The sequence below is a fragment of the Budorcas taxicolor genome, chromosome 2 (genome assembly GCF_023091745.1).
Source record: "Budorcas taxicolor isolate Tak-1 chromosome 2, Takin1.1, whole genome shotgun sequence".
NCBI lineage: Eukaryota > Metazoa > Chordata > Mammalia > Artiodactyla > Bovidae > Budorcas > Budorcas taxicolor.
The window spans coordinates 88,386,120-88,442,889 of NC_068911.1; the positions used below are offsets into that span (position 1 = coordinate 88,386,120).

General features: G+C 38.7%; 1 protein-coding gene across 1 annotated transcript; it reads left to right on the plus strand.

The window, feature by feature from the left end:
- The first annotated feature begins 5,738 nt into the window (after nt 1–5,738).
- STAM2 (signal transducing adaptor molecule 2) lies at nt 5,739–39,099 on the plus strand. Its single transcript, XM_052653038.1, has 14 exons — nt 5,739–5,754; nt 11,440–11,524; nt 12,564–12,639; nt 12,748–12,846; nt 13,742–13,888; nt 15,900–15,969; nt 16,575–16,761; nt 25,322–25,416; nt 27,427–27,509; nt 27,644–27,731; nt 29,524–29,578; nt 33,872–34,025; nt 36,701–36,870; nt 38,758–39,099. Exons 1-14 carry the CDS (start codon nt 5,739–5,741, stop codon nt 38,987–38,989), a joined length of 1,557 nt encoding a protein of 518 aa, XP_052508998.1. The 3' UTR covers nt 38,990–39,099.
- Nucleotides 39,100–56,770: the final 17,671 nt, after the last annotated feature.

Sequence of the window (56,770 nt, forward strand, 5' to 3'; positions counted from 1 at the left end):
AGGGAGGCCTGGCATGCTGCGGTTCATGGGGTTGCAAAGAGTCGGACACAACTGAGCAACTGACCTAAACTGTAGTTTATTCTTCATTTATATGAACTGATGATATTGATAGCTAATAATATACTTTTTTTGTGTCCTGATACTAATATTTAGTTCTAAGCTTACTTAGATTTATAGTTGACCCTTGAACGACTCAGGGGGTTAGGGTTGTCGATCCCCCTGCACAGTTAAAACTCCATATATTAACTTTTGACTCCCCCCAAAACTTAACTGCTAATAACCTGCTGTTGACAGGAAGCCTTACCGATAACACAGTCTATTAATATGTTTTTGATGTTATATGTATATCTACATATATCTTACACATTCATGACACACCTTTTTCTTAATCTTTAAAATATTTCTAGGCTGCCCAATTTGTCTGCAGATTTTTTCACATTGTCGTAAACCTGTAAAAATTTTTTATAGTTATTAGGAAAAAATTTGCATATTACATGGATCTGTGCAGTTCAAATCCATGTTATTCAAGAGTCAATTTTAAAGTTAAAAGGGCAAGAGGAGGATTTCTTTACAGGTAAATATACAACATATTACAACTTAACATAGAGGGTTGAGAGGAAAGAATTTTTTTTTTAACATTATTGCCTTATTTGTCTATAACTATGCTTGTTAGTTGGAGAAGGAAATGGCAACCCACTCCAGTGTTCATGCCTGGAGAATCCCAGGGACGGGGGAGCCTGGTGGGCTGTTGTCTCTGGGGTCGCCCAGAGTCGCACACAACTGAAGCGACTTAGCAGCAGCAGCAGCAGCATACTTGTTAGTGACTGTTTGTATTTAGTATAGGAATTGAACCTAGGAAGGTCAGTGTAACAAGACTTTGCCCCCTGAAAACTATTGACATTTTGAAGCTGCCACCTACTTAGTTTTAGCTCATATTATTTCATTTTCATGTCAAAAATTTGCCAGTACATAGTGGTGTAGTTTTGAGAATTTTAGCCATTCTAATGGTATCTCATTGTGGCTTTAATATGTATGTATGTGCTTGATCTTTAATATAGTCACTAAATTAATATTCTTTTTTGAAATACCTATTTAAATTTTTCATCCATTTTTCTTTTCACTTAATTTTCACAACTCCTCTTTTAAACATGGCAGCCATTCTAATTTCCATTTTACAGATGAGAACATGGTTTCAGATTTCAGTCAGAGCTGAGGGGAAGCCTTAAGTTAGTGTATAAATTTCAGAGCTGGGAATAGAGAAGGTGAGTCTTCAGTGTTTAATGGGTGATGTGGGTGCTCCACGTGTGCCCGGTGATTTCCTGTCTTCAGAGAACAAGTAATCATTGGCCCAGCCTAACTGCTCTTGATTCTCCATCGGTGGTGTTTTGGCAAGTTAGTGGCTACTTTTGGAGATTCATTTTTCCTTTTCCCCATCTGTTAGTAAGTGTTTTCCACATAAAGCCTTCAGGTAAGTCTGTTGAAATGGAAATTATACTTAGTACATTTATACTTCTGCCCAGTTTCCTAATGTCAGAGTGTTTATAGAAATGAGCATAACTGTTCTGTGGAGTTGGGAGTGGGGTATGAGAAAATATGGTCCACTGGAGAAGGAAATGGCAAACCACTTCAGTATTATTGCCTTGAGAACCCCATGAATGGCATGAAAAGGCAAAAAGATAGGACAGTGTAGATGAACTTCCCAGGTGGGTAGGTGCCCAGTATGCTACTGGAGATTAATGGAGAAATAACTCCAGAAAGAATGAAGGGACGGAGCCAAAGCAAAAACAACACCCAGTTGTGGATGTGACTGGTGATAGAAGCAAGGTCCGATGCTGTAAAGAACAATATTGCATAGGAACCTGGAATGTCAGGTCCATGAATCAAGGCAAATTAGAAGTGGTCAAACAGGAGATGGCAAGAGTGAACATCAACTAATTCTAGGAATCAGTGAGCTAAAATGGACTGCAGTGGGTGAATTTAACTCAGATGATCATTATATCTACTACTGTGGGCAGGAATCCCTCAGAAGAAATGGAGTAGCCATCATAGTCAACAAAAGAGTCCAAAATGCATATTTGGATGCAGTCTCAAAAATGACAGAATGATCTCTGTTTGTTTTCCAAGGGAAACCATTCAATATCACGGTAATCCAAGTCTATGCCCCGACTGGTAACGCTGATGAAGCTGAAGTCGAACAGTTCTATGAAGACCTACAAGACCTTTCAGAACTAACAACCTAAAAAGATGTCCTTTTCATTATAGAAGACTGGAATGCAAAAGTAGGACGTCAGGAAACACCTGGAGTAACAGGCAAATTTGGCCTTGGAGTATAGAATGACGCAGGGCAAAGGCTGATAAAACAAGAGAACGCACTCTTCATAGCCAAGAGAACCACTGCCAAGAGAATGCACTAGTCATAGCAAATACCTTCTTCCAACAACACAAGAGAAGACTCTACACATGGACGTCACCAGATGGCCAACACTGAAATCAGATTAATTATATTCTTTGCAGCCAAAGATGGAGAAGCTCTATACAGTCCGCAAAAATAAGACCAGGAGCGGACTGTGGCTCAGATCATGAACTCCCTATTGCCAAATTCAGACTTAAATTGAAGAAAGTGGGGAAAACCACTAGACCATTCAGGTGTGACCTAAATCAAATTCCTTATGACTAGACGGTGGAAGTGACAAATAGATTTAAGGGACTAGAGCTGATAGAGTGCCTGATGATCTATGGATAGAGGTTCGTGACATTGTACAGGAGACAGAGATCAAGACCATCCCCAGGAAAAAGAAATGCAAAAAAGCAAAATGGCTGTCTGAGGAGACCTTACAAATAACTGTGAAAAGAAGAGAAGCAAAAAGCAAAGGAGAGAAGGAAAGATACACCCATTGAATACAGAGTTCAAAAACTAGCAAGTAGAGATAATAAAGCCTTTCTCAGTGATCAGTGCAAAGAAATAGAGGAAAACAATAGAATGGGAAAGACTAGAGCTCTCTTCAAGATAGTTAGAAATACCAAGGGAACATTTCATGCAAAGATGGGCTCAATAAAGGATAGATGGTATGGACCTAACAGAAGAGAAGATATTAAGAAGAGGTGGCAAGAATACACAGAAGAACCGTCCAAAAAAGATATTCATGACCCATAATCACGACGGTGTGATCACTCACCTAGAGCCAGACATGCTGGAATGTGAAGTCAAGTGGGCCTTAGGAAGCATCACTACGAATAAAGTTGGTGGAAGTGATGGAATTCCAGTTAAGCTATTTCAAATCCTAAAAGATGATGCTGTGAAAGTGCTGCACTCAATATGTCAGCAAATTTGGAAAACTCAGCAGTGGCCACAGGACTGGAAAAGGTCAGTTTTCATTCCAGTCTCAAAGAAAGGCAATGCCAAAGAATGCTCAAACTACTGCACAATTGCACTCATCTCACATGCTAGGAAGGTAATGCTCAAAATTCTCCAAGCCAGGCTTCAGCAATACATGAACTGTGAACTTCCAGATGTTAAGCTGGTTTTAGAAAAGGCAGAGGAACCAGAGATCATATTGCCAACATGTGCTATCTATTTCTGCTTTATTGACTATGCCAAAGCCTTTGACTGTGTGGATCACAATAAACTGTGGAAAATTCTGAAAGAGATGGGAATACCAGACCACCTGACCTGCCTCTTGAGAAACCTGTCTACAGGTCAGGAAGCAACAGTTAGAACTGGACATGGAACAACAGACTGGTTCCAAATAGGAAAAGGAGTATGTCAAGGCTGTATATTGTCACCCTGCTATTTAATTTATACGCAGAGTACACCATGGGAAATGCTGGGCTGGATGAAACATAAGCTGGAATCAAGATTGCTGGGTCCCTGTCCATCACCAACTCCCGGAGTTCACCCAGACTCACATCCATCAAGTCAGTGATGCCATCCAGCCATCTCATCCTCTGTCGTCCCCTTCTCCTCCTGCCCCCAATGCCTCCCAGCATCACAGTCTTTTCCAATGAGTCAACTCTTCGCATGAGGTGGCCAAAGTACTGGAGTTTCAGCTTTAGCATCATTCCTTCCAAAGAAATCCCAGAGCTGATCTCCTTCAGAATGGACTGGTTGGATCTCCTTGCAGTCCAAGGGACTCTCAAGAGTGTTCTCCAACACCACAGTTCAAAAGCATCAATTCTTTGGTGCTCAGCTTTCTTCACAGTCCAACTCTCACATCCATACATGACCACAGGAAAAACCATAGCCTTGACTAGACGGACCTTAGTCGGCAAAGTAATGTCTCTGCTTTTGAATATACTATCTAGGTTGGCCATAACTTTTCTTCCAAGGAGTAAGCATCTTTTAATTTCATGGCTGCAGTCACCATCTGCAGTGATTTTGGAGCCCCCCAAAATAAAGTCTGACACTGTTTCCACTGTTTCCCCATCTATTTGCCATGCAGTGATGGGACCGGATGCCATGATCTTCATTTTCTGAATGTTGAGCTTTAAGGCAACTTTTTCACTCTCCTCTTTCACTTTCATCAAGAGGCTTTTTAGTTCCTCTTCACTTTCTGCCATAAGGGTGGTGTTATCTGCATATCTGAGGTTATTGATATTTCTCCTGGCAGTCTTGATTCCAGCTTGTGTTTCTTCCAGTCCAGCATTTCTCATGATGTACTCTGCATATAAGTTAAATAAGCAGGGTGACAATATACAGCTTTGATGCACTCCTTTTCCTATTTGGAACCAGTCTGTTGTTCCATGTGCAGTTTTAACTGTTGCTTCCTGACCTGCATACAGATTTCTCAAGAGGCAGGTCAGGTGGTCTGATATTCCCATCTCTCTCAGAATTTTCCACAGTTGCTTGTGATCCACACAGTCCAAGGCTTTGGCATAGTCAATAAAGCAGAAATAAACTCTGGTTCAATTCCTGGGTCAGGAAGATCTGCTGGAGAAGGGATAGACTACCCACTCCAGTATTCTTGGGCTTCCCTTGTGGCTCAGCTGGTAAAGAAGCCACATGCAGTGCGGGAGACCTGGGTTTAATCCCTGGGTTGGGAAGATTCCCCTGGAGAAAGGAAAGGCTACCCACTCCAGTATTCTGGTCTAGAGAATTCCATGTGTAGTCCATGGGGTCGAAAAGAGTCGGACACGACTGAGCGACTTTCACTACTTGTGTTGGGACAAGTATGTGTATGCCCAGGTAGAACATGAGGGCCATGGTGAGGCTTGCTTCATATTTCCCTTCTCTCAGAAACCTCAGATGTGCACTGCTTGTTGTTCACTTCCTGACCACAGTTGCCTCAAATATTTTGGCCTGTTTTATTCTTGTTTTCAGCCCCATGGTGGCTCAGATGGTAAAAAATCTACCTTCAATGCAAGAGACCAGGTTCCATCCCTGGGTCGGGAAGATCCCCTAGAGAGGGAATGGCAACCCACTCCAGTATTGTTGCCTGGAGAATCCCATGGACGGAGGAGCCTGGTGGACTACAGCCTACCGGGTTGCAGAGAGTGGGACGTCGAGTGACGAACAACATACTTGTTTTCAATAGAGTAGCAAGTCTGGTACCAGATACTCTGCCATGGTTGAAAGCAGACCAGTCGTGAGTTTTTATTTTCAAACCTAGTAGGAAGAGCTTTAAAGATCTCCTTGAGGCATTCTTCTTTTATATAATTTTTTTTTATTACTGATGGAACATATTTTCTTAAAAGTTTTATGGGTAGACTTGAATCCTTTTTAATGCTGTGTGTTGAACATAATGGGCTATGTAGAGGGTGAGTCTTTTGTTCCTTATAGGTATTGATGGACTGATTCTTTATGATATTCTTAGAATCTTTCTGAAGTATTTCACCGTGTATTTGAAGCTCTCTATATACAATCATAACCTGGTGATGAAATGTTATGACTTACACCCACCAAACCCTGGAAATTTAGCATTTAGGCCCCAGGAGGGCTCTTTTAACTCTCCCCCGCTCTATGTATTTGATATAGGATAATGTGAGATAGGGCCCCAACACTGGGCATGGTGACATGCTATAAAAGAATGGTTCTTTAATTATAATATTTAAGATTTTTCCTGGAGTTTAAAATACTTTTAAGTGCATAATTTAACTGTTATTTCCTTCACTTGAGAAATGAAATCCTTTTTGGCAGGCCATTATAAAGTCTTTAGATTTTACACTTTTTAAAAAGGGTAATTGTGAGTCCTATATTTGTAGAAAGTAAACTATGTTGGATAGAGTATTTAAATTAGGATTTTTCCATTTTCTATAAAAGATCAAGTAAAAAAAATTCTGTTGAGATATTTTTGAAATTGGAAGGGTTTTGAGGGGGTATCAAAGAGGCTTCACATTTAATTATGTATCACATAGCCCGAAGTGAAAAAACAGTCATTAAAAATTGAGTTCTAGCAGGAATAGGTAGGTTATTAGATGATCTAAAAATCAGTTGTGGAGGAGGGGAGCATGAGTGAGTGTTGAGTGTATTGGTACTGATACACATGTATACTGACAAAATTCAATGATTGATGATGCTGGCTTCTCAGATCAAAGAGGAAAGGATAGATTCTTAGATCCCCACCTCACCCCATGTGCCAGATGAAATTCCAGAAAGACTAAGGATTTACCTGTAAAAGATAAATAATATATATATTTCTCTATAAAGAAAAATATATTGGGGGAATATTTAATCTCAGGTAGTTGTAACACTGCCAAATGACATTAAAAAAAAAAAAGTCTGTGCAGCAAGAACAAAACCCCGTTATAGGCAGAGAGAAAATTTGAGCATGAAGCTGGCAAGTTGTAATATATGTGATTTGCTCTTTAGCCTCAAGATAAATATATATCACTGTACTAGAAGTCTTTGCCTCCTCCTGGAGGCATTCCTTTCCCCATTCACCCTGGCTGTCTTTTTAGATGGACTCCCAGAGGTATTGGTATTGTCATTCCTCTTCAGTAAACAAGTGAAGAACTGGAACCTCCCTTTTAAGCTCCCTGGTGCTGTTGCCTTTTGTTACCACTTGGTGTTGCTGTTGAAGCTTGATTCTGTGGAGCCCCTTGTGCTGCTCAGCTATGAGGCTCTTCATGGTCCAGAAGCTGCACAGACTTCACTGGGGCCCCTTGGGGCTTCTTAAAGGCTATTAGAGTTCATTTACTCAGAAGCTCTGCTGTTGTTTCCCCCTTTAGAGTCATTGTACCAGGGTTACAGGGTATGAAGGAGCAACCAGCACCATTATTTAATTCATTCATTTGACAAATAATTGCTTGGCACCCGCTGTGTGCACTGGATACTGTTTTATTTATTTTAAGTAATAATAGTGAACAAAACAAAGCAAACACTTCCTGCCATATTGGAGTCTACGTTCTTTCTGAGGAGTGGGTGGAGGGGATAGTGGTGGCAGAAAGAGATGACGGGGTTAAGCGTTAATGCCATGACACATCTGCAGAAACTTCTGTGCAGTCAGTTCTGACCTCTTCTAACTATTTTGTTGTTTGTTCTATGTGGGATATCAGTATGAGTGATTCCAGTAAGTGTAATAAAGAAGAGAGGCTGAGTACTTGATGGATTTAAAATTACGGTTCACTGATGATTTCTTGCTAGCTTATGTAGGCACTTTGTGGCCACACTGTATATACTGGTGTATCATGCAGCGATTAAAAACGTTGTTGTTGGTGGGTTGTTCAGTTGCCAAGTTGCATCTGACTCTTTGCGACCCCCTGGACTGCAGCACATCAAGCTTCTCTGTCCGTCACCATCGCCTGGAGTTTGCCCAGATTCATGTCCTTTGACTCGGTGACGCCATCCAACCATCTCACCCTCTGTCACCCTCTTCTCCTGCCTTCAATCTTTCCCAGCATCGGGGTCTTATCAGATGAGTTGGCTCTTCACATCTGGTGGCCAGAGTGTTGGAGTTTCAGCATCAGTCCTTCCAATGAATATTCAGGGTTGATTTCCTTTAGGATGACTGGTTTGATCTCCTTGCAGTCCAAGGGACTCTCAAGAGTCTTTTCCAGCTCTACAGTTCAGAAAGCATCAATTCTTCAGTGCTCAACTTTCTTTATGGTCCACCTCTCACATCCATACATGACTATTGGGAAGACCATAGCCTTTACTATACAGTATAGACATGTATTGGAGAAGGCAATGGCACCCCACTCCAGTACTCTTGCCTGGAAAATCCCATGGATGGAGGAGCCTGGTGGGCTGCAGTCCATGGGGTTGCTAAGAGTTGGACACAACTGAGCGACTTCATTTTCACTTTTCACTTTCATGCATTGGAGAAGGAAATGGCAACCCACTCCAGTATTCTTGCCTGGAGAATCCCAGGGACGGGGGAGCCTGGCGGGCTGCCGTCTGTGGGGTCGCACAGAGTCGGACACGACTGAAGCGACTTAGCAGCAGCAGATAGACATGTATTTATGAACATGAAGAGATGATTATGTTAAGTGGAAAGGCACCTTAGGAAGTAATATATTTAGGATGATCACATTGTTGAAAAGTACCTTTTCTCTACCTCTGAGGTCTCCTTCCTGAGCAGGGAGTTCTGTTAGTGTCACCCAAGTCTGCCCCCACTTCGTTATTGACTCCATCCCTGTTATAATGACTTGAGTGGTGCGTGCTGAGTCACTTCAGTCATGCGACCCTATAGATTATAGCTTATCAGACTCCTCTGTCCATGGGATTCTCCAGGCAAGGATACTGGAGTGGGTTGCCATATCCTCCTCAGATCTTCCTGACCTAGGGATCAAACCGACATCTCTTATGTCTCCAGTATAATGACTTATCTGATTGTAAATTTGAGAGTAACTGCTGAAACTCCAGTACTTTGGCCACCTCATGCGAAGAGTTGACTCATTGGAAAAGACTTTGATGCTGCGAGGGATTGGGGGCAGGAGGAGAAGGGGACGACAGAGGATGAGATGGCTGGATGGCATCACTGACTTGATGGACGTGAATCTGAGTGAACTCCGGGAGGTGGTGATGGACAGGGAGGCCTGGCGTGCTGCGATTCATGGGGTCACAAGGAATTGGACACGACTGAGCGACTGAACTGAACTGAACTGACCCTCCTAGTGCCCGTTGTCGACGTAAGAGCTATTGCGTCTTTTTATAGCCATGAATTGATTTCTTCTTGGAATAATTGTGCAGGGGCTCAACCCTGCAGGGAGAGGTCCATCTCTGGGGCTCACTGCTAGCAAGCCCATTTGTCCAGCACACCTAAAGCTTCTATTAGGAATGACAGTGATATTTTATTTTTTGTTTTGTTTCTTGTTCATAACTTTGGCAGGGAACTGGTTAAGTTTTTGGGTGCTCTCTTTTATTTAGTTTTATACATATTTTTTCCCCATATACGTTTTAGAAAAAGGTGTGGGTAAATATGCATCATACTTTTCCAAGAGCTTCATAGAACTAGGAGATTTTTCCCTTTTTTTTTTTCCCTGTCTGTACTTTTGAATTAACTGAGATTATTAGATATGTTGAGAAATAGTTAAACATTTTCAACCTCTGAAAAATACAGCCTAGTCTGACTTTCCCTGTAAAAGAACTAGTTATCTTTCTACCAGGGAAGAAGCTAGACTTGAGTGATAAGTTTCTACCTGCAGAGCTTGGTGCTTAAGTCTAGAACTTATGATAGGCAAAAATATATTACTAAAATGTCTGACAAGATTTCACCGTCAGAATAATTGCCTTTTATCCTTAAATTTACAAGTTTTCAGTGTTTTGTATCCCTTAACTACTCTTGTGGATATAGATGAATTTACTTCTTTTGTCTTTTAACCTTCCTACTACCTTTGTCAGTAATCTGCTGTCTTCACTGTACATTTGCCTTTGCCAGTGAGATTTTTCATTTCAAAATGTTTGTATTTCTAGTTTTGATGTTTGCTGCATAAATGCTTTAACATTTCTCATAAAGACAGTTTCGTTTCAGTTCAGTTCAGTCACTCAGTCCTGTCCGACTCTTTGTGATCCCGTGGACTGCAGCACGCCAGGCCTCCCTATCCATCACCAACTCCCGGAGTCTGCCCAAACCCATGTCCATCGAGTCGGTGATGCCGTCCAACCATCTCATCCTCTGTCGTCCCCTTCTTCGCCTGCCCTCAATCTTTCCCAGCATCAGGGTCTTTTTAAATGAGTCAGCTCTTTGAATCAGGTGGCCAAAGTATTGGAGTTTCAGCTTCAACATCCGTCCCTCCAATGAACACCCAGGACTGACCTCCTTTAGGATGGACTGGTTGGATCTCCTTGCAGTCCAAGGGACTCTCAAGAGTCTTCTCCAACACCACAGTTCAAAAGCATTAATTCTTCTGCGCTCAGCTTTCTTTACAGTCCAACTCTCACATCCATACATGGCTACCAGAAAAACCGTAGCCTTGACTAGACGGACCTTTGTTGGCAAAGTAATATCTCTGCTTTTTAGTAGGTTGGCCTTAACTTTCCTTCCAAGGAGCAAGCATCTTTTAATTTCATGGCTGCAATCACCATCTGCAGTGATTTTGGAGCCCCCCAAAATAAAGTCTGACACTGTTTCCACTGTTTCCCCATCTATTTCCCATGAAGTGATGGGACCAAACACCATGATCTTAGTTTTCTGAATGTTGAGCTTTAAGCAAACTTTTTCACTCTACTCTTTCACTTTCATTAAGGGCCTCTTTAGTTCTTCTTTGCTTTCTGCCATGAGGGTGATATCATCTGCATATCTGAAGTTATTGATATTTCTCCCAGCAATCTTGATTCCAGCTTGTGTTTCATCCAGTTCAGCGTTTCTCATGATGTACTCTGCATAGAAGTTAAATAAGCAGGGTGACAATATACAGCCTTGATGTACTCCTTTTCCTATTTGGAACCAGTCTTTTCTTCCTTGTCCAGTTCTAACTGTTGCTTCCTGACCTGCATACAGATTTCTCAAGAGGCAGGTCAGGTGGTTTGGTATTCCCATCTCTTTCAGAATTTTCCACAGTTGCTTGTGATCCACACAAAGGCTTTGGCAGAGTCAATAAAGCAGAAATAGATGTTTTTCTGGTACTCTCTTGCTTTTTCAATGATCCAGCAGATGTTGGCAATGTGATCTCTGGTTCCTCTGCCTTTTCTAAAACCAGCTTGAACATCTGGAAGTTCACGGTCCACGTATTAATGATGCTAAACTCTTAGCTTTTGCTTGTTTATGAAACTCTGTCTCCTTCAAATCTGAGTGATATCTTTGCTGGGTAGAGTGTTTGTTTTTGTTTTTTTTTCAGGTGGGTTGTAGTATTCTTGTTTGTAGGTTTTTCTCCTTTCATCACTTTGAAAATATTACGCCATATTCTTCTGGTCTGCAGAGTTTCTGCCAAAATATCAGCTAATGGTCTTATAGGAGTTTCCTTGTGTGTAACTGGTTTCTTTTCTCATGATACTTTTATGTCTTTCCTGGATTTATTATTATGTAAGACATCCTGATTCTTTTGTATGTTTATCTCTTATAGAAAAGGCTACAAATGAGTACAATACTACAGAAGATTGGAGTCTTATTATGGACATATGTGACAAAGTTGGAAGCACTCCTAATGGGTAAGATGGCCAGTCATGCCCAGTGAATGTCTAGGAGCTTAATAATCTCTCTCTCTTTTCCTGATATAATTCTGGAAGGAAACAGGATTTTTACTGTTTCCTTTTGGGAGTAAAAGTAAAGACATGCTACTGGCTGAATTTCTGTGGTTAATCTTATTCTGAAAGAACCATAACTGAAAACTTGAAATATTAAAATGTATAATTAAAGCCTTGATACAGGGAATTCCCTAGTGGTCCAGTGCTTAGGACACTGTGCTTTCACTGCTGGGGGTCCAGGTTCAGTCCCTGGTTGGGGAACTAAGATCCCAGAAGCCTCAAGGTACAGCTCAAAAAAAAAAAAAAAAAAAAAATATATATATATAATGCCTTGATTCAATAGGGACAGATGTTAACAATGAATAGACTTAATTATTTAGGGTGTTCCCCTGTGACTTAGACATGTTATTAATGAGGTAGATAAATATAACAATATATAATATATTCAAAAAAATCTTTCAGTAATGAATAGATAAATGCAATAAATCATGATGAAAAAGTGAATATAATAGTGCTTTGAGGATGGAATGGGGACATTAAACTGATTATACATTAGAGGTTTAGAAGACTGATGAAAGCATTTGTTTTACTGTTACAGCTTTTTGAAGTTTATTCATGCATGGTTATACTTTAAATCATTTGAGATTATGTCTTGCTAGTTTTTTTCCCCACAAGATAAGAATTTGCTGTCTGAAAGCTGTCAGTCTTAAATGTAAAGATAATTTTTATGATATTGTTCTCTTGTGTTGACTGACCTTTTTGATTTTTGGTTTTGGGGATACACAGCCTTTGCAACAAGCATTTTTTTCCCCTCTACAAGTCTGTGAGCAAAAGGTGTAAGATCATTTGATAGATTTATTCCTTTAATGAAGTAAAATTTGCAGGTGTACATATAAGGTATTGTATGACCAAATAGCTTTTAAAGTTATTTGATCATAGAATACCTTATGTATTTAATGCTTGAATTGAAATTCTGAATACCTAACTTTCTTCATTTTTTTAGAGCAAAAGATTGCCTAAAAGCCATAATGAAAAGGGTAAATCATAAAGTTCCTCATGTTGCTCTGCAGGCATTAACTGTAAGTGAAAGTCATGTTATTATTTGGCCCAAATTTTAAATGTGTTTGTTTCATTAAGTTAAGATTACATCTCAACATTTGTATATTGATTTTTATTTTAATTAATAGCTTCTTGGGGCTTGTGTGGCAAACTGTGGAAAGATATTTCATTTAGAAGTTTGTTCCCGTGATTTTGCAACAGAAGTACGTGCTGTGATAAAAAATAAGGTAAATTTTAAAAAGGAAAGAAATTTGAGTCATTGAAAAATACATATGCTGTGTTATTTTAGCTGTGTTATAGCATTAGTAGAGTTGTAAGTGAAATCATTTTAGATAAATTTGAAACAAAACAAACTTTCTGTTCTAAAATTTGTTGTTTGCATTTGTAGCACCAAAAACTGTTTTCCTCCCTAAAGCATATATATAAGTGATAAAGCTGATCTTTATTGAGGGTTAGCAGCCACTGCTTTAAGCATTTTATGTATGCTATCTTGTTTAATGCTCTTAACAACTCTTAAAAGGTAGATTTCCAGGTCATCCCTATTTTATAGATGGAGAAACTGAGACTTAAGAGTAACTTGTCTAAGATTATGCAGCTAATAAGTGGCATAGCTGAAGTTCAGATGTAAGTGTCTGTGATACCAGCATCCAAACTAACCATCACTCTGTCCTGATTCCCAGTAGAGATGGTGAGCAAAGGAGGCCTTTATTTTAGAACAAGGTGGAGAGGGTCTTTGTGATGGGGTTGTTATTGATTTATTTGTAATAGAAACTCTGGTATACTGTGTTCATACTGTTAGTGACAAAAATCTCAGAGTTTTACTTTAGTTGATATAAAAAGTTTAATCTAATATTGAGAATATTAGGAAAACATGAAATAATCTCTGAATATGACAGATTCATTGTCATTGTGTAAGATATAAACATTAATGTTCAAAACGGGTAATTTTCCAAGGGACAAGTATATATTAAAATAGGTATTTATCGAGTGCTCATCTAAACTAAGGTTTGCTGGACTCTTGTGGATATTCATAAAACTAGAGAATTTTGGTGGTAATTCTCTTTGTTAAATAATTCAAGTGCTTATTTTAACCATTTGTTTTCTTTGCCTTTTCATTAAAAGGCTCATCCTAAAGTATGTGAAAAACTGAAATCTTTAATGGTAGAATGGTCAGAAGAATTTCAGAAGGACCCTCAGTTTAGTCTGATATCTGCAACTATTAAATCTATGAAAGAAGAAGGAGTTACTTTTCCTCCATCAGGTTCTCAGGTAAGAGATTCATTCAGATTCATGGATGACCCTATACTATAGTATTTTGAAGGTATATACCTTATTTCAAAGCTGGCAAGGTCTATCTTAGTCATTACTCACCTCCACTCTACATGAGTTTGTCTAGAGCAGTGCCTGTAATTGTTGAGTGAATTCTACACATGAGAACTTTGAGAAGTGAGTCATCCATAAATAATCTGTTTAATGCGACTCTGAATCTAGAGTCATGCAAAAGGCATAGATGTGTGAGAGAGCCCTTATGTTCAAGGTATTTATAGTCAATTGAAAGGGTAGCTTTATATATGTGAAAAATAACTGATTATAAGTGACAAAGATGGATGGGGGGTGCAAAAGTTAGATGCCAGGAAGAAGAGGTAACTGTAGACTGGGATGGTGAAGAAGATGAAGAGTAGAATTTTTAGGCTGGAATGCAATTCAGTATGTAAGAGGAGTAAAGAGGTTGTCAAGGGAGGAATGACATGAATCACTTCATGGACTTGAGAAAGCTCGAGGCCTGTCCGTTGAAGAGGGAACATGCCTGGAATGTGCTTTAGTGTATGTATAAAATGGTTGGCCTTTTACAGGTTGGCCTGTAAGGCTAGAAGTTTATTTGAGGACACAGGGACAGCTTTTGCAGGACCGGGGTGGAGGCAGGGATAATGATCCCAGAGTCCGTGGTGTATTTTGGTCTGTGGGGAAAAACACTGTATCTTGGGTTCTGCTCTCAGTGTCTCTTGTTTTTTCAGGATATGGGGTAGGGAAAGAAACTAAGAGAACTGTGCATTTTTTCAATTTTAGACCATAGACTGAAGACACAAACAGAACCTTTTTAGTTGATCAGATCTGTGGGTTCAAAGTAGAATGTAGTGAGGTGGATGAACTAGAACCTGTTAGAGAGAGTGAAATAAATCAGAAAGAGAAAAACAAGTATCATATATTAGCACATATAAATGCAATCAAGAAAAATGGTACTGATGAACGTATGTGAAGCCAGGAAGAGAGTTGCAAGCATGGAGAATGGACTTGTGGGCACGGTGGGGAAACACAGGGTGGTGCAAATTGAGAGAGTAGCATTGACATATATGTACTATCATGTGTAAAATAAGTAGCTGGCAGGAAGCAGCTACCTCCTGTATGTAGCACAGGGAGTCAGCTTCAGTGCTCTGTGATGACGTGGATGGGTGGGATGGGCATGGGGTAGGAGGGAGGCTCAAGGGGGAGGGAATATATGTATACTTATAGCTGATTCACATTGTCATAAACAGCAGAAGCCAACACAGCATTGCAAAGCAGTTATCCTCCAATTAAAAATAAATTTTAAAAATAAAAGTCTTTTAAGTAATACAAAGCCAGCATTTCCTTGCTCTGTCCTTTCTGCAAGTCATTCTCAAAAATCTGTGTTGATGATTCGGAAAAAACTGCTTGATGGTTCGGAACCCTGGACATCTCTGTCTTCCATGCCCTTAAGTTTAAGCATGACCTTCCTTAGTCCTCTGCTGTGTCTGAAGAGTCACCGCCATTCAAACACAATGAGTAGTGAAGGGGGTTAGCATGTGTGCCTAGAGCTGCCCCTGTTGTCTGCGTCCCGCCTCTGCTCTTCTTCATTATCCTGGCTTCTTGCTTCTTCTCCTGTAGCCCCGCACCTCTAGCAGCAGCGTATCACCGCTCACTGAATTAGAGACTTTGGACCATCGAGATCAGGAAGTGCAGTCAGGAAAGATGTATATTTAAGTACTTTACTTCATGCCAGATTCTGTGTCAGATACTAAGATTCATGCAAACTGTAAGCCAGTTCATGTCTTTTGTGATTTTTTTCATATTTTCTTGAAAATTCTGATGTTCTGTTTTAGTATTTGAAAACAACTACTTAAAATTATCATAAAGACCTTCACTTTTAAGTGAAACTCATTAGTTACATTAGTTGTTTTTTTAAATTAGCATGTGTGAGTAATTATAGAGCTTGTGTTTTCTTTGAAAAGGTAGTTGTGTTCATTTTACTTATACATTACAGACGGTCTCAGCTGCTGCCAAGAACGGCACGTCATCGAACAAAAACAAAGAAGATGAAGATATAGCTAAAGGTAAAGGATCAAGCACATGTAGTTTGGTATTGCTGATCTTTGCAGAATGATTTATTGAAATAAAAATTAAAATAAAACTGAGTTTACTTGTAGTATTTTACCTCAAATCTAAAAATTAGTGGAGTCTGAAAACTTAAGAGAGACAACTGACATGATATAAGGTTAATTGAATTCATAATCTTGTCAGTAATAGTTTTTAGTGTCCTACCTTTGAAGAGATTACATTTCACCTTTCCTTTAATGCCAAAGTTATGAGTCAAGCACAGAAATATGTTCATGACTTGTCCTATATGGAAAGCTACCCATATTATAATGTCACAATCTGTTTGCTGTAAAAATAATAGCTGCTGTATATGACAGACTGTGATATTAAAGAATGAGCAAAAACTTTATTTTCAAAAATGTCATAGTTGTCTGCCCTGTCCCCTTTTGCCCCCCACCCCCACCCTACAAAAGCTAACTATTTAGTATTTAACTGGACAAATAACATTCACTTGATTTATTCTTATTAAATAGTATATTATGTAATATTTCTTTTTAAACTCTTAAAAAATCAGAGTTAATACTGGCTGTCTTGTTTTTTGCATTTTAATTTTTCAAACTAGCTATTGAATTATCATTGCAAGAGCAGAAGCAGCAGCACACAGAAACAAAATCCTTATATCCATCTGCAGAAATTCAGTCAAATAATAAAGTTGCAAGGAAAGTGAGAGCTTTATATGATTTTGAAGCCGTTGAGGACAATGAACTCACCTTTAAACATGGTGAAATTATTATTGTTTTGGATGACAGGTATGTTTTAAATGTTTCTGGAATATTTTGAAGTTATTCAGTATCATATCCTTAATTTAGAATGCTGAATATTCAGCTTTTGACTTTGGTGTGTTTAAATCATACTAGAACCTTTTCTGCCTTAATTATTTCTTTCTAAGATTAGTTAGACAGGGTAGTTTGAGTTTCTTATTCTTTCGTTATATTTGGTAATAAAGTGTTCTTTGTATCTTGGGTTAAAAATGTATTGAATAATATTGTTTATTATCACAATTGAGACACAGAAATATTCAGTCATCTGAATGTATTTACATTGAGAATTGTATATACCAAAATTACTGGCAAAAAAAAAAAAAGGAAGAGATATAGCTGTAATACCTTTGATCAGCTCAGCTAAAAACTACGCTCAGCTCCTCCCCAGTTGTTAATCTGCTACTGCCTCTCCCTCACAATTTCTCTATCACTTAAAGTTGTAATAAAGAATAGATTTGTCTTTATTGAGCCTAATTCTACTTTAGTTTGCTTTTAAAAGAAATTGATGAAATTTAGCAACAGTGAGACCTAACAACTCTTTACCAACAGATTGCAAATGTATTTGGTATCCATTATAAATAACTTAGTAAGGATACATTAGTATATTTTTAAATGGGTAGATACCCAAAATGGTTTTACTGTGCTGCAGTAAATATTTATTATGAAAATACTATATGAATATGCTGTGTTTATAATAAAGAATGAGGAAACAGTTCTTTTCTTCATAAAACCTAGAATAAAGTAAGGGAGTTAAGATTACTTTACAAGTAAATATGTGGTATGGAGATTGTGAATGCCATAGAAGGTAATGTTGGGGTCCAGAAAAAAGCGGAGTCATACCTGGCACACACCTCTAGGAAAAAAGGCTTATCCACTGGGTTCACTTTGGGTGAACTTTGATCTTACAGAACAGGAAAATGAAGGTCTCTTACACAGTCAAGATAATTATGTTTACTTAGAAAATAATTATTTTTTTTTCCTTTAAGAATCTTTTTTGTTTTTCTTTTTTAAATAATCATGTGGAGCAGAGCACATGATCCCTGAAGGAGAATATATAGATGTGAAGGTGAAGGGATAGTATGGGGTCTGAATGCTGACAGTCTGAAATGTCAGGCTTCTGGGTGTAAAATGTTTATAGAAGAACTTAAGTTTACACTTCTGATACTTTTATACAAGCATAAAATTAAGCACATTTATAAAATAAATAGAAGCAAAACTACAAAATGAGCATTATTTTTATGTAATGAGAAAATTTTCCAGTGTAAGTTACCGCTCACAACAGTACTGATCAGTGGCACAGCTGCTTCCTCATTTTCTTCAGCAAGTCTGTTCTGCTCACTGCTCTGATAACTCAATTTCTTCTGATTGTTTCTTATGTGGTTGTTGTGACTCGTTCATACATACCATATCCCTTGATGTCATTTGATGCTCATGTGGCATTATGTTATCCATACGGTCTGCAGGCTTGCAGTATGTAAAGGGTTACGTCATTGTGAAGCCACGTGTCTTTTCATTGATGTCTAGTTAAAGCACAAATCCATTAAATAACTTAGACTCATACGAAACTGTTTTCAGTTAAGGCTTATACTTGCAAAAGAGAATGTTTTTTTCTGTTGTAAACTATTAAGAGAATTCAACATGAATATGATGGAATACATAGGTTGATTAAATGTCATTTTGATGTTAGGAGACCCCAATCTTAAAACTGCCATAGATGTGCTCATCAACACACATAAGTTAAATGTTGTCATTCTAGGAGATTGGTTATTACTGGCAAGATTTTAAACACAAACGCACACTTGGGTACTAAAGTTAAATGGCCATCTTGCATTAAAAAAGAGGTCATCTGGATGATACAGAATGGTTCATGGTTTTTATATTCAGTTAAAAGTACAAAATTTAAAACTTCACATATAGAACTTGAAGTCCCTTGAAAATATATCATTCTCTAGACAGGTGCAGGTTCCTTATTAACAGAGTATACCAAAAAATGTCATTTTCCGTTCAGTTCAGTTCAGTCTCTCAGTCGTGTCCGACTCTTTGTGACCCCATGAATCGCAGCACGCCAGGCCTCCCTGTCCATCACCAACTCCCGGAGTTCACTCAGACTCATGTCCATTGTGTCCGTGATGCCATCCAGCCATCTCATCCTCTGTCATCCCCTTCTCCTCCTGCCCCCAGTCCCTCCCAGCATCAGAGTCTTTTCCAATGAGTCAACTCTTCACATGAGGTGGCCAGAGTACTGGAGTTTCAGCTTTCGCATCATTCCTTCCAAAGAAATCCCAGGGCTGATCTCCTTCAGAATGGACTGGATGGATCTCCTTGCAGTCCAAGGGACTCTCAAGAGTCTTCTCCAACACCACAGTTCAAAAGCATCAATTCTTCAGCACTTAGCCTTCTTCACAGTCCAATTCTCATATCCATACATGACCACAGGAAAAACCACAGCCTTGACTAGACGGACCTTAGTCGGCAAAGTAATGTCTCTGCTTTTGAATATGCTGTCTAGGTTGGTCATAACTTTTCTTCCAAGGAGTAAGCGTCTTTTAATTTCATGGCTGCAATCACCATCTGCAGTGATTTTGGAGCCCCCCAAAATAAAGTCTGACACTGTTTCCACTGTTTCCCCATCTATTTCCATGAAGTGATGGGACTGGATGCCATGATCTTCGTTTTCTGAATGTTGACCTTTAAGCCAACTTTTTTTTCACTCTCCACTTTCACTTTCATCAAGAGGCTTTTTAGTTCCTCTTCACTTTCTGCCATAAGGGTGTTGTCATCTGCATATCTGAGGTTATTGATAATTCTCCCAGCAATCTTGACTCCAGCTTGTGCTTCATCCAGTCCAGTGTTTCTCATGATGTACTCTGCATATAAGTTAAATAAGCAGGGTGACAATATACAGCCTTGATGTACTCCTTTTCCTATTTGAAACCAGTCTGTTGTTCCATGTCCAGTTCTAATTGTTGCTTCCTGACCTGCATACAGATTTCTCAAGAGGCAGGTCAGGTGGTCTGGAATTCCCATCTCTCTCAGAATTTTCCAGTTGATTGTGATCCACACAGTCCAAGGCTTTGGCATAGTCAATAAAGCAGGAATAGATGTTTCTCTGGAACTCTCTTGCTTTTTCCATGATCCAGCAGATGTTGGCAATGTGATCTCTGGTTCCTCTGCCTTTTCTAAAACCAGCTTGAACATCTGGAAGTTCACAGTTCACATATTGCTGAAGCCTGGCTTGGAGAATTTTGAGCATTACTTTACTAGCATGTGAGATGAGTGCAATTGTGCAGTAGTTTGAGCATTCTTTGACATTGCCTTTCTTTGAGACTGGAATGAAAACTGACCTTTTCCAGTCGTGTGGCAACTGCTGAGTTTTCCAAATTTGCTGGCATATTGAGTGCAGCACTTTCACAGCATCATCTTTTAGGATTTGAAATAGCTCCACTGGAATTCCATCACCTCCACTAGCTTTGTTCATAGTGATGCTTCCTAAGGCCCACTTGACTTCACCTTCCAGGATGTCTGGCTCTAGATAAGTGATCACACCATTGTGATTATCTGGGTCGTGAAGATGTTTTTTGTATAGTTCTTCTGTGTATTCTTAATATCTTCTGCTTCTGTTAGGTCCATACCACTTCTGTCCTTTATCAAGCCCATCCTTGCATGAAATGTTCCCTTGGTATCTCTAATTGTCTTGAAGAGATCTCTAGTCTTTCCCATTCTGTTCTTTTCCTCTATTTCTTTGCATTGATTGCTGAAGAAGGCATTCTTATCTCTTCTTGCTATTCTTTGGAACTCTGGATTCAGATGCTTATATCTTTCCTTTTCTCCTTTGCTTTTCACCTCCCTTCTTTTCACAGCTATTTGTAAGGCCTCCCTAGACAGCCATTTTGCTTTTTTGCATTTCTTTTCCAAGGGATGGTCTTGATCCCTGTCTCCTGTACAGTGTCACGAACCTTATTCCATAGTTCATCAGGCACTCTATCTATCAGATCTAGGCCCTTAAATCTATTTCTCACTTCCACTGTATAAGCATAAGGGATTTGATTTAGGTCATACCTGAATGGTCTAGCGGTTTTCCCTACTTTCTTCAATTTGAGTCTGAATTTGGTAATAAGGAGTTCATGATCTAAGCCACAGTCAGCTCCTGGTCTTGTTTTTGTTGACTGTATAGAGCTTCTCCATCTTTGGCTGCAAAGAATAGAATCAGTCTGTTTTTTGGTGTTGACCATCAGGTGATGTCCATGTGTAGAGTCTTCTCTTGTGTTGTTGGAAGAGGGTGTTTGCTATGACCAGTGCATTTTCTTGCAAAACTCTATTAGTCTTTGCCCTGCTTCATTTCGCATTTGCCTGTTACTCCAGGTGTTTCTTGACTTTCTGCTTTTGCATTCCAGTCCCCTATAATGAAAAGGACATCTTTTTTGGGTGTTAGTTCTAAAAGGTCTTGTAGGTCTTCATAGAACCGTTCAACTTCAGCTTCTTCAGCGTTGCTGGTTGGGGCATAGACTTGGATTACTGTGATACTGAATGGTTTGCCTTGGAAATGAACAGAGATCATTCTGTCGTTTTTGAGATTGCATCCAAGTACTGCTTTCGGACTCTTTTGTTGGCCATGATGGCTACTCCATTTCTTCTAGGGGATTCCTGCCCGCAGTAGTAGATATAATGGTCATCTGAGTTAAACTCACCCATTCCAGTCTATTTTAGTTCGCTGATTCTTAGAATGTCGACATTCACTCTTGCCATCTCTTGTTTGACCACTTCCAATTTGCCTTGATTCATGGACCTGACATTCCAGGTTCCTATGCAATATTGTTCTTTACAGCATCGGACCTTGCTTCTATCACCAGTCACATCCACAGCTGGATATTGTTTTTGCTTTGGCTCCATCCCTTCATTCTTTCTGGAGTTATTTCTCCGCTGATCTCCAGTAGCGTGTTGGGCACCTACTGACCTGGGGAGTTCGTCTTTCAGTATCCTATCATTTTGCCTTTTCATACTGTTCATGGGGTTCTCAAGGCAAGAATACTGAAGTGGAGAACGGAATGGCAAACCGCTTCAGTCATTCTCTGCTCCCAAATATTATAAAGAATCTAGGAATAAATAAACCTAACAAAGATACTTAAGGACTTCATGGAAAAATTATAAATCCTTTAAGATATAAAATAATATATATATTTATATATCAATAAATATAAATGGAGATGTCATTTATGCTGAAGAAACCTTAATATTGTAAAGATTAGTTTTTCTAATATTAATACATAAACAGTTCATTTCTAATTAAAAGCTCAATAAGACTTTTCTCCGGAGAACTTGGAAACATTTTTATTTTGACATTAACATGGAAATATGAAGGTCTACAATAACACAGAGAAGGTACTTTTCCTGTCACATATCAAGGCATATTAAGAGGTTATAATAAATGTAGTCTATTGCGACAGGATGGAATCCAAAAATAAGCTTATGAACAGATAGCAGCTTGCTGTTTGAAAGATAGACTATCATAAATCAGTAGGAAAAATGATGTACTGTTACATAAATTTTGCTGGGATGAATTGACTTTCTATGCAGTATAAATAAAATTTGATTCAGCTTCACACAGTACATAAAATTTCATTCCAAATAAAGACCTAAATGTGGAAGAGCACTATAAAGGAAAATGTGAAACTATTAGGCAAATATAAAGGAGAATAGATTGAGGAGTTCAGGGTATTTGCATAATACAGACAAATGCTCTTCAGATATGTACAGAGCTCCTACGTATTCATGAAAAGAGACACATGACCCAGTGAAAAAAGAAAAGTGGACATAAGATATGAGCAAGCAGTCTACGGAGGAATTAGTCTGGATGCTCAGAAATGCGAATGGGCACAGCAGTAAGAGATGATTTCTCCTGTGCAATACCAAGTGTTGCCTGGACAGTTAAGACGTGTGAGCAAAAATGACATTCTCACATGCTGCTGAGGGAAAGGAGGTTGGGGAATTGCCACAACCACTTCAGAGAACATTTGACAACATTAGTAAAATGGAAAATGCTTAGGTTCTGTGGCCCAGCAAGCCTGTCTCTGTGAACATGCCTAGAGAATTGTTTCATGTGTGCCCTGAAATCTAGAATGATTATTACCCCAGCCTTTATAAGGGTGAAAGAGAAGACTGGAAATAACCTAAATGCCTACCTGCATGGGGATGAGTACATCAAATATGCCATACTGTGTGATGGATCTTTAAAAGGAATTAATAAAATCTGAAAGAATTGACCTATAAAACTTAAAAGATACATAATGATTAACATTTATATTAGGTTGGTGCAAATGTAATTGTGGTTTTGGACCATCAATTTTAAATCATTATAACTAAGCTCGAACATATCTTTATTAATCAAAATAGGAACCTTTTCAATCAACACGTTTTTGCCAACGAGAAATGTTTACTTATTCCTGTAGTATAAAAATCTGTGCTCCAGATCAATCCTAAAGGGTTCTACTCTATAGCATTGTGTCTAGGATTATAATACTGTACTGTGCACTTAAAATTTGCTGTGAAGGGAGATCTTTCATTGTGTTATCACCAAAAATTAATAAATAGAGACGGGTGGAGAAAGTTTTAGGAGGTAATGGATATATTTATTGTATAAACTGTGGTGATGATATTCAGATGCATACTAATTTGCAAGTCCCATCAAGTTGTACAGTAAATAGGTACAGCTCTTTGTATGTTAAAACCTTAAGAAAGTGGTTTTGAAAAATTAAAAAAAAAAATCTGTGCTTCAGGATTTGACTCTTGGAAAGCATTTTCTGCCTCCTGCTGGTTTGTGGAATCATTTTCCCTGCAAAAAGTTATTGAGATGCTCAAAGAAGTAGTCAGTTGGTGAGAGGTCAGGTGAATATGGCAGATGAGGCAAAACTTTGTAGCCTAATTTGTTCAACTTTTGAAGCATTGATTATGTGACATGTGGTCAGGCGTTGTCGTGGAGAAGATTTGGGCCCTTTCTGTTGACCAAGGATGGCTGCAAGCATTGCAGTTTTTGGTGCATCTCATCGATTTGCTTAGCATACTTCTCAGATCAATGGTTTCACCAGGATTCAGAAAGCTGTAGTGGATCACAGTGGCAGCAGACTACCAAACAGTGACTGTGACCTTTCTTGGTGCAAGTTTGGCTTTGGGAAGTGCTTTGGACCTTCTTATCAGTCCAACCACTGAGCTAGTCGTCACCAGTTGTCTTATAAAATCTACTTTTCTTTGCATGTCACAGTCTGATCAAGAAATGGTTTGTTGTTGTGGCGTAGAATAAGAGAAGATGATACTTCAAAATGATGTATTTGATTTGTGGTCAGCTCATGAGGCACCCACTTATCAAGGTTTTTCACCTTTCCAATTGGCTTCAAATGCCAAATGACCATAGCATGGCCAACATTGAGTTCTTTGGCAACTTCTCATATAGTTGTAAGAGGATCAGCTTTAATGGTGGTGTTACCTTCCGATGGCTGGCCACTATGCTCCTCATCTTCAAAGCTCTTGTCTCCTTTGCAGAACTTCTTAAACCACTTGAACCACTGTACTCTCCTTTCATTAGCAGTTCCTGGGCCAAATGTGTTGTTGATGTCGTGAGTTGTCCCTGCTGCTTTACGACCCGTTTTTAACTCAAATAAGAAAACCACTCCAATTTGCTTTTTGTCTAACATCATTTCCCTAGTTTAAAATAAATACAAACAACAAGTAATAAGTCATTAGCAAAAAATATAAAGCAAGAAATGTGCATTAAAATGGTGTATAACATAACCATATTTATTTAAGAATACACCAATGGCAAATGGCAAGGTTCAACAATGCAAAACTGCAATTACTTTTGTACCAGCTTAATATCTATAGAGTTGGCTATACATATCTCTATATATCTATACCTGTAGAGTAAACTCTATATGTAAACTCTATATGTAAATATAGAGTTTATAGATACAGTAAATGAATAAAAAAATACATCTGAAGGAAGGTGACATAACTTGGTGGTGGTATGAAGGATGGATGCGAGTTTGGGATTTGGAAGTGTTGATAAAGGAAACTTCAGTGTTATCTGTAATGTTTTGGTATTTTTTTAAAGCGCAGAATCAAATATGACCAGTTGTTGATAGGTTCTGAATTTAAGTATGAGAATATAGATTTTTATTTTATTTGTACTTTTTTATATCTCTTATTAAGTTTACTTCCCTGGTGGCTCAGATGGTAAAGAATTTGCCTGTAATGCGGGAGACCCAGGTTCGATCCCTGGGTTGGGAAGATCCTCTGGAGAAGTCATGGCTACCCACTCCAGTACTCTTGCCTGGAGAATTCCATGGACAGAGGAGCCTGAAGGGCTGTAGTCCATGGAGTCACAAAGAGTAGGACATGACTGAGCAACTAACACACAAATTTAAGAAGAACTACTTTTAAGTATAGTGGAATTTGAACTAGTATTTTCAAAGTAGACTAAATTTAATTTTTATCTTAATTACTCTTGACACTAATGAAATATAGAGTAACAAATGGCATTTTTGTACTGTATTTTCAGTGATGCTAATTGGTGGAAAGGAGAAAATCACAGAGGAATAGGACTCTTCCCATCTAATTTTGTAACATGTAATTTAAACATAGAATCAGAGGCAGGTAAGTTAAATCTATGGAAAGGTTAAATCTATTGAAGTTTTTTGTTTGAATTTTATGATTCAGTTTGAAATATAAAGTAGATTGGCATTTAATTCTTGTTTTGAATAATTTATTTATAGATAATACAGTTTAACCTACTTCTTCCCAAATTAAGGGGTTAACTTATCCCAGGTCAATTCCAAATTACAGTTATTTCCTTATCATTATATTTTAAATCCTTTGAGAGTTAATGTGCATGGGTACATATAAGGCATAAAGTAAGCTGTGCTTGACCATGTAAATATTTAAATCAGTGTAATTATGGTTTAAGAGGCCATTTGCATTTGTCTAGTACAAAAAATGTTTTATTCATCATTGAAGCGCAGTATCAAAGCAGGCAGGTTGGGGGATCCATTGACAAGTACTGAGTGTGATTACAGGGGTTAGGAGTACTCCTAAATTGTAGATTTTTCCTTACATTGATTTGGTCCCAGGGAACTCAGAACAATAACAAAGTAATATAATCAAGACAGTAGGTTCCTAGTTCACACCTTCTGAACTTCCCTCAGTTTTGCAGCCATAGACAGTTCCACACAGTTGCTGCCAACCATGCCAAGAAAGCGTCCATTTGTTAGGCAAGCAGGGAGTTGGGGGGCAGGGTGGTGGTGCTGAATGTGCAGAACAACTGGTAATAATACTAATGATGGGGAGGGTCAAAAATAAAATTGCTCAGTGGTGTTTAAGCACTCGCTTATCAGGTGTTGTGCAAAGAAAGTCCTTTGCTTGCACTATTCATTTAATCTTCTTAAGTCTGTGAGATAGGTACTTTTGATATCCCATTTTATAGATAAGAAAACTGAGGCAGGTTATTTGGCTAGTAGGTGGTAGAGCCAGGATTCTAAAGTTGGCTACTCTGCCAGTAGAATGTACTTGTACTGACACAGCTGCTGAACATACTGCTTCTAATCTTTATAGTTCTAGGGAACTTAAATTGAAAGCCCTATAACATGTGTAACATCATCTTTGTATAGATTGAGTGATGCATTCAATTAAAATTCAGAGACATGAATACTGAGTACTCTGCCACTCAATACTTCTTTTCCCTCCATTCTGACTCTTAAGTTGATCTGAACATTGGAGACACTAGGTTTAATAGCTTGATAGACCATGCTCAAGGAATGCCGTAGAATTCACTATAGGCTGGAGAAATTGAGCTTCTATTTTTAAAAGTAAAAAATACCCTGGATTTTCAGTAAATCCTTGTATTATGCTGAGCTCTGCTTCTTAGGGCATACTTGAAAGTTAACTAAATATTTGAAATAACTGTTGGGACTTAAAACTTCTTTGGTTATGTAGTTTTTTATTATAATTTTAAATTCAAATTTACTTTATTAAAATATAGTACATTGTGGCAGTTCTCCAGTGAGCATTTAAATAATTTTCTATGTATATATTTTTAAGTTATTTTTCAACCTTCTCTTTTCTAAGAAAAGTTTTTGTTTTGTGTTGCTCTAACTATTATCAGGTTGAAATCAGGTCTCTTTTTTTATTTTTTTCATGTAGAAAATAATTTTTTATGGCAGGAAAGAGTGTAGTTCATAGATTTAACTCTGAAATTAGCTAATTAGATAATACTCTACTCTCGTATATATATTTTCACCCTAGCAATAACACTCAGTTTTAGGAAGGTGCCTGTAACGACAGTTCCCGTTAATATTGCTTACTTGTTCCACTAGAATGTAAGTTATATCAGGGTAAGGATTCCTGTTTGTTTTATTCACTAGTGTATTTTCAGTGCCTCAAACAATGCTTATCATATAGTAAGGGCTAAATAGATAGTTGTGGCATGAATCAATGACCATATGTAATAACATATATTGATTATGAAATACTATGATTATATTGATTATGAAATATTATTTAGAGTTTCCTTTTTTTTTTCCTTATGAATAATCACAGGCTATTTATAAATTAATGACTAAACTACCAAAGTGAATACTGAGGAACTTAAAGTTTACTTTGTTTCCATAGCAGCTGTGGACAAATTGAATATAATTGATGATGAGGAGGAGGAAATTAAGAAATCAGAGCCTGAGCCTGTTTATATAGATGAGGTAGAGTCATTCTTTTGTTTAATGGTTAAACTGTCAAGACTTTTAAAATGTGTTATTCTTGAGAATGCTTGAAAATAAATTTTTATAATCATTGAAATTAAAACTCTTCATAAAGTGTCGTGTTACTTTTTTAGGATAAGATGGATAGAGCCCTGCAGGTCCTGCAGAGTATAGATCCAACAGATTCAAAACCAGACTCCCAAGACCTCCTGGACTTAGAAGGTACTCAGTGAATATTAGGGATTACCTTAATGTCATTTAATGTTTTAGCAATTTATAATGTCTTCAATTTTTCCTGCCTTGGGTTGCTTCCAGAGATTAGAAGTCTTTGGTGGGAAGTAGACTAGTGTAGTAAAATAGTAAACATATGACTTGGAAGATGTTACAACCTGCCTATCCTGTTCATTGGGGAAGTCTTTACTTTTCTGTAAGCCCACTCATGAAATTTGCAGTTCAAAAAAGGACAGAATTAGAAATAGCATCATAAAGTAACTGAGTCAAAATGTTGAAAATTCTTATTCCTCTTCTAATTCTCTTGTATCAGAATTTTAAAGGTCAAAATTATACATGATCTATGTTTACTTTGTAATGTAGGGGTATTTGATACATGCTGATGTGTCTTTTTACTCTCTTAAGAAATTTGAAGCAATTAAAATAGATGTTTTTGTGCCTTTTTAAAAAATCCATTGGGAGAAAAATCTCTGGTATAAATGTATCAGTTGAGTTCAGTCGCTCAGTTGTGTCTGATTCTTTGCCACCCCATGAACTGCAGCACGCCAGGCTTCCCTGTCAATCACCAACTCCTGGAGCTTACTCAGACTCATGTCCATCGAGTCAGTGATGCCATCCAACCATCTTATCCTTTGTCGTCCCCTTCTCCTACCTTCAATCTTTCCCAGCATCAGAGTCTTTCAAATGAGTCAGTTCTTTTCATCAGGTGGCCAAAGTATTGGAGTTTCAGCTTCAGCATCAATCCTTCCAATGAATATTCAGGACTGATTTCCTTTTGGATGGACTGGTTGGATCTCCTTGCAGTCCAAGGGACTCTCAAGAGTCTTCTCCAACACCACAGTTTAAAAGCATCAGTTCTTCGGTGCTCAGTTTTCTTTATAGTCCAACTCTCACATCCATACATGACTACTAGAAAAACCACAGCTTTGACTAGACGGACCTTTGCTGGCAAAGTAATGTTTCTGCTTTTTAATATGCTGTCTAGGTTGGTCATAGCTTTTCTTCCAAGGAGCAACCATCTTTTAATTTCATGGATGCAGTCACCATCTGAAGTGATTTTGGAGCCCCCAAAAATAGTCTTTCACTGTTTCCATTGTTTCACCATCTATTTGCTATGATGTGATTGGACTGGATGCCATGATCTTAGTTTTCTGAATGTTGAGTTTTAAGCCAACTTTTTCACTCTCTTTCATTTTCATCAAGAGGCTTTTTAGTTCTTCTTTGCTTTCTGCCATGAGGGTGGTGTCATCTGCATATCTGAGGTTATTGATATTTCTCCCAGAAGTCTTGTATAAATTTTATTAAATTTTTCATAGAGGAAAATCTGGTTATGAATATAGGATATTGTGCTACTGTATCAATGTTTACATTTGGAGATATAAAACTGTTATATTGAAATGGTTTAAATAAATGAAAAATTTTTGTATTTGTATATAATTATTTTATATATTGTGACAAGTTCATTTTATTGTAACTGATAATAGTTTTTTAAGTATTTTTAAGGTTTTTGAGATAACTCCAAATTTCAGTCTATAAAGTAGTACTTTGAAAGAACATGGTGGGATTTCTGTTCTGATTTTTACTTTGCCTTGGTCACATGGTATTAATATTGGTGCTGAATAGTATTATTGTTTGGTCTATTACAGTCCTTTCTCTAGCATAACTTAATTCTCTTTATATTTTAGATGGTGTTACATATTGGTGCTCTGTTGTTAAAAATTGTTGAAATTGACTTAAACTGGTTTTTTAGTTTCAAGATTTTTAAATATTTTTGTGTTTACAGATATCTGCCAACAGATGGGTCCAATGATAGATGAAAAACTTGAAGAGATTGATAGGTGAGATTCTTCATGCAGGAAATGACAAGTATAGTTTTCTTATGTTGACTTGTTTTGGCAGAACTTTAAGCTAGGAAGTTTTTGTGGAACTGTTCAGTCTCTTGAAATTGTTTCTGTTTCTAAAAACCCTTACAGATTAATAGAATGGTACTTCTGATTTCGATAATAGCTTTTTTCATGGCAATGTCTTATATGTAGAATGAGGGACTCCTCTATTTTCATTTTTGTACTTGGGCTGGAGTTGAGGGATAATGAATAATGAAGAGTAAATTTGAATAGAGCACAAAATGAGAACAGGAATCATAGGCAAGCACTGTTTTATTATATAATGAAAAGTAGTATTTGTAACACTTTCCAGTGAAATTTCTTCTTTTACTCTAAATCCGATTTACACACCTTCTCTTCTCATATTTCTTCCTTGTATTTCTGTATTTCTGTTGTCCTTTTCATTTCATTATCCCATCGAGTCTTACTCTTCCTTAGAGATAGCAGCACTGAAGGTCCGACTGTCAAGCTTTTGAGCTTTTACCTTAGTTTTGCCCCTTCTCTTATTCCTCAGAGCTTTGTATCTTAAGTTGGACGGGGCAGCCATGGTGAATGGCAGACAAGGAAGAAGCCTTTAGTGTCCCACCATCATCCCTTTCTAGTATCTGTTTACTGAACTTAGGTATAAAACAGCATAGGAAGAACAGGAGCTACTTTGCTTCTTATCTGCCTTTACCAGAGAAAAGGTTTTTTCTAGTCACTGAGGATTATAATCTTTGTTCCCTAGGACTTTTTTTTTTTTTTAATAAAGTTGTTGTATTTTCTATAGAAATGAAAAATAAATCCCTGTCTCAGTAAATGAAATTATGGTGTCAATTTCATCATATTTTTTGGTCTTATTTTGGAGAAAGCATGGAGTATCTACTGTTAATCTGTTATTTTGGTTTCAGTGCAGGTATGTTAATGGTTAGTAGATAATCAAATGGAAAAGATTAAAAAGAGGGCTTGCCTGGTCACTCAGTGCTAAAGAATCTGCTTGTTAATGCACAAGACACAGTTGGATTCCAGGTCTGGGAAGATCCCATGTGCCACGGCACAGCTGAGCCTGTGTACCACAACTGCCAAGCCTGTGCTCTAGAGCCCACAAGCTGCAGCTGCTGAAGCCTGAACCCCCTCGAGCCTGTGCTCAGAAACAAGAGAAGCCGCCGTAATGAGAAGCCCGTGCACCGCAGCTAGCCCCCATTCACCACAACTAGAGAAAAGCCTGCCCACACAGTAGCGAAGACCCAGCGCAGCCAAAGAAATACATAAATCAAATTATTTTTTAAAAAGATTAAAAAGAAAATAGTATTATCTTAGGTGTGGTTGCTGCTGCTGCTGCTGCTAAGTCACTTCAGTTGTGTCCAACTCTATGCAATCCCACAGACACAGCCCACCAGGCTCCCCCATCCCTGGGATTCTCCAGGCAAGAACACTGGAATGGGTTGCCATTTCCTTCTCCAATGCATGAAAGTGAAAAGTGAAAGGGAAGTCGCTCAGTCGTGTCCGACTCTGAGCAACTGCAGCCTACCAAGCTCCTCTGTCCATGGGATTTTCCAGGCAAGAGTACTGGAGTGGGTTATCATTGCCTTCTAGGTGTGGTTAAGGGCTGCAGTTACTATAAACCTTTCTAAAGACTAAAAATCTTTTAACTCAGCAATTTCAGGCCCATACCAAATACATAGGGATATATACAGATTTAGCTCTTTGGGTGTTTTTCACAGTGTTATTAACAAACTTGAAAGTAACTAAAATGTCTTTCAATGTGAGATTGGTTTAAAAAAAATTATACATCCACACATTCTACAGTAAAAAGCATTATCATTGATAAACATCTGTTGACGTAGTGAAAAAAGCCAAAGAGATTACAGTATAATTTTATTTTTGTCAATAAAGAATATTTTCAGAGGAAAACAAATAATCACTTTATTTTTTAAATTATTTTCCTCTGAAGATATTCTTATGATATTACTTTTTTGAGCGAAAGCTCACCTGTTAACCAGTTCTGTCTTTAATTTCAGTCTCTGAATAGGCCAGCTGGCATTTTCTGTTTTATGCCCACTGACTGCAGATGCAGCTCCTGTTTTGGAAAATGCTTGTTATTCTTCAACAAATTTTTATTGACTATTTACCCTTGTTGAGCATTCAGAGATGAATAAAATACTGTTTCTTCCCTTGAATGGATCACCATTAGTTTGTTTTTCCTAAGAAGAAAAATAACTTTACTGTCAGAATATTAAATTTTAGCTTTCATTTCTGTCATTGTACAGAATGAAATTTTGTAGCATTTATCCTACTAGCAAATTATATTGGGTAAACATGTAAATTGACTTCAAAACAAGGTGTAGATAGAGTTATTGAATAAAGATCCATAGCCTGAGCTTAACTATGTTTCAGGCTGTTCTAACATTCTTTTCTACTGCCTTCCCAAAACCATTTTTTACCACCTCTGTCAAAGTGCCTTTTCTACCACCTTTTCACTCTTCCCTTGTGTACCCTTCTTGTTTCTTTCAATTGCCTTGATTTACACTGTCCCACTGACCTGACTTGGTCTTCCTTTTTTGCTTGACCTTTCCATCCTTCCTGGAATACCAGCTTAAGTCCCGGCTTCTCCATAAAGCCTTGACAATCACATTAATCCCCTCCTCTAAACTCTTCGGTCCCCTACCTATTTCACTGAATTTTGCATTTGGTTATGTGCTATCTTATATCATTTACTATTTTTCAGGCCTTGCCTTCCTAACAGACTGCAGTCTTTCTGAAGGAGAGAATGATACTTTTGCCTAATTTCTCTATCCCAGGATAGTGTCAGGCACAGTTTAGTAAAAGTTTGTAACTGCTTTGGGATTGTGTCTCAACTCCTTAAAGGTGATCTCAAGTGTGCACTCACCCTGCCCTTCAGTGTTCTTCTGGTGTTTCATTAGTGTAATACTGGCTTATATGGACTCTGGTTCTTAGAGCCTATGATTCTTAGTGACACATTTGTTAGCATGGACGCTCATTTCTGAAACTTCCTGTGCAATTTACAGCCAATATTTCTGAAAGTAGAGTTCAGCCTTCTTGATACAGTCACACTTGAAAGAGAGCAAACACTACTTTTTGTTTCCGACATAACAGTCTCTGATAGAGGAAAGGTGACAAGTCCTGGTAGGATTCAGTCCAGGTCATGTATTGGGTAGCCCTGTGTCTGGCTGCTTGCTTTGCTTCTTGTCTCTTGAGTCTCTCTGTATTTTAAAAGCTACTTTAATAAACAGATTTGTGGGTGCTTTAGGCCAGATTGTGACCATTTAACTTTATGAACTTGTCAGTTATAAAAGGAGTTCTTTATTACCCCAGAATGAACGCAAAACTGTACCAAGTTGAAAGCACTGGCTTTGGAATTCCCTGGGCAAATTTGAAGATGCAAACTTGAAAATATTCTTATTTGGACCTATATTCAGTCACTTTCAAAAGAAACCAATGAACAAGCTGTAGAGACTAGTTTATGTATACATTTTTTTATTTGCATTTTCAAGGATAATTATTAATTTTTTTTAGTTGAGCCTTTCATGAGTGTAAGCAAATAAAAATGTGTAATTTTGTTTGTGAATGTGCTTATAACTCAGTCATATTGTATCTCACACCTGGCTCTGGGCCTTGCCTGAGTACTTTCTTTTTCTACTAAGATTTTTAATTAAGACTTGGACTCTTCCTCAATTCAAAAATTACTCTTGTTTGTAATTGAATTTTTAACAGAAACCTGTAACATAAGAAAAAAAAATTCTCCTAGCACCAAAATTATGAATTGGTTGCATTTTATGAGTTGTGGAAAGGAATTACCCTAGTATTATGAAGTTATATCAGCCTAATCATTACATGAAGTAAATAATTCCTCCTCCTGTTTTCCCTGTTTGAATATTCTTTCATAGTAGAATCTTTTAAAATATGAATAGAAAATGTAAATTTTAAAAATTAATTTATGTTGCCAAGTGAAAAGTGAAGTCGCTCAGTCATGTCCAACTCTGCAACTCCACGGACTGTCACTTACCAGGCTCCTCAGGTGACAGTCCATGGAGTTTTTCAGGCAAAAGTACTGGAGTGGGTTGCCATTTCCTTCTCCAGGGGATCTTCCTGACCCAGGGATTGAACCCGGGTCTCCCGCATTGCAGGCAGACGCTTTATCATCTCAGCCACAGGGAAGCCCTTTTCATTAGTCTGGTATGTTGCTAAACATATGCTTAAATGCTTAAAAACTTTGAAAAGTATTAAAGAACTTTTCTTCTATATCAGGAAGCATTCAGAACTGTCTGAATTGAATGTAAAAGTCTTAGAAGCTCTGGAACTTTATAATAAGTTGATGAATGAAGCGCCAGTATATTCAGTCTATTCAAAGATTCACCATCCAGCACATTACCCAACTTCATCAGCTGGAGTTCCAATTCAGGTGAGCATACCTTTTGAGAACATTTTTCAAAATTTAAAAAAAGTTTTAAATTAAAATAAAGCATAGTATTAAAATTTCTGTGGTCCATGAATAACATTATAAAATCCATCTTCGTCAGAAAAATGTTGGATAAACAGTTAAGTGTTCACCAGGACAATTAGACACTCATATTTCACAAATATATTTTAGTTCATTTATAACATAATGAAGAGACCATTAAATATATGAGGGGAGTTCTGTTCTTCAGAAGGTTTTGTAAATATAAATCCTTTGATTTAGGACAGAGCCTGGCATGTCAGGAATCTTCCAGATGAGGTACTGATGCTGTTCCTGTTGCTCAGCAAGCAAAATCTAACATTTATTTTAAATTTCTGTTAAGATTTCTTTAACTTCTATGATTATTAAAAAGGCCTAAAGAACGTATTTTGTTCCCAGATCATGCTTTATATTTTCTCAGATGTGCTTACACTGTTAAAAACCCACACAGGATGAGGATATGATGCAGGTCTGTACGTGCAGGCTCCATGAGCCTTTCATGAACATCTTTTCCGGGGCTTTTTACACCTTTTCTGCGCTTCCCAGCTGAAGTGAATATTATATTTCTCTGTATCTAGTATTCTGAAGCCTTTTTCAAATTTCAGCCAGTTAGCAGTTGATTTCAGAATGAGGTTGGATGAACAAATTTCATGTTAATGTATGAAAACTGGTATGTAAAGGAGTGTGTGAAGGAGACACCAAGGAGAAACAGAATGTGGATGCATAATCTAGGTGACTTGACACAACATAATTGTTAAGTAAAAAAAGAATAGTTACTATGGTAACTGTCACATCAGACAAGATGCATTTATCAAATATGCTGTTCCCCGAACTTCTGAAAACGATGAGAGTCATTACATGTGAGGGTAGAAAGGACTTCTGGATGTAAAAGACAGCTGGAGTTTATTCAGTATTGCTTCTGTTTATCTGCTGCTGCTGTGAACATGAAACAAAATAAAAAGTCTGTGCCATTGTGTTACAGGACTAGATGTTGTATTTACTCCTTTGTGTGTCTGAAAAGGGTTACTTGTCCTTCCTGTGTCAGATTTTTATGGTTAGTTGCATACTGTTTACAATCCATGTTTTGCTAAGCACAGCTTATTCCTTTAAAAAGTTAGCATTCTGTCTAGTTTGATTCTTCATAGAATGTTATCTATACTATTCACGCATAATAACATTTGAAATATTTAAAGTTCCTATTCTAATTTGAAAAAGAAAAGTTCATACTAGAAAACGTTAGAGTAACACACCATTAGCTGCATCTGTGAAGGCCATTCAGGAATCCTAATGTGCAGAAGAGGTCCACTCCCACCATCTTAGCCTGCTGTCAATGGGCTGTGTGTGTCTGCTAAGGAGGTAGTTGATTTTTTTTTCCTTTTAAAATTTTGGCTGCACTGCACAGCTTAGTTCCCCAACCAAGTGTCAGACCCATGCCTTCAGCAATGAAAATATGGAGTCCTAACCACTGGAAAGAAAGTGAAAGTCGCTCAGTTGTGTCCAACTCTTTACAACCCCATGGACTATACAGTCCATGGAATTCTCCAGGCCAGAATACTGGAGTGGGTAACTTTTCCCTTCTCCAGGGGATCTTCCCAACCCAGGGATCAAACCCAGGTCTCCCACATTGCAGGTGGATACTTCACCAGCTGAGCCACCAGGGAAGCCCAAGAATACTGGAGTGGGTAGCCTATCCCTTCTCCAGCAGATCTTCCTGACCCAGGAATTGGACTGGGGTCTCCTGCATTGCAGGCGGATTCTTTACTAACTGGCTCTCAGGGAAGCCGCCTAACCATTGGACTGCCAGGGAATTCCCATGATTATAGTTGTCAATGTAGTAACTGATCTGGCATTTCTAGAATTCTAAATTGTCATGTTTTTGGTCTTTGCTTTAAAAATAGCTTAGTTTAAAACTGGTGTGATGATAGTTACTGTATGATACTTGTTAAACATGCAATTATTTTGAAAGTTGTATTTTGTTAGCAGGTTGTAGATCCTGTCCTGAAAGAGATGTTACCCTGGAAATTAAGTAGGGCACACATACATATAAATATCCAAAGAGACTTAGACCATGTTGCTAGTTCTTAAGGGCACATCTCCCTTACCCAGAATTCTTCTCTCCTTTTGTCCTATCTGTCCTGCAGGAAGGATGAAGGAGGCATTGCCAGAGAGGGCCTGCCTTGATACCACTTATCCTTCAACTTAAAGTTTTATTCTTAAGAAGTTGAATAAGGCACCCTGAGATAGGGGTGAAGAAGGTCATCTGTCATGGTGACTTGAAGTGATACTGTGCTGACTTGAAGGGAGTATATAGTCTTCTGTGGCTCGACAGCAAGACATGTTACCTAGTAATAGACAGCCTAGATGAATTCCAACCTGCTGCTTAAAAATACACCACCTCCCTTCCTTTTATCCCACTGCAAAATAAAAGAATGAGCAAGTAAATCATAAACTTCCATGGATTTGGCACTGTGATGTGGAAGTGCTCCACATTTTATACCAGGGTGGACAGATTGGTGAAATCAGATTGCTCTCCAAAGAACTATAACATTTTATTTCATTAAAGTCTTTTAAAGTTTTAATGTATTGCTAGGCAGTAGTTTGGGAAAGCAGTGAGTCAACCTTTTCTCCTTGGTTAACAGACATACCCAGTTCAACCACATGGTGGAAACTATATGGGTCAAAGTATTCACCAAGTCACTGTTGCCCAAAGCTACAGCCTAGGACCAGATCAGATTGGTCCACTGAGGTCTCTGCCTCCAACTGTGAATTCCTCAGTGACAACACAGCCTGCTCAAACTCCGTACTTAAGGTAAGTTTTTGGGAACTATGTTAATTTTGTAATTATATACATTAAATTTTCACAGATGTTCAGAATGAGCGTTATTAGACCCTTTTCTTTATAATAATAGTGCCCTCTTTTGCTGTTGAGATGAAGTTTTAGAAGTGCTCATTCAAGATCCCATGAGATAGGAATGGTGCTATCTTAGCTTTGCTACCCATACGGAGATGGTGCCCAGACATGGATTATAGTCTGGGTCTCTGGGAAAAAGTACAGCTAACTTGGGAAAGGAAATGGCAAGCCACTGCAGTACTCTTGCCTGGAAAATCCCACGGATGGAGGAGGCTGGTAATCTACAGTCCATGGGGCCGCGAAGAGTCGGACATGACTGAGCGACTTCACTTGCACTGTCACTTCCCTTATAGAAGCCAAGCCAATGATATACTTAACACGATGCTGTAATTAGTAGTCTCAGTGAAGACAGAAGTCGCAACCCACTCCAGTGTTCTGCCTAGGAAATCCCATGGCCAGAGGAGCCTGGCGGGCTACAGTCCACGGGGTCGCAAAAGAGTCGACATAACCGAGTGACTGAACAACAGCAAAGTAGTCTCAGACATATTTTAGGATGTGTATTCTTAAAAAGCAAAACCCTTTGCTGTCTTGACTCTTAAAAGAAGTATGTTTCAGCTGTGGAATTTGTCGTCTGATTTTTTTTATACTCTTCACTTCTATTCTGAAAACCATGTTTGAATCTTGCCTTCTGTTAACTTTGCTTAACAGCCCAAAATGTCTATTTAGTACAGTCATATGTAATGATCTCGAAAGTCTCTTCCCACTCTTAAATTCCATGAGTATAAATTTTAGATATTATCTGGTAATTAATTAAATCTGTTCATACTGGTATTTAACTCAGTTAAAATGTAAAAATTTTGTTATCCTGAGTGCATTAGGAATTACAGAGAGAAAAACTATAGAGGAGTATAGACATTAATCTTCCTGTATTGAAGCAGTATATTTGGTGCAATTAAAAATTATAGCCACTGGGGAAGCCCCTTTTAAAAGTTACACTATGTTGGGACTTCACTGTGGTCCAGTGGTTGAGAATCCGCCTTCCAGTGCAGGTGGCATGAGTTCGATCCCTGGTTCGGGAACTAAGATCCCACATGCCACGGGGCAGCTTAGCCCGTGTGCCACAACTAAGGCTTGATGGAGCCAAATAGGTAAATAAATAAAAAATAAAAGCTACACGATAGTAATTATAGGAACAAATAGATGTCCTGCAGTTTGGTGTGATTTTCAACCTAGTAGGGATTTGGAATTTTTTTTTGTTTTGTTTTTGCATAGTGTTAATATAGTCTGTTGAGGGTAGACTCAGGTCCTGTGTGGATTCCACATTCTCCCTGCTTGTATTATTTTTATGTAGGGATTCAGGTTAAGCTACCAGGGGCAGCTTGGAAAGGGCGCTACAGAGGAAAGTGTAAAAGGGTGGGTAAGGAAACACGGTCTCCGCTGCGCTGACTGAGAGAAAGGGGACAGGGGAGAACAGGCCAAGGGCGTGCTTGAGCTGGGGTTCTGTTCTCACCACAGCTGCTCAAGGACACCAGGGGCCGAAGCAATCTGCGTCTCCTCGGAAGATTTCCAAATGTTTTCCGTGAGAGATTTGGGGGAAAACTAAATTAGATAGACCTTATAATCCTATATTTTGTTTCACTTGGAGTACTTCCTTCTTCCCAAATATGATAATTACATTAACAGTGTTGGATAGCTGGAGTGGTTAAATCCTAATCAGAGTAGTAGAGCTATATAAACTTAGAAATACGGAAAAGACATTTTTATTTTGTCACAGTGATTGATCTCCGACTGTAACGCAGACAATGCAAAGTAAATATGGTTTTCTTTTTAAAATTTTGTTTGCAGCACTGGACAAGACACTGTTTCCAATCCTATTTACATGAACCAGAACTCTAACCTTCAATCAGCTCCTGGTGCAGCTGTTTACACACAACAGATGGGGATGTCTGTGGATATGTCATCTTACCAGAACACTACTTCCAACTTGCCGCAGTTGGCAGGCTTTCCGGTGGCAGTTCCAGCTCATTCAGTTGCACAGCAGCAAACAAATTACCATCAACAGCAGCCTCTCCTTTAAAATCAAACCAAGCATTTTCTTGAAAGCCTTCATAAGTGTACTGCTCAACCCTTGTGATTATAATCTGAAAATACTAACAGAAGGAAAAAAAATTTTTCTCAACTGAAAAGACCCATGAATAAATAAAGCACAAAAACCTGTCTTATTTTATTATGCTATAAAAAGTTCTTTTCAAGTTCCAGCTTGTTTGAAGTCAGACTTTTGATCAGAGGCAGCTTCAAGTTGCTTCCAGTTAGTTTTTTCTTACTTTCGAATCTCTCTACACAAATCTGGACAAACAAATAAGTAGCCTTATGACACTAAACAACAAGAGATAGGAGCGCAGGAGTGTAAAAGGAAAGCACCATTTACCCCTAAATTGTGATGGTAATTGGGAAAGCACTGAAACCTTTAAGTACTTTTTGTCTGCTTTTTTTTTTCCCGTTTCCCACATACCATTGTTTAAAAAGGCAAACGTGTTTTTGTGCAAGCATTTAGCTTCCCTGCATATTTCCTTTGTTTCCTTAAATTGCGGTTGTGTTTGCATTACTGTCAGTTTTGCTCTCAGTGATGTGTTGAGTAATAATTAGCATAGAATTGTCTACAGAAGGAAGAGCACTTTGGGAGGAACAGAAATGTTTTCTGTTATTAGTGAAGACCAAGTAAATGCAGATGTGTGTTAAAGTGTTTAGCCAGTTCTCCAATCATGCCAACAGTGGGTTGAGGAATGCCCCATGAAACATTTCCATTCGCTGGGAAAAAACCCACATTTTTTCCTACAAGGGTCCTTAGCATTTAGAATTGCCACTTAACTTTTTCAAGTGGTTTTGGCCAGCATCTAATGAAGATATAAGGTCCGTTTGGGTGGGTTTTTTTTTGATTGGTCAGTTGGTTTTGTTTTTCTGCAGCATGGTGTGCAGAGGCACTGCATTTCCTTTTTCCAGACTATGTGAATTTGAGCTATGAGACATTCCTAATAACTTGATGCAGTGTATACCAGGCATGAATGATGTGTGTTTTTACTGATGTGTTGTTTTTTTGAAAGGTGATTTGAAAGATTGTTGACAATTTTGGCCATTGCTTTCAGAAGTAATCTTGAGCTTGTGGAATTCATAGGGAAGCCATCAAGACCGTTTTCCTGAAGCCTATGTTCTAGGTGAGTTTGAAATGCTAATATGTTCCATTTACTTGGGAATTAGGTAGTAAACCAATAGGGATTGTTTTCTTTCCTAAGAATTTGCACCACTACTGCATCATCTGCCAACTTTTTAGATAGCACAAAATGTGAATACATATGCTCACAGACTGATGGTATTTCGACTGGGAGAAACAGTGGATAAAAGTGAAGTTTTTAAAAATTTAACTCGCAGGAATTCCCTCGCTCTCCATTGGTTATGACTTGGCGCTGGTAATAACCGCTGGAGTCCATATTCAAACCAAGATCCTGCAAGCTGCAAAAATAAATAAACTTGCATGGAAGCAAGATTTCTATATTGTTTTTTAAAGAAAGCCCTTAATCTTTATACTAAGAATCCATTTGAAGATAGTGCTCTGGAAATATTTGTCATTTCTGTATTTATAGAAATTCCATTATAAATATGTTCCTTTTTCAAAGAAACTATATTCTGGAAAAAAGCAGTCTTCTGTATACTACTTGGTCTACATTTAAAGGGAAAAACAAGCAGAATTTGAAAAACCCAATTTCTGTCATTGTCTTATTTCAGATATAAGTAACTGGAAAGAAACTTTTAACCGTTCATATCTGTTTTCTGTTTTTATCCAGTATTTTCCTTATATGTGAATTTAGTTATATACTTGTAAAAAATTCTAAAATAGCACCTTACTTTTTTGGAAATCAATCTTCTATAAAGAAAACAAAACAGAAAAACATTTACGAAACCTCTTGATAATAATTAACATTTGCATAATATATGAAAAATCTTACATTTTCCCCCAAACAATATTTAATAAACAGTTATTTTAATGTTTGTGTAAATAATTTATGTATAATTGTGATCTGAGTTGTAAAAGCTTGATTCTGTGTAAGTCTTTGAATTACAATAAATACTGCACACCCACTAATTTGGGTTCTCCCATTTTTAAGTTCAACTAATGTAGTTTTGGAATGATATAACATGAAACGTGTATATAGTGTATATTGGCATTTATCTGTGAAATTTTATATATCTGGAAGTTTCTTCTCCCTTTTAAATTAAAAATAATTTTATTTTTTCCATACTGTAGTGAATTTTGTGTTACAGGTTGTTGATAGTATAAAAATGTTATTAAATCTGTGTACTGAGATGATATTTTTGGTGTTAATAAGAAAAACAGGGTTATTTTTCTTTCTTTTCATGATCTTATGGATGTGTTTAAGACCTGTTTATAATTAAATGTTTTCTGCCAAAGGAATTGTCTAACATCAGATTTCTGCATTAGGTTCATACTCACTATTTTATATAAAAAATAAAAATAACTTCTACTTTTTCATATGGAGATACATTAGAAAGAATTCCTGACAATTTATAATACAATTTTCACTAACGTAGGAAAAATCTACCCTAGATCTTACACTATATGAAGTGAGGAATAGTCTTACACTTTGAAAAATATATGATGTACCAACATTGTCTTGTAATTAAGTAACTTGTTTATAAAATTACCTGAACATTAAATAATTATAATACTTATCAATTAACAATTGATACCTGACTACATAACAGATATCACTGTATATTTTGAAGACAGTTATAAAGTTTCACCATCCAAATTTTTTAAAAATTGATTTTAGCTGTTAAAAATTATGGTTTAGGAATTTTAAAAGAAGGTTCTTCTTAGTAAAAATTGTGCCAAGGCCCCTGACTTCTGGGAGAGCATTTATTGTCATTTTGATGAGAAAGCTGAAGTTATTTTCATAAGTAATAAATTATAAATACTATAGCACCAATCTGTCATGCTTTGTTTCTGTCAAAAGGCATTTTTCTTATTTATGTACATCAGTTTTAGTAAGTAGAGGACTCAGTTCTAGGGATTTGATTTAGTTTTTTTTGAAGATTAAATATTTATTTTTTAAATAAAATTCTCCACAGAAGATTGTTTCTAATCTTACCAAGCCAAATTTAAATTTGCATCTTGAAAAAACCTTACTGTGTCAAAAAGAGAAATTAGGTTGCTTACATAGAGTAGTGGGATGACTGAAAGTAAAGTCAAGTCGCTCAGTCGTGTCTGACTCTTTGTGACCCCAGGGATTGTAGCCTACCAGGCTCCTCCGTCCATGGGATTTTCCAGGCAAGAATACTGGAGTGGTTTGCCATTTCTTTCTCCAGGGGATCTTCCCAACCCAGGGATCGAACCCAGGTCTCCCACATTGTAGGCAAACGCTTTACTGTCTGAGCCACCATGGAAGTTCCCACGTAGCTCAGTTGGTAAAGTATCTGCCTGCAATGCGGGAGACCTGGGTTCAGTTTCTGGGTCAGGAAGTTCCCCTTGGAATAAATGTCCTCCCAAAATTCATGCTCCCCTAGAATGTCAGAATGTGAACTCATCTGGAAAAAATCAGCAGATATAATTAGTTAAGGATCTCAAGGTGAGATCATTCTGGATTTAGGGTGGGCTCTAAATCACATGACATGCCCTTATGAGAAGAGAAGACACAGAGACACAGCCAGCAAGTTGTGAAGATGGAGGCAGAGATGAGAATTAATCTACCACAAGTCAAGGACTGCCTGGGGCCACCAGAACAGGAGGAAGCAAGGACAGATTCTTCCCTAAGAGACTCCAGAAGGAACATGGCCCTTGATTTCAAATTTCTAGCCTCTAAAACTCACAAGAAATCAATGCTTTAAGCCACTCTGAGGTACTTTGTTATGGCAGCGCTAGGAAACTAAGGAACTTGGATAAAAGTCTACGGTGAAATCGGAATACCGGGCATTCCAGACTTCCACAAGACTGGTTAAAACTGTCACAAGAGTTCTGAGACGAATAAGTCCAGCTGCTAGACTTTTATTATCTTTTTCAAACTGTAATGAGATTGTATGTGTAAATGAAGCTAAGACCCCTGATAATCACATTTTTAGTGATTAAAAAAATCTGCATTTCAATAATTGAGTTCTTTCTGCCAGAGCTTATGCAATTACTATTCGCTCTTCTAGTGGGTATTGAACAAAAGGAGAAATGTTCAAGGCAAGCAGAGGGACAGAAGAAGAAACCAGAAAACTGGGTATCCTCCAGAAAGGCTACTGAAGAATTATGTTCTTATTATATACCATAAAATAAAGGAAAATTTCCAATACTTTTACAGCAGGTCAATGACCTCTACTAATTATATGTAGTCTAGGGAGCCTGTCTTTAAAAAAATTGAAGTGAAATCATGTAAAATAAAATTAGCCATTTTGAAATGAACAGTGGCATTTTAGTACCATTTACCACGTCCCCAAATTAGTCTTTTTGTTGTCTTTTTTTTCCGTTTAGCATAAAGTTGTTGAGGTACATCTCCACATGTAACATAGTAAATGATGTTCATATACCACAGGTTTATTTATCCATTCATCTGTTGATGGGTACTTGGGACTGTTTCCACCTTTTTGCTATTGTGAATAGTGTTGCTATGAATGTGTGTGTACATGTTATTTGAATACCAATTTCCAGTTCTTTTGTATCTATATATTAGGGTGAAACTACTGGGTCATATGGTAATTTTGTATTTAATATTATGAGGAACTGTCAGACTTTCATGCTGCCACCAACAATGCTTGAGGGTTCTGACTGATTTCTCTACATTCTCACCAATGCTTATTTCCTATTTTTAAAAGTTATAGTCATTCTGATGGATGTGAAGTGGTGCCTCATTGTGGTTTCTATTTGTGTTTCCCTAATGGGTATTGAGCATCTTTTCATGTGCTTGGCCACTGTGTATCCTTTTTGGAAAAATATCTGTGCCTTCTGCTCATTTTTTAAATTGGATTGTTTGTCATTGAGTTGTAAGAGTGCTTGATAGATGATGGATACTAGACACATGGATCTAGTTTCTTCCATCCTGTAGGTTGTCTTTTTATTTTCTTGATGATGATCTTTGATGCACAAAAGGTTTTAATTTTGATGGGAGTCCATTTTATTTACAATTTCTTTTGTTGCTTGTGCTTTTGATGTCATATCTAAGAGTTCATTACTAAATCCAAGGTCATGAAGATTTTCTCCTGTTCTAAGTGTTTTGTGATTTTAGCTCTTGAAAGTAGGTCATTGATCCATTTTGATTTAATCTTTGTGCATAGTGTGAGATAGGACTCCCAACTTCTTTCTTTTGCATATGGGCATCCAGTTGTCCCAATACCGTTTGTTGAAGAGACAGCTCTTTCACCAGCTACTTTTTGACACTGCTATAGCATAAGCTAATGGTAGTCAGTTCTAGAACCTAAGTCCTCTAGCTGCAGTGCATCAACTGCATAGCTGTATAGTCTGCAGTTCTAAGAGGTCATAGCCTTGTCCTCATCTGGTCACTTCTGTCACATACCTAAAAGGGGAGTCAGTGCTAGCTTGTCAGGATATTGTTCCTGGTGGTCAACAGATTAGCCCATGAACAGATATGTTGGGTGTCAATGTAGAGATTTACCGTTAGCTATCATGTAAGTTTTTTTTCTTCCAAGTAACTGCAGACAAGCGTTGTGAAAAGTACATTGTCTAAATTTTAAAAATGGGACCTAGAACCCAAGACAAAAGTAGGTTTTAGCATTTCTTTCCTAGGAAACCCTTCCCCAGAGATTTTCACCTACATGTCTGGTCAGTACTGTGTCAAGAGGCTACCCTTAACAGCAAGTGAGTCTGGGAAAGTGAGTATTTTGCTTTCAGCCTCTATGTAGAGAAGGCAGGGGAGGAGATGATTGGGAATGAAAGTAGAGTAGAGTGAGCCATTCTACAGTACCTGACAGAGGCAGACCTGTGCATGTGTGTTTACAACCTGATATTACTATTTGCCTGGTAAACACACTCAGACTCAAATCGCTCTGTTGCTGCCCAATGGTCAAATAAGCTCTTGTTAAGATTCTCTTAAGTATACCATAGTTTTTAGTCAATAAAGGCTAGAATTAGCATAGTTACATCTGACTTGATCATTAAAACTGGGACTTTTTTTTAACCTTCTCAGGAGAGAACAAGAAGGTCCTGGAAGTCTGTAGAGATGGGGATTAAAGAGTTGCTCCTGTCATTTCTATTTTGAAACAGATGAAGAAATTACAGGTTTATTAACATTCATTAACTAATTCATATAATAACATAGGTACTATATGCTGGGGATGCCAAGAACTGAATTTCCAAGGTTGCGTTGTGCTTGTGGCTTTGCCGTGCACTAACTGGTTGTATAACATCAGATGTTGCACTTGGACTTGAAAAACTTCTCGTATACCTTGTCTTTGAATTCGCATAACACTTGTTAGGTAGGCAAAGATAATCTTCACAAGGTCACACAGTTACGGGGCCAAAGTTGCGATTATGACCTGGTCTGTCTGAGGCCCATGCCTGTGCCTTTTCCCACTACACTGGTGTGACGGTTACCTAGGAATGATTTGCATATTCAGGCTGTCAGCTAGTATCTTATAACAGCTTTCTTTCCCACAAGTCACTGAGACAGGTCCCAGAGGGCTCACATGGGGTAAAATGCCTTCAGATGTGAGAGTGCTCCTGTAAGGAACAGCATGCAAGTGGCTGGATCTTTAACGTGTAGCTTCTGGTACAGTTGGCTCAGTCACACGGGGGATTATGAGACCAGATCTTGATGCAGATAGACTGGCTCTGAGATCCTGACAGTACTCTGTGTTTTCTGAATAGAAAAGAGTGAAATTCAAGGAATTGCTCTGAGGAAGACAGCAGGTGACAGCTAATTGAGATTGATTTGAAGTAGGAGAAGTAGTTCTGAGTTGAAATCTGGGGCCCAGCATCCACACATACAGGTTAGTTTCTCCAAGGACCAATGCTGAGAAGAAATCATCCAACCTGAGCTTGGAGTCCTGTCACATACTCAGTAAGGGACCAACTTAGGAGTCAAATCACCCAACCTGAGCTTGGAGTCCTGTCACATACTCAGTAAGGGACCAACTTAGGAGTCATGTACTAGTTAGGGTCTTTATGACCTCACCCTTGGCAGCCCTTCTAACGTCTTCCACTTTCTCACATACATGCTAGATTTCAACATTAGCTCAAAATTCCTCAGGTGCTAATATTGCGTGTGTGTGTGTGTGTGTGTGTGTGTGTGTGGTGCTAATATTGCTTGTGTGTGTGTGGTGCTAATATTGCTTGTGTGTGTGTGTGTGTGTGTGTGTGGTGCTAATATTGCTTGTGTGTGTGTGTGTGTGTGGTGCTAATATTGCTTGTGTGTGTGTGTGCGCGTGCACGCATGCGTGCCTGTGTTTGGCCTGCAGGTAGCATTTTATAACTCTGTAATAGTTGACACCTTGCATTGGTATGATCTGTGTGTGATGACGGATCTGTCTTTAGGTCAGATACTACAGCTTGACCCATTCAACATCCAATTTCCAACCATCTTATTAATATTCCTCCATATGGAAATCAGCAAACAAGGTAATAATGTTTGCCTTCCCAGATTCCTTTGTAGCCATGGGTGACCCAATGACACAGGCTTCAGTCAATGAAATATAGGTCAGAGTTCCTTGGGAGGGCTTTCTAGGATGAAAAACAATTTTAAAAGAAAAGGCTTTTGGCTCTTCCCTCTTCTGGCTTGGAAGGCAGATGCAATGTCAAGACATAAAGCAACCATATTGTGACCATGAGGAATAAAGTTATGAAGGCTCAGAAAGGGTTAAAGATGCCTGATTCTTCGTTTGCACCTTTGAGAGATACACCAGTTCTAAACTATCTTCCTCTGGACTTCCTGTTGGGCGGGGGGCGGAATCTGTCATTACCCCTGTTTGTCTAGGTTTCTGTTAGTAGGGCTCTGCTATTTGTATCTGAAAATATTCTTACCTTCACTAGATCTACAAAATCTTTTAGAACTTGGAGTTCTGTTTTACTCATTGGTGTATTCCCAGGGCCTAGCAGAGGCATATAAGATATTTTTGGAATGAAGAATAAAAATTGATTTAGCAGAGAGCTGCATAGCACCTCACAGTGCCTGGCATTCAAAAAATATGAGTTTTCTTCATCTTTTTTTAATCCTTGTACTTGCTTATTGTAATTATTCCACTTTAACGTGTGAAATCAGGATGCATTTTATTTTACAGTGGATGGGTATGTATTGTAGGACTTAATTTTCTTCCCTTAAAGCTATTCTACCAGTGATGCATCTTAAACTCCAGATTATCTTAGAATCCAGGGACTGCTAAGTCACTTCAGTCGTGTCCAACTCTGTGCGACCCCATAGACGGCAGCCCACCAGGCTCCCCCATCCCTGGGATTCTCCAGGCAAGAACACTGGAGTGGGTTGCCATTTCCTTCTTCAGTGCATGAAAGTGAAATGTGAAAGTGAAGTTGCTCAGTCATGTCCAACTCTTAGCGACCCCATGGATTGCAGCCTACCAGGCTCCTCCATCCATGGGATTTTCCAGGCAAGAGTACTGGAGTGGGGTGCCATTGCCTTCTCCAATCCAGGGACTATTCCATTTTAACTAGCAAGAGACAAAGGGCCCTGTCATTGTCAATATGGTCAGTAGCTCTTAAAAAAAATCTTAGTGTCTCCAGTGCTCAGCAAATAATACTCATGGATGCCTTCCAGGACAGCATGTTCATTTCTCTACATTGAGCCCAGGGGTTGCAGCAGAGCAGAAGCCCAGTGAATATTTCCTTATGACTCATGGCAGGTAACAGTACATCACAGACCTTGCTATGGACTGGAGAAGGAGTGAGTGGTTATGCAGAACAATAAATAAAGGAGTCACCTAGAAGATGGAAAGGTCCTGTTTGGATTTCCCTGGTGGTCGAATGGTTTTGCATCCACCTTCCAATGCAGGGGAGGCGAATTCAACCCCTAGCCTGGGACCTAAGGTCTCACATGCTGTGAGGCAACTAAGCCCACGTGCTGCAACTGCTGAGCCCGTGTGCCACAACTAGGGAGACGTCTGCACTCCACAGCTAGGAAAAACAAGGAGTGTGCGTGTGGCAACTAACACCTGACTCAGCCAAATATTTCTAGAAAGAAAGGTTATAGATAATCTGAGCAGGTGACATTAACCAGAGACGCAGCACAAGGATATGGAGATTAAGGAAAAAGAAATTCTATGCAATGGTCCTGACAATACTGGATATTCCATTCCAAGTTATCTTTCAGGTGGAGGGTTGTATTGCTGTTTGTAGGTTTTTGCTTTCCCCCTTTCCTGGAAGAGGCTTGTACATATCTGCCCATGCTCTTGACTTCTGGAGTAGTATGTTTCCATGCAGTGATTTTTGTAATGGTTGCACGTCGTGTATTAGCCACTGGGATGTGAGCAGGTGCAACAAATGCCCACATCTAAGCAGAAGCTTAAAGAGGCATCTCAAAATTCCTGTAGCCCTCTGGTTTCTACTCTTTTCAGAGCTAGTACATCTAAGATTGGGGCTGCTTCTTTAGCCTGGACCTGAGAATAGGAAGACAAGCGGAGACAAGCCATCGGCTGGACCAGAAACATGGGATCCATGGTATTGTAATCCACTAAGATTTGGGACTTCCCTGTTGGTCCTGTGGTTAGGAATCCGCCAGTCACTGCAGGAGACACGTTCAATCCCTGGTCTGGGAGGATTCCACATGCCTTTGGAGCAACTAAGCCCAGGCGCCACAACTACTGAGCCTGCAGTCTAGAGCCAATGAGCCACAACTACTGGAACCCCTGCACCTAGAGCCCGAGCTCCACAGCAAAGATCAGCCCCGACTCGCTGCAACTGGAGAAAGGCCACGCACAGCAACAGAGACCCAGCGCAGCTAAAGAGTAATAGATGTGTTACTGAAGCAAAGATGACAAATAGGGCTGGTAAAAAAAAAAGTAAAAAAATTAGCTAATAGTTAGCATCTCAGTGGGGAGAAGGCAATGGCACCCCACTCCAGTACTCTTCCCTGGAAAATCCCATGGATGGAGGAGCCTGGTAGGCTGCAGTCGGACACAACTGAGCGACTTCCCTTTCACTTTTCACTTTCATGTATTGGAGAAGGAAATGGCAACCCACTCCAGTGTTCTTGCCTGGAGAATCCCAGGGGCGGGGGAGCCTGGTGGGCTGCCGTCTATGGGGTTGCACGGAGTCGGACACGACTGAAGCAACTTAGCAGCAGCAGCAGCATCTCAATGACTTCCCTGGGTGGCTCAGATGGTAAAAGTGTCTGCCTACAATGCAGAAGACCAGGGTTTGATGCCTGGGTCAGGAAGATCCCCTGGAGAAGGAAATGGCAACCCACTCCAGTACTCTTGCCTGGAAAATCCCATGGACAGAGGAGCATGGTAGGCTACAGTCCATGTGGTCGCAAAGGGTCGGACTTGACTGAGCGACTTCACTACACTACACTACTAGCATCTCAATATAATTCCCCACTTTATCTTCCCAGGCGACACGGTGGTAAAGAATCCACCTTCCAAAGCAGGAAATGCAGAGACACACAGGTTTGATCCCTGGATCGGGAGGATCCCCTGGAGAAGGAAATGGCAACGCACTCCAGTATTCTTGCCTGGAAAATTCCATGGACAGAGGAGCCAGGTGGGCTCTAGTCCATGAGAGGGCGAAGAGTCGGACACGACTGAACAACTGTGCACATACAAGATGTGTGAGTCATCTTCACAGTAATTATACTTCAAACTTAAACCTAAAAACTTACTTCCATTACTATCTGCATCATTTGTACTCTTTAAAATTGTATCCAGAAAACAATATTTTCATTGGGTTTTATAGCATATAAGCTTTTTAGGATTAAGAAAGTAGACTTTTTCCAATTTTTGAATCTATAACAATCTTGAATATCCTGAAGGTCCATGGCCTTATGTGACTTTGGAACAGATTTTCTAAGTTTGAACCAGAGTATTAGGGGAGAAGGGGAGGAGAAGAGGTAATTCAGGATAAATTCTTTACAAGATAACATAGATCCTCCTGAGACAAAAACTCAGAAAATTTACAGTGGGCTTGTCATGACATAAAGGTGAAAGGTTAATTACACAAACCTATGAATGCAATTGAGTACATGTGCTACTGTTACGATTTTTGTATACTCCAAGCTTAAAAATACAAATACTATTTTCCTAGATGCATGGACCCTAGACAAAATGTGTTGTGAATTTACTTTTAAATATGAAATTACCGACATCTTATGATTCTGAGGTCTGTAAATCATGTCTTTTTTCAACAGTACTTCAGACAGAATTTTGACTGTAGGAAGCACTTTGCAAAATGTATTTAAGTGACAGAATAAAGTTTTAAGAGTATTTGCAGCTGACAGAGTGATTCAGCAGCATTCAACTTTTTAGGAAGGAAGACAGAGTATAATGGTGGTCAATTGCTCTTGAGTAAGTCATTCTCTTGAGATCAGATTCCTAATTTGCTAAAAGTGGGGTTTGTTCTAAATGGTTACTAAGTTCCCTTCCAGCTATAAAATTTTAGACTTAAAAAAAAATTTTTTTTAATCTTGGGATCGTTTTAGATTTACAGAAAAGTTATGAAGATAATACAGAGAGTTCTAAATGTTGTTTCCCCTATTAAAAACATCTTACCTTACTGCAGTACATCTGTTACCGCTAAAACCAGTATTAATACATTATTATTAACAAGTCCATACTTGATTCTGACTTCCTTAGCTTTTGCCTCATGTCCTTTTTCTGTCCTAGGATCGCATCCAGGATACAACATGCCATTTACTCATCACATCCCCTCAGGCTTCTTTTGGCTGTGACAGTTTCTTGGACTTTCCTTGGCAGTTTTGAGAAGTTCTAAGTCATGTGTTTTATAGAACCTCCCTCAATCGAGATTTGCACGGTGTCTTTCTCATGATTAGACTGGGGTTGTGGGTTTGAGCTGCTGCTGCTGCTAAGTCACTTCAGTCGTGTCCAACTCTGTGCGACCCCATAGACGGCAGCCCACCAGGCTCCCCCGCCCCTGGGATTCTCCAGGCAAGAACACTGGAGTGGGTTGCCATTTCCTTCTCCAATGCATGAAAGTGAAAAGTGAAAGGGAAGTCACTCAGTCGTGTCCGACTCTTAGCGACCCCATGGACTGCAGCCTACCAGGCTCCTCCATCCATGGAATTTTCCAGGCAAGAGTACTGGAGTGGGGTGCCATTGCCTTCTCCGGTGGGTTTGAGAGAAGGCCCTAAAAGTAAAGTGTCTTTGCCCTCCTGTGATGTCAAGGGTATGTATCGTCATCCTGGCCAGGTGATGCTGATCCTGAACACCTGGCTGAGGTGATGCTGGTTGCGTTTCTCCACTGCTCCTGGCCAGGCTGCCCTCTTTGGAAGATCACTGCGCAGTGCACACGGAAGGCGTGGTAGCTATGGCATTTCTAATAGATTATTTGGAATTCTTCCTCATGGGAGATTTGTCTCTTCTCTTCCGTTTACTTATTCATTCATTTATTTTTATCACTATGAGCTCATAGATATTTATTTTCTACATTAGGATATATTCCAATACTACTTTATTTTATTGCTCAAGTTGTTCCAACTTTGGCCATTGAGAGCTCTTTCAGTTTGTTCCTGTGCCCCTTTGATGTATATACCCAGTCACTTTTTTTTTTTTTAGCACTTCTTTACTTTCTGACATGATAATGCTCCAGGCTTATCTTATATACTTCCTGCCCCACTCCTAGAGTCAGCCATTTCTTCAAGGTGCCCTTTTATTAGAGGATAGTATTAGAAACCAAGACCTGAATTCTAGATGCATTTGTTGCTACTGAGTGAGATGCAGTTATTTCTAGGCCCTCAACCGAGGACAGGAAAATAACTGTGTATATGCTAACCCATGCATATCTTTACATATTTCTATATGGAACCATCTGAATCTCATACTAAGCTATACTTGGGTTCACACCTGTGTCTCTGACCCTAATCCATCACCACACGGATCATCCTAGACATCTCGCATCTGTAACCTTCCACTCCAACAGTAGAAAACCTGGCTCCCAACACCTGCCATCAATTTACCTAATTGTTCCATTCCAGTATGTACGTATAGGGACTTCAGAATTGTTAACCCGTCCTCCTCAGGGAACAACTTTGTCAACTGCAGTGCAGTCCTGCTTCTGCACAGCTCCTTTTGCCTGAGTCTCATAGACTCCACTCATTTCAAATATTACTTAGACTAGCACCTCCCCCTGCCATGTCTTTCAGTGAAGTTGTTTCATGGTTTGCTGTCATAATAATAATATTCTTTTGTCACATTCTGCCTCCCATCTTGGGAATGTCCAAAATTTCTAAATGATTTTTTAAAATTTGCAGACATTAAGGTTCACTCTTTGTGCTGTAAAGTTCTCTAGGTTTTGACAGATGCTTAGAGTCAAATATCCACCGTTACAGTATCCTGCAGAGTCGTTTCAGCATCCTAAAACAATCCTGTGCTTCACCCGTTCAGCCCTCCTCCTTTCTACTGATCTGTTTACTGTTATAGCTTGACTTTTTCTAAAACTGCATATAAATATAATCATTTGTGTGGGCTCCCCAGGTGGCACTAGTGGTAAAGAACCCACCTGCCAATGTAGAATATGTAAGAGATGGAGGTTTGATCCCTGGGTTGGGAAGATCCCCTGGAGGTGGTCATGGCAACCCACTCCAGTATTCTTTTCCTGGAGAAGCCCATGGACAGAACCGCCTGGTGGACTATAGTCCACAGGGGCGCAAACAGTTGGACCTGACTGAAGCAACTTAGCACTCACGTAATCATTTATGTAGCTATAAATGTAGCCTCGGATTGGCTTCGTTCATTAAACAAGATGCATTTAGGGTTTATCCATGTCTTTTTATGGCTTGTTAGATCATCCTTTTTTTAAATCACCAAATAATATTCCATTGTACGAATGACTATATTTTAAAAGATACATTTGCCTATTGAAGGACATCTTGGTTCCTTCCAGCTTGGGGTGATTATGAATAAAACTGCTACCTACATTTGCATGCTGGTTTTTTGTGTGCACCTAAGGTTTCAAGTCAATTGTGTAAATACCTAGGACCACAACTGCTGGACTGTTGGTGTGTTTAACTTATTAACAAACTGACAAACTATCTTCCATAGTGGCTGTACCCTTCAGTATTCCCATCATCAATGAATAAGAATTCCTGTTGCTTCTAATCCTCACTAAACATTGCTATTGTCAATTAAAATTGTTTTTAAGCCTGATAGGTGTGTGTTGGTACTGTATTGTCATTTTAATTTGTATTTGCCCTTTGACAAATGATGTTGGGTACCTTTTCATATGCTTATTTGCTACTATATTTGGTAAAGTGTCCATTCAGATCTTTTGTCCATTTATTAATTGAGTTGTTAGTTTTCTTATTGTTGAGTTTTGAGAGTTGTTTGTATATTTTGTTTACAAAATATCAGATTTGTGTCTTGCAGATGTATTCTGTCAGAAATGTATTCTGTCATTTCATTCTCTTAACAGAGTCTTTCACAGAGCAGTAGTTTTTAATTTTAATAAAGCCAAACATGTCAATTTTTCCTTTGTTGGATCACATTTTTGGTAGTAGTGTATCCAAAACCTCATCACCAAACCCAAAGTCATGTAGATTTTCTCCTATTTTTTCTCCTAGAAGTTTTAAAGTTTCATACTTAGATCTATGATCTGTTTTGAGTTCACTTTTTATAAAGTCTGAAGATTTTTTCAAAGTAGAGGCTTTGATATAGTTCACATACCGTACCATTCATCTCCTTAAAATGTACAGTTCAGGGACTTCCCAGGTGGGCCAGTGCTTAAGAATCCACCTGCCAATGCACAGCACATGGGTTTGCTCCCTGGTCTGGGGAGATCCCACGTCGTGTGGAGCAGCCAAGCCCTGTACCCCACGGCTGCTAAGCCAGTGCTCTAGAGCCCACGCTCCACAACAGGAGAAGCTACCGCAATGAGAAGCCCACGTACCACAACCAGAGTAGCCTTCTCCACTCACCACAACTAGAGAAAGCCTGAGTGCAGCAACGAAGACCCAGTGCAAAAATAAATAGGTGAAACATGAAAAAGTGTACAATTCAGTGCTTTGCAGTATTTTTATTAACATTTTCTTTGCCTCAAAAGGAAGCCCTGTAGACTTAACTATCACTTCTATATCCCCCCAACCTCCCCTGCCCTAAGCAACCACTAATCTGTTTTTAGTCTCTATAGATTTATTTATTTGGGACATTTCATGTAAATAGAATAATATAATATATGACCTTCTGTGACTTATTTCTTTCACTTAGCTTAATATTTTCAAGGCTCATCCATACTGTAGCATGTATCAATACTTCGTTCCTTCTTATTACGGAATAATATTCCATTGTATACAGATACCACAGTTTCTTTTGTTTATTCATCAGCTGGTGGACATTTGGGGTATTTCCACTTTTTTGGCTATTATGAATAATGCTTCTTTGAGCTTTCTTGTACAAGTTTTTGTATAAATATATGCTTTTGTTTATCTAGGGTATATACTCAGGAGTGGAATTGCTGGCTCATTTTGTAACTTTATGTTTAAACACTTGAGTAGATGCCAGACTGGTTTTCAAGGGAGCTGCACCATTTTACATTCCCACCAGCAGTGGGAATTTCTGATTTCCAGTTTCTCTATATCTTTGCCAATAATTATTATTTGAGGTTTATCTAGTGGATAGTATAGTGGTATTTCATGGTTTCAATTTGCATTCTCCTGATGACTAAAAATATCATTTTTTCATCAGCTTATTGGCCATTTGTATATCTTCTTTGGAGAAAGGTCTATTCAGATTCTTTTCCTATGTTAAAATAAGGTCATCTGTCTCTTTATTACTGAGCTATAAGAGTTTCATATATAAATACACAAATAAATATATATATATATTTATACACACACACATATATGATACAAGTCCCTTATCAGATATATGATTTGCAAATATTTTCCGGCATTCTGTTGTCTTTTCACTTTCTTGATAGTGCCCTTTTCACTTTCTTGACAGTGCCACAAAATTTAAAAAGTTCAGACATTTTCAATTTTGAAGTTCAAATTTACTTTCTTTCTTTTGTTGCTTGTGCTCCTGGTGACATATCTAAAAATCCATTGCCAAATCCAAGATCGTGAAGATTTACCCTTATGTTTCCTTCTAATAGTTTTACACTTTTGTGTAAGACCTCTTCATTTAGATCTTTGGTCCATTTTGAGTTAATTTTTGTATGTGGTGCAAAGTGGGGCCCAACTTCATTCTCTGAGTTCCAGTCCTGGGGGCAAGGACAATGGCATTCTCTGTGTGACATTTTCACTTGAGGAGCTGAGCGCTTGGTAGTGAGGGGCAGCAAGCCTGGGTCTCCTGGCTTGTCTCTCCAGGAGCAGTTGGGTCCTCAGTATACTCTGTGGCACTGTGTCCCAGGCAGAGCCCCCATCCCACAAGTGGGGGCTGGGCTAAAGAAAGGAGCCCCCACCTCTGCTGTATTTGAGGGGAACTTAGCCTCAGCAACAGGTGGCTGCTGCAGGATGATAAATGGCCTGTCCCTCCCAGGAAAATAACCCTTCAGCTGGGAGCTGAAGGGAGAGGGAGCCCTGTATTCCCAGCAGCATCAGGTAGCCTGTTTCCCTCTTGGCTCAATCAGATGAAGGTGGTGGGGGGTGAGGGTGGGGAGAACAAGTCTTGGTTCAAATACCACGAGCTCACTTTTCTTATTGAGTTTTAGTAAATTTTCCTGAATGAATGTTTTTTCAGTGGCTGCATACCCTTCTCTGGACCATTTCCACAGATTAAAGAATTTTTTAGAAACTATTTTCACCAGTTTTGCTGTGAGGTAGGTAAAGAGAACTCTTCAATGTCATGCCACTGTAGATTCTTTTTTGATAACTCAAAGTCATAAGACTGTAGGCAGTAGAAAGCCAGAAAACTCAAATCCCAGTGCCCACATAATAATTCACTCTGTAAGTATTGATTAAGTATCAACTATGAAAATGGCTGAGAACTTAAAATGGATTGAGTTGACAGTAACTAAAGCAAGGGGTTCTGCATTGGCAGACATACCATTATCCATATACTTTATGGAATATCTATTAATATAACATGTGAGATATAAGAATGGAAGATAAAAAGCTAAAAATCTATTTTAGGAATTAGATTTTCACAAAAAGAGAACACGTAAACCAAGGCAGCCTGCACTAAGTGCCCAGAGAATAAATGCTCCAGTTTTTCAGGGCATGGTCAGGGAAGATTTCTGTGGAAGGAGAGTGTGTTAAACCAGGTTTGGAAGCAGGGTAGGATGCAGGCGGGTGGGATTGGGGGCAGGACACATTTCAGGCAGAGGTGCTGAAGAGGGATTGTATTTGGTGTGTTTGAGCAATGAGTAGACCTTTCTGCTTGCTGTTCAGTGATCAAGTTGGAGAAAAGTGGTAGTGACCAAAGCAGGAGATTGGTTGTTGGACCAAGGAGTTTGGACTCTGTCTTGTGGGCTGCTGAGAGCAATGAGCGCCATCAACTACAAACTGACACTTGCCATCTGCCTCTATAAGGGTTAAAGCATGTGCTGCTGACCTTCAGCAGCCTCTGAAAGGAGTTCAGGGTGGAGCACAGAAATGAGGCAGTCTGTGCTCGGGATGGGGTGGGGGAACTGGCAGGACAGATCTTCAGATAGGTATTTTGAGGATCTCATTTTATAGGTCCAATTGTTATGCCTCCTCATATCTAGAAAAGCACTAAAATCCTTCATGGTGAT

Bases quoted from the DNA above. Each gene is read 5' to 3' on its own strand.
- STAM2 (XM_052653038.1), top strand. The intron at 11,525-12,563 runs GTAAGATGGCCA...TCATTTTTTTAG, and splicing joins GTTGGAAGCACTCCTAATGG to AGCAAAAGATTGCCTAAAAG. The intron at 16,762-25,321 runs GTATGTTTTAAA...CTGTATTTTCAG, and splicing joins ATTATTGTTTTGGATGACAG to TGATGCTAATTGGTGGAAAG.